The 71,779-nt window shown below is 40.0% G+C and overlaps 5 protein-coding genes and 1 long non-coding RNA gene across 12 annotated transcripts; 4 read left to right on the top strand and 2 right to left on the bottom strand.

Annotated features, from left to right (window-relative positions):
• The first annotated feature begins 8,844 nt into the window (after window positions 1-8,844).
• LOC128604651 (histone H2B-like) lies at window positions 8,845-10,045 on the top strand. Its single transcript, XM_053619777.1, has one exon. The coding sequence runs from the start codon at window positions 9,089-9,091 to the stop codon at window positions 9,461-9,463; it is 375 nt and encodes a 124-aa protein (XP_053475752.1). The 5' UTR covers window positions 8,845-9,088; the 3' UTR covers window positions 9,464-10,045.
• Window positions 10,046-11,808: 1,763 nt separating this feature from the next.
• On the top strand, window positions 11,809-12,277 carry LOC128604650 (histone H2A). Its single transcript, XM_053619776.1, has one exon. The coding sequence runs from the start codon at window positions 11,859-11,861 to the stop codon at window positions 12,243-12,245; it is 387 nt and encodes a 128-aa protein (XP_053475751.1). The 5' UTR covers window positions 11,809-11,858; the 3' UTR covers window positions 12,246-12,277.
• A 432-nt stretch (window positions 12,278-12,709) lies between these two features.
• LOC128604649 (histone H3) lies at window positions 12,710-13,330 on the top strand. Its single transcript, XM_053619775.1, has one exon. It carries the CDS (start codon window positions 12,903-12,905, stop codon window positions 13,311-13,313), a length of 411 nt encoding a protein of 136 aa, XP_053475750.1. The 5' UTR covers window positions 12,710-12,902; the 3' UTR covers window positions 13,314-13,330.
• A 19,844-nt stretch (window positions 13,331-33,174) lies between these two features.
• Window positions 33,175-37,933, top strand: LOC128604659 (uncharacterized). Its single transcript, XR_008385244.1, has 2 exons — window positions 33,175-33,575; window positions 36,444-37,933. It is a non-coding gene; the product is annotated as an uncharacterized LOC128604659 (long non-coding RNA).
• Window positions 37,934-41,664: 3,731 nt separating this feature from the next.
• On the bottom strand, window positions 41,665-53,178 carry LOC128604653 (delta(3,5)-Delta(2,4)-dienoyl-CoA isomerase, mitochondrial-like). 6 transcript variants are annotated; one of them, XR_008385236.1, is made up of 6 exons: window positions 53,019-53,098; window positions 47,952-48,014; window positions 46,120-46,339; window positions 44,736-45,040; window positions 43,708-43,854; window positions 41,665-43,584 (listed from the first exon to the last, which is right to left on the bottom strand). XR_008385236.1 is itself a non-coding variant. In XM_053619779.1 (4 exons), exons 1-4 carry the CDS (start codon window positions 48,023-48,025, stop codon window positions 43,741-43,743), a joined length of 282 nt encoding a protein of 93 aa, XP_053475754.1. In that variant the 5' UTR covers window positions 48,026-48,040; the 3' UTR covers window positions 41,904-43,740. The 6 variants fall into 6 exon arrangements, 1 of the variants encoding a protein (XP_053475754.1); XR_008385237.1 differs by lacking the exons at window positions 47,952-48,014; window positions 53,019-53,098 and adding an exon at window positions 53,149-53,178 and having other exon boundaries at window positions 41,666-43,584; XR_008385235.1 differs by lacking the exon at window positions 47,952-48,014 and having other exon boundaries at window positions 41,666-43,584; window positions 53,019-53,105.
• Window positions 53,179-53,474: 296 nt separating this feature from the next.
• On the bottom strand, window positions 53,475-64,548 carry LOC128604645 (NLR family CARD domain-containing protein 3-like). 2 transcript variants are annotated; one of them, XM_053619769.1, is made up of 9 exons: window positions 63,638-64,548; window positions 63,063-63,179; window positions 62,598-62,652; window positions 62,159-62,363; window positions 60,110-61,874; window positions 56,753-56,926; window positions 55,132-55,305; window positions 54,409-54,585; window positions 53,475-54,263 (listed from the first exon to the last, which is right to left on the bottom strand). In XM_053619769.1, exons 1-9 carry the CDS (start codon window positions 63,688-63,690, stop codon window positions 54,179-54,181), a joined length of 2,805 nt encoding a protein of 934 aa, XP_053475744.1. In that variant the 5' UTR covers window positions 63,691-64,548; the 3' UTR covers window positions 53,475-54,178. The 2 variants fall into 2 exon arrangements, with proteins under 2 accessions (XP_053475744.1, XP_053475745.1); XM_053619770.1 differs by lacking the exons at window positions 53,475-54,263; window positions 54,409-54,585; window positions 55,132-55,305; window positions 56,753-56,926 and adding an exon at window positions 59,333-59,975.
• Window positions 64,549-71,779: the final 7,231 nt, after the last annotated feature.

Here is a 71,779-nt window from a genome sequence, read left to right as displayed (position 1 = left end):
GAAGTACTTGTGTGGTAGAATGTGGGCTGCTTCAAAGTGAACACAGACATTGGTGCTGATCCGCTGAATGCTGGGCCTACTAATAAAGGCTTGTGCTGCTATGTGCGACCTGTAGTTGCAGTGGACGTAGGACTGTAGTATATACGGGCCTTGAGTCCAAGGACGTGCTCAAAAGGAACGTCTTGTGTTTGAAACAGTAATGTCAATGTTGTACAAACACAGACAGCTTTTTCTAACCTCCTTACGCTGATGAGTGTTTTGGCTGTATGCTTTACTATGTATATTTTACCCAAAGTTCCTGACTATTGTGTTGTACTACTACTACTACTACTACTACTACTGCTACTAATGGAACCAAAACATTAGTACCGATAATACTAATAATGTTTTGTATCTGTGTGTGTTTTTAGAGAGAGAGAGAGAATGGGGAAGAAGAAGACGTTAGCAGGTGAAAAGCAGTGCCTAGTGATTGTTTTCGAAAAAGAGAGCTATTGTGTGACTGTTGGTGTAAGGCCCGCCTCCTCGCCTGTTCTCAACTAGGTCCTGTCAAGTGTGGATAAATAGGTGGGCGCTTCGCGAGAACTTTCATTGAGTGGCTTGACTTCGAGAGCAGCATCATGTGTGGCAGAGGCAAGGGTGGAGTTTTTACTGAACATTCAAGTCCGAGCAGGAATAATTTCCGATGAACTTCTAAATCAAACAAAAGCAATTTCACTATTTAATAAAAGGAAAGAAGCCCAATATATCGAAGCCATTAAAACAGATAATGGGACTATAGCGAAAAATCCTAAAGATGTCAGAGATGCTGTTCGGATCCTTTGTTCAAACATGTATAACTCAATTGAAATAGATGCTAAACTTCTAAAAACCTTTTTGAATGTAAAAAATAGTGTTGACCCGCCTTCCAAGAGCTTAGGTGAGGAAATAAAAGAGGCTGAGGTTGTTGATGCCATTAAACAATTAAATTTAAAAAAGTCTCCAGGGAAAGATGGTCTCCCGTCTGATTTTTATCATGCATGCGCCATAGATTTGGCTAAATTATTAACGCAAGCCTTCAATGATGGGATCGCTAGAGGTTACATGCATGACTCGTTCTATGAAGGCGTTTTATCCTTGTTGTATAAAAAGGGTGAAATGTGTGATATCAACAACTGGAGACATCTCACCCTAATGAATGTCGATTATAAGATTTTTGCAAAGACCATTATGAACAGGATGAGTGACTATTTGGACGTAATAATAGCTAAACAACAAACATGTGCAATAAAGGGAAGATTTATGTGGGACAACTTGAACACATTAAGAGAACTAGTTTTTGATAAAAATGGTGACAGTTTTTACATTGTGGCTTTGGACCAAAGAAAAGCATTTGACTATATCTCAAGAGACTATTTGTGGGAGATTTTAAAACTGTATCAATTCCCTGAAAATTTCATAAACATGATTAAATGCCTTTATGTTAAATCGACAGTTGAAGTAAATGTTAACGGTTCTTTGACTGAACCATTTGAAGTTATGCGGGGTGTAAAGCAAGGGTGCCCTCTGAGTGCAGCCCTATATATTTTATCTATAAACCCACTTGTACAAAAAATCCAAGATGATCATAGACTTAAGGGTCTTCAAATAGGAAAGAACAGAGTCGTGATCTCTGCTTATGCTGATGACATAACTGTATTTGTGAAATCTAAACAAGAACTAGACATCATCTTTGAATATTTTAGCGAGTATGAGCAAGTCTCTGGAGCCTCCTTAAATAAAGCTAAAACGGAATGTGTCTGGATTGGAAATGAAAAAAACAAATTTCCCATAGATGTCCCAGAAGTTCAGCAATTAAAGGTTTTAGGTATATATATAGATAATAATGGCTGTGTCGACCATAACTGGTCAAAAAAAGAAGAAATAATACAAGATGAAATTGATAAATGGAAATCGTGTAATCTAAGTTATAAAACTAGAATAAATATTATTAAAACTTTTCTATTATCAAAAATACTGTTTTTATCATGCATCTTACCTCCGACAGAAGTTTGGATAAAAAGACTTCATAAAATATGCTGTAATTTCATATGGGATACGACTCGTGAGGTTACAAAACGTGAGCTCCTTTTTAAGAGAAGGGAACTGGGAGGCCTTGGGGCTGTCGATATATCCCTAAAAACTAAAATAGCAGTGTGCAAAATCATCGCGAGTGGTATTGCCAGGCAAACCGAATGGATAGGGAACATCTCTAACTGGAAATCTAAAAAAGGTCCATCAAGGAAAGGAATTCCGTATTATAAACTGATGTTTTCCGACTTCACTAACAAATTTAAAGATCTAAACATCGATTGGGTGAAAGACTCAAGCAAAGAAATATATCTTTTAATTGTTGATCGAGTTTATAGTAACCCTGTGGCTTTCAGAAATTTGGAGGAAGACCAAAACAAAGAATGTCTCCAAAATTTACAGAATAAAATCCTATCGGAACACCTGAGAGATACAACTTGGTTAGTCGCTGTAAGAAGGCTCCCAGTAAGAGCGGTTGTAAAATGGAGCTGTTTTGTAAAAACCAGTAAATGCCCGATGCCTAATTGTAATGAAGAGGAAACACTCGAACATTTCCTGTTAGAGTGTTATCGCTCTAAAGAAACATGGGCTAAATTAAAAATCATTGGTCTCAATATAGAAATAAATATGAACTCAATTTTCTATGGCATTTTTAAAGAAAATTGTAGCAAGACCAAGCATGACTTCATTTGGTTCATAATATGTTTGACTAAATCTAAACTCTGGAAAACAAGGTGTAGAATGACTATAAATCAAACGTTTATATCCAGTGATGTTGTATTCAAGGACATTCAAAAAGAGCTAAGAAGACTAAAAAGCAGCACATCTTGGTTTAAAGACTCTTCAGTGTGGGACAATATTTGCGTGTAATTGTACTTTGACTATGTAAGTTTGTTTTGTTTTTTGTTTTTTGTTTTTTCTCCCTTTCTTTCTGAATATGACTTGTGTAAGCTTGTGAATTTTGCATAATTTCAATAAAACTCATTAAAAAAAAAAAAAAAAAGCAAGGGTGGTAATTAATACTCTCTTTTTGCAAGTGGTACCCTCGTTAGTAATTTGAAACTAAAGACTTTAACGACAACAACATCAACAACAAAAACACCTTTAACGAGGTGATAATTATCGCCACCCGGGGTTCGGTATGTCACCCCGTGTGGCCTCCTCGCCGTCGGCGGGGAGGCACTGGGTCAGACTACGTTACAGTGGAGAAGGAGAAGCTCCAGACAGGTCTGAAGTCGGAGTAAACCTTTTAAGTAGTCAATGGATATCGACTACAGATGTATACTCTTTTATTGCAATGCCTAACAGAAAAGAGTATGAAATATGTTTTACCAAAGAACAGGCACTTCAAACATTTTCTCAAATTTTTAATAATAATACAGGAAGTGAATTCTGGAAAAACTGGGAGATGACTACATCAGCTCCCCAAGACATAAAGAGCATTGTAGTAAAGTTTTGGACTGGGAGAATCGCTGACTCGGATGTAGAACAATACCTCTTAAGGTTTGGTGAGATACTGAACCCTGTTGACAAGCCGCTGGACCAGTTCGGGATATGGTATGGAGTCAGGAGATATAAAATAAAACTTAAGAAAAACCCCGACGGAAGTATATTCCAGATACCAAATTCCATTTCCATGGGACCATACAATGGAACGATTACATATCCCGGCCAAACAAAACGATGTTTTATATGTAACGATTCCGACCATCAGGCAAAGGACTGTGAGAAAACAAAGTGCTGGAAATGCGGAAGCTTTGGCCACAAAGGAAAGAGTTGTAGAAATACACAAGTATGTAATTTATGTAATGAAACCGGGCATATATATTTTCAATGCCCAAATTCTTACAGCTATAAACTAAGAATGCCGAAAAATCAAAAAGACATTGACCAGAATGTAACACAAAGCGCACATAACACAGAAACCAAAACAAACGATAAAGCGGATAACAACTGGGAAGAAAATAAACTACACACAAGTGAGGATGACTCGACATCTGGGAGTGACTCAAGCAGCACCGATACCAGCGACAGCGAAGACGGCGAGGACTCTGAGAGCAGCGCCGAATCTCTGACCCCGGAAGGGAGACGGAAGACACCGGAAGTACCTGCTGGAAGCAGCGGAGCATCTCCGCCCAGTCTTTCGTCTGTGGAGAAACGGCAAGCATCGGAGTTTCCTGCGCTATCAGCTGTAGAAGTCGGCGAGACTCGGATCGGCTCAAACCCTGAAGGAGGTCTACAAGCCCCAGAGGAGCCTACGTGCTCAGAGGGAGAGACCGGAGCGACCCAGATCATTTCTACACCTGCAGGAAGTCTACAGGGCCGAGAGGAGTCATCGCATCCAGCTGGTGAAAGTGGAACAACCCAGACAATCGCCGACAACACAGGTGACACTGCGGACACTCCCACGCTGGCGAAAGGTAAAAACACTTTAGACTATCCATATAAACGCCAAAGGCGAAAGAGGAATTCTCCTGGAAATGTTGACAATGCAAAAAAGGTTAAGGAATGATGTATATTGCCTACTTTTCTTCCCTTTTTTTTTTTTTGACACAATGTCTTTGATTTTAACTTCAATTCCTATATTACTTAAAAAGAAATGTGATAGATGTCTGCAGGAATTGAGGTTAAATGATGTGGATAATGTTGAGAAAATGTGGACTAATGGACATACAATAATATCTATCGGAGAAGATCCTTATCTTAATTTTTATGGTTTTTTTCAAATTTAACTGTTGCCACATGTAATGTTAGAGGGATTCAGGCAAAAATTAATCAAGTGAAAAAGTTAAATATATTGAGTGGAGAACATGTTGATATTTTATGTATACAAGAGACCAGATTAAGCAGTTTTGCAGACGTACAGAACGCCCAAAGTTTATGGATCAAAGGTCCTTCAATCTTTTCAATAGGTGAAAGTAAAGCTGATGGTATTGCCACCTTATTTTATAACAATAAATTTAAAATAATTAAGAGCCGTGAAATAATTCCTGGTCGATTAATGTTTATAGATGTGTTTTATTGCACAAAAAAATTAGAGTAATAAATGTATACACAGCACAGGATACTGTTGGTAAAATCCGGCTTTTTAAAAAGCTTAAAATGCTCCTGTGTGTCGGTTTCTATACCATTGTATGCGGTGATTTTAATACAATCACAGATGATAATGATAAAATTTCTTCCAAAATATGTAAAATTAGGAGAGAAGGTGGTGTCCTTAAATCTATAATGAATGAACAGCATTTCACCGACATATTTAGGACATTATATCCAGAGAAAGTGGACTTCACAAGGTTTGATAAAACATGTAAAACTAGAATTGACAGGATATATATTAATAATAATTTTGAGGCAAAATTTTATACAACAAAACTCTTGGTTGAGTCGGACCACTTGACAGTTATATGTGGCATTAGATTTAAAAATGAAGAAAGAAGAAACTATTGGAAATTAAACACACAAATTTTGAAAAGTCCTTTATTGATTATACAATTAAAAGAAGAAATTAATAGGATTAAAACTTTAGATATCCTCACTACCAATTATTGTGATTTGTGGGAAGTTTTTAAGATCCAGATTAAAAAATTTCTTAAATACAAATGTCTATGTTTTAATAAAGAAAAAAATGAGAAGTACAATACAATTATGACACAATATATAAACCTAAAACTAAAAAATACAAGAGATGAAAGTGAGGAAAACAACTTGAATGTTCAGTAAAAACTCATTATTTAAAGTTTCTATCTCTTTTTTCAAATCCTTTAAGTCCGAGCAGGAATAATTTCCGATGAACTTCTAAATCAAACAAAAGCAATTTCACTATTTAATAAAAGGAAAGAAGCCCAATATATCGAAGCCATTAAAACAGATAATGGAACTATAGCGAAAAATCCTAAAGATGTCAGAGATGCTGTTCGGATCCTTTGTTCAAACATGTATAACTCAATTGAAATAGATGCTAAACTTCTAAAAACCTTTTTGAATGTAAAAAATAGTGTTGACCCGCCTTCCAAGAGCTTAGGTGAGGAAATAAAAGAGGCTGAGGTTGTTGATGCCATTAAACAATTAAATTTAAAAAAGTCTCCAGGGAAAGATGGTCTCCCGTCTGATTTTTATCATGCATGCGCCATAGATTTGGCTAAATTATTAACGCAAGCCTTCAATGATGGGATCGCTAGAGGTTACATGCATGACTCGTTCTATGAAGGTGTTTTATCCTTGTTGTATAAAAAGGGTGAAATGTGTGATATCAACAACTGGAGACATCTCACCCTAATGAATGTCGATTATAAGATTTTTGCAAAGACCATTATGAACAGGATGAGTGACTATTTGGACGTAATAATAGCTAAACAACAAACATGTGCAATAAAGGGAAGATTTATGTGGGACAACTTGAACACATTAAGAGAACTAGTTTTTGATAAAAAAATGGTGACAGTTTTTACATTGTGGCTTTGGACCAAAGAAAAGCATTTGATTATATCTCAAGAGACTATTTGTGGGAGATTTTAAAACTGTATCAATTCCCTGAAAATTTCATAAACATGATTAAATGCCTTTATGTTAAATCGACGGTTGAAGTAAATGTTAACGGTTCTTTGACTGAACCATTTGAAGTTATGCGGGGTGTAAAGCAAGGGTGCCCTCTGAGTGCAGCCTTATATATTTTATCTATAAACCCACTTGTACAAAAAATCCAAGATGATCATAGACTTAAGGGTCTTCAAATAGGAAAGAACAGAGTCGTGATCTCTGCTTATGCTGATGACATAACTGTATTTGTGAAATCTAAACAAGAACTAGACATCATCTTTGAATATTTTAGCGAGTATGAGCAAGTCTCTGGAGCCTCCCTAAATAAAGCTAAAACGGAATGTGTCTGGATTGGAAATGAAAAAAACAAATTTCCCATAGATGTCCTAGAAGTTCAGCAATTAAAGGTTTTAGGTATATATATAGATAATAATGGCTGTGTCGACCATAACTGGTCAAAAAAAGAAGAAATAATACAAGATGAAATTGATAAATGGAAATCATGTAATCTAAGTTATAAAACTAGAATAAATATTATAAAAACTTTTCTATTATCAAAAATACTGTTTTTATCATGCATCTTACCTCCGACAGAAGTTTGGATAAGAAGACTTCATAAAATATGCTGTAATTTCATATGGGATACGACTCGTGAGGTTACAAAACGTGAGCTCCTTTTTAAGAGAAGGGAACTGGGAGGCCTTGGGGCTGTCGATATATCCGTAAAAACTAAAATAGCAGTGTGCAAAATCATCGCGAGTGGTATTGCCAGGCAAACCGAATGGATAGGGGACATCTCCAACTGGAAATCTAAAAAAGGTCCATCGAGGAAAGGAATTCCGTATTATAAACTGATGTTTTCCGACTTCACTAACAAATTTAAAGATTTAAACATCGATTGGGTGGAAGACTCGAGCAAAGAAATATATCTTTTAATTGTTGATCGAGTTTATAGTAACCCTGTGGCTTTCAGAAATTTGGAGGAAGACCAAAACAAAGAATGTCTCCAAAATTTACAGAATAAAATCCTATCTGAGCACCTGAGAGATACAACTTGGTTAGTCGCTGTAAGAAGGCTCCCAGTAAGAGCGGTTGTGAAATGGAGCTGTTTTGTAAAAACTGGTAAATGCCCGATGCCTAACTGTAATGAAGAGGAAACACTCGAACATTTCCTGTTAGAGTGTTATCGCGCTAAAGAAACATGGGCTAAATTAAAAATCATTGGTCTCAATATAGAAATAAATATGAACTCAATTTTCTATGGCATTTTTAAAGAAAATTGTAGCAAGACCAAGCATGACTTCATTTGGTTCATAATATGTTTGACTAAATCTAAACTCTGGAAAACAAGGTCCAGAATGACTATAAATCAAACGTTTATATCCAGTGATGTTGTATTCAAGGACATTCAAAAAGAGCTAAGAAGACTAAAAAGCAGCACATCTTGGTTTAAAGACTCTTCAGTGTGGGACAATATTTGCGTGTAATTGTACTTTGACTATGTAAGTTTTTTTTTTTTTTCTCCCTTTCTTTCTGAATATGACTTGTGTAAGATTGTAAATTTTGCATAAATTCAATAAAACTCACTAAAAAAAAAAAAAAGTAAGGGTGGTAAAGGACTCGGCAAAGGAGGCGCTAAGCGTCACCGCAAAGTGCTTCGCGATAACATCCAGGGGATCACCAAGCCAGCTATTCGCCGTCTGGCTCGCCGTGGTGGTGTAAAGCGTATTTCTGGTCTGATTTATGAAGAGACTCGCGGCGTGCTGAAGGTGTTTCTGGAGAACGTGATCCGCGACGCCGTCACCTACACCGAGCATGCCAAGAGAAAGACTGTGACCGCCATGGATGTGGTGTACGCCCTGAAACGCCAGGGACGCACCCTGTACGGCTTCGGCGGTTGAACGTTCTAACACCGAACGACGCAAACACAACGGCTCTTTTAAGAGCCACCCACATGTCTAGAAAAAGAGCTGTTCCGTGTGGGAAAAAAGGCTTTTTCTTTCGTGAAGCATAAGGCATTAAACGTTGTACAGAAGTAGCGTAAGTGATAGATCTATTTGTATTTTTTGTAATAAACTACATATATGCACAGTATTCAATATTATAAACTGATTAAAACGATTTAAAAGATGATTTTAGTAGAAACTTACTTCTATATTTCTCTCTTTCTCATACACACGCATACATGCATATATAATATAAAACGATTTTTTCTCAGGCCAATTGTTTTTTCATAGTGCACGTTGTTCTGAAAGTACAAGGGCGGGAAGGGAAGCAAAGCGTAGCGGAGGAGGAGGAGGGAGGAGGAGGGACGAGGAGGGGGGAGGCATGGAGGGAGGGAGGAAGCAGAATGCAGTAGGAGGCGCCATGCAGGGGGAGGTATCGAATTTTGGCCAATCAAAAAAAGGTATCTTGTCTTGGCGTCATTAGCATGTGGGTCTGTAAATAGAGCGGGTGCGAGGCGGGCGCCAGTCATTTTCTGTTCGTTTACTCGAGAAGCAGCATCATGCCCGATCCAGCCAAGACCGCGCCCAAGAAGGGATCAAAGAAAGCCGTGACCAAGACGGCAGGTAAAGGAGGCAAGAAGCGCAGAAAATCCCGGAAGGAAAGCTACGCCATCTACGTGTACAAGGTCCTGAAGCAGGTGCACCCTGACACCGGAATCTCATCCAAGGCCATGGGCATCATGAACTCCTTCGTGAATGATATTTTTGAGCGCATCGCTGGTGAGTCTTCTCGTCTGGCTCACTACAACAAGCGCTCCACCATCACCTCCAGGGAGATCCAGACCGCCGTTCGCCTGTTGCTTCCCGGCGAGCTGGCCAAGCACGCCGTGTCCGAGGGTACAAAGGCCGTCACCAAGTACACCAGCTCCAAGTAAAGCGCGTTACCGCCGTCTTCATCAACCCAACGGCTCTTTTAAGAGCCACCCACTTTTCATACAAAGAGCAAGCTCCTCTTTTTCGCTTTTCCTCTCACGCTGTGTGTGTGTGTGTGTGTGTGTGTGAGACAGAGAGTGATCGAGGGGGACTTCTGAAGCGCTGCACTCCTGTGGATGTTCAGGCTTTGGGGTAATTATAGCAGTCTGCTAAATGCAGAGATGAGTATATTTAAACAGGGTTGTAGCACGGTTTCGGGGGTTGTATAATCTGAGCAATGCAAAATGGGGCTTTAGCAGCACAAAGTTATTCGTATTAAGATTGTAGCAAGAGGGAATAACAAAATGGTAGCACATAATCATTATTAATTAGAGGTGCCCAAACTTTTTCCTAGGAAGGGCCAAAAATCAAACTTGATTGAGGGCCGTGGGCCGAAAGTAAATGTTGGATTATACCAAACTGTATTATATTAAAATTAAAGTTGCCATTTATGATTTCATAATATTTACAAATAAATAGAAAACATTAGTCTGTATCTGCTTCACTAATGCAGTTTTATTTTCTGAGTTTTATAGTTCAATGAAACTTATAGTATAATGAAAACAGAAACAATCCCATTTATAATACATGTTCAATGCCTAATACAACTATTCAAGCTATAAGCAATACAGCCACATGCCTACAATATCAGTGACCTCTAATGAGACACATGAAGCTGGTCTTTATTTTTCAAAAATTTTTCCAAATTGGGATGCAGCTGACTTATTGTCAAAGTCAGGACATTATGTAGGTGAGAGTCAGTTTGCATCTCAGTTTACACTTGTTTAAGTTCATCAGACTGAAAGTCTGTTCACAGTGGTGGGTACTGCCAAACAGAGACAGCATCACTTGTGCCTGTTTGCACATCTTTGGGTACCTGTTTGCTGGGACACATTTGCCGAAGTCTTTCCAGGAAAAGGACCTGAACTTGTGTTTGAGTTCTGCATCAGGGTTTGGCTATCTCTGTTCTAACTGTTGTAGTAGCACGTAGTCATTCGAACTAATGTTCAAGAAGCACATAATCATTCTAAATACTGTCATTCGAACTAATGTGACATTAGCACAAAGTCATTCAAAGGAATGTTCTAGTAGCCCATAGACACTGAAAAGAATGTTCTAGCAGCATGGAATACAACACACACACACACACACACACAAGGCTATAGCGGAGCCTATAGTCACGCGCGCTGTGCTTTACACGGCCCCCAACGCGCTCTGCTTCAAATACTACACACACCCCTCGACAGCTCGACAGAACCCCAAAGACGTCAGGCTCGTTCACAAGGCTCCTCTTCAACTCGGCCCAGAACGCATACGACGGCCGTGCCTGCTTTTCGCCCGTTTTTACACACCACATCGCACCAAATGCGCAGCCCGCCGGCTTGAGCACAACGCGCGCCGCGCCTTTTCATGTGCGCTGCGCGAGACTGTTGCTCTCTAGCCGGCCAGGCCGGGCCACGGGAGAAACGAGAAAGCCCGTCCTCGCTCAGCGTGTGCTTCAACGTGTTGAATCTCGTCTTGCGAGTGGGATTTTCACTGAGAAATGCCATGAGAAAACACATCTGAGCGCGCGCCGCGTCCGTGCATTCATTCAGCGGCGCCCGAGTTGAGTCTACAACGCTCTCATATCGGTTTTTAAGACCAGCCCCCCGCCGCGGGACGAAAAAGCCGCGACCCCTAAAAAGGCAGCCAAGAGCCCCAAGAAAGCGAAAGCTGTCAAGCCCAAGACCACAAAGCCTAAAGCGGCAAAGGCGAAGAAGAAGGCAGCACCCAAAAAGAAGTAAAGACGTTTGTGTCTTTCATGCTTTTGTTCCTTAAACGGCTCTTTTAAGAGCCACCCATATTTTCCTTTAAAGAGCAACATTTTCAGTCAAGCTTTATGGAATCAAAGCAATACACGTTAGAAACATACAATAGTATGGATACACATATCTGCTACATATGTATACATAACCACACGCTGATGCTGATTTTAGTACAGTAGAATAGAATCCTGATCGTGATTCCTAAACGTCATTCCTGATCTCCAAAACGATCACAGAATATGTAGGGTAACATATTGATACATAATAAATCAATGTTAATGATAAGAATAAATAAATTCAGTATGTAGTTGTTACTTTGTGCTTTTGTATGAATATTCCCTTCTGTCTCTTTTCATTCGCGCGCTCTCTCTCTCTCACACTCACAAACAGGGGTGGGAGGGGTGACGCTGGAATTCGACGGCCTGTTTGTGATTGGCTAATGTGCCACTGCGTTCTTGGCGAATAAGAGAGTGGCCGTTTTGTCTATATCACGGAGAGCTCGGGGTGTAACGTTCATTTCGGAGTTGTTGTTAGAACAGATCTGAGCATCAAGATGAGTGGCAGAGGAAAAACCGGTGGAAAGGCTAGAGCTAAGGCCAAGACTCGTTCATCCAGGGCTGGACTTCAGTTCCCCGTGGGACGTGTGCACAGGCTTCTGCGTAAAGGCAACTATGCCGAGCGCGTCGGTGCCGGCGCTCCGGTCTACCTGGCCGCAGTGTTGGAGTATCTGACCGCTGAGATACTGGAGTTGGCCGGTAACGCCGCTCGTGACAATAAGAAGACCCGCATCATTCCCCGCCACTTGCAGCTCGCCGTGCGTAACGACGAGGAGCTGAACAAACTGCTCGGCGGAGTGACCATCGCTCAGGGTGGTGTGCTACCGAACATTCAGGCTGTGCTTCTGCCTAAAAAGACCGAGAAGGCCGTCAAGACCAAGTAAACTCGTCCACTGCTGCTCTGTCAGTACCCAAAGGCTCTTTTAAGAGCCACCATCTCTGCTTCAAAAGTGCAATTTTACACCCGTTTTTCTACTGAAAGTGTGCACTAGAAAGTCAGCACGTTTGAAATGAAAACACAAGCGTTATATTTTGCTAATAATTATGTGATTAACGTTAAGTAATAGTAATAATAATAATAAAAATAATAATAGTGGTAGTTAGCCTGTTGCTTAAACGAAATCTAAGGGGTGAAAGTGCACTTCTAAGACAGCATATTTATAAATAAAAAAGGACTTGATAATTTTCTAGTCATGATTTGATACCATATTTAAGTAATGACTATAAGAACAATAGCAGTTAGCGTGCTGGTTAAATGAAGTCTGAGGAGTGAAAATGGTTTGTGACGGCGTTGTGTGTTCCTAATGAACAAAGCATTTGTGTTAGAGAGAGCGCCAATAGAATAGAATTCTGGAGGGCGTCTTGTGTTTCGAACGGGGGCAGAGAAGACGGCCCAATAGTCAACAGGTGACGTAAAACGTTCTATCGAATAGCAGACGAGCGCGTTCGAGACGCCCAATCAGCGCAGGGCGGCGTTATGGCTTAAAAAGGCCGCGTTCGAGCGCGCCGTTTATAATCTTTGAAGTGCAGAGCTCGACGCTATGGCAAGAACCAAGCAGACCGCCCGTAAGTCCACCGGTGGCAAGGCGCCAAGGAAGCAGCTCGCCACTAAGGCTGCCCGCAAGAGCGCGCCGGCTACCGGCGGCGTGAAGAAGCCTCACCGTTACAGGCCTGGCACCGTGGCTCTGAGGGAGATCCGCCGTTATCAGAAGTCTACTGAGCTGCTCATCCGCAAGCTGCCCTTCCAGCGCCTGGTGAGAGAAATCGCTCAGGACTTCAAGACCGACTTGCGTTTCCAGAGCTCGGCCGTCATGGCCCTGCAGGAGGCGAGCGAGGCATATCTGGTCGGTCTGTTCGAGGACACCAACTTGTGCGCTATCCACGCCAAGAGAGTGACTATCATGCCCAAGGATATTCAGCTGGCCCGCCGTATTCGCGGAGAACGCGCTTAAACCACAACTCCGTCTAACACCCACAAAGGCTCTTTTAAGAGCCACTTCATCGTCTCAGAAAACAGCAAATTTTCTTTCTTGGGCAGTTTAAGTATTAGAACGTGGTACAGAGGGAGAAGGAACAATAATAATAATACTATCGACATTAGAAAAAGGTTGGTTATTTATTTTGCATTTTCATGATAAATATAGTCCTATGAGTATTACATAATGTTTGTTTTTATAGATGAGCCGTTAATTGTGGTTATGTCCGAACAATACAATGCACAGTAATGAACTGTGTCTGTAAAATAGCCCAAACCTACCTTCTGTTTCGGGCGGCGTTGTGCTGGATGGAGCTTGACTGCCCCCGTGTGTCCAAACTCGGGAACGGCAACTTTCTAGAAGCGGATTTCTGGGCAAGAGCTATTACATCATACATACATTTCATCCATCATCCCTTTTGTCCCGTCCATGATAATTGTTTTTGTAATTTAATAATTGTAGACATGACCTTATATTTGAAATCTTCTTCCCTATTTGTGGATATTCTCTCTCTCTCTCTCTCTCTCTCTATCTGTGTCTATATATATATATATGTGCACTGTATTAAATATTATTTAATGTGTTTGTTTAAAACGAGTTAGAAGACGGTTTTAGTAGAAACATACTTCTATATTTCTCTCTCTCTCATACACACACATTATATATATATATATATATATATATATATATATATATATATATATATATATATATATATATAGTATCTCACAAAAGTGAGTACACCCCTCGCATTTTTGGAAATATTTGATTATATCTTTTCATGTGACGACACTGAAGAAATGACACTTTGCTACAGTGTAAAGTAGTGAGTGTACAGCTTGTGAGCTCTTTGAATAACTGTTCTTTTATTACTGTGACACTGTCTAAATGTACATTTTGGACTCTCAAAAAGATGGCACCCATTCACGTGCATTCTACTGACTTACAGAACTCGAATTTCCTTTGAAAATTCTTTGTGTTCGGATGAAGAAAGAAAGTCACATAAGAACTTTCTTTTTTGGTTGAAATATTCCTTTGATGAAGTTGTCCTGTTGCAGTAATACATAAAGAATGATACGAACTGGCTTTATTTTGCACATATTGAATTAAGAAGGTTTGTTGTGTTTCCTAGTTATGATTATAGCACATTTTTCATCACAGTGTCTGAATGTGTCAAGGACCACACTTCAGGGATTTCGTCATATCACATCGTAATTGGTGTATTTTGTATTTTTAATCTAGTTTTTATCGTTGCTGGGTTTTTTTTTTCTAGTCATCCACCAGTATTGAAGGCCATCTCAGTGCCAGGGAGGGCCTCCAGCCGTCTCTACTGGCATTAGGAAGGATCAAGGGCAGGATTGACAAATTCTACGTGGTAGTGGATAAGCACCTCATCCCTTGCACAGGAACCAGCTCCTTGAGTGCTATAGATGAACTCTTCAAAGTCCACTATGTGTTCAACCTGTCATATGAGGAAGCCCTTGTCAACATCTTTACCTTCCTGCAGACTACGATCTACAACATTGATGTTGGTCTTACCAGTGAGTCTCCCAGAGTAAAGGAATTGCGTGCGAAGCTTTTGAACTAGGTTAAATGTTAGTGTATCTGTTGTCAAAGTCTGCATGCAAAGCCACGAGAGTCACGCACAGTTTCTATCCTTCGTTAAAGTTTAAGTTATTATGTGCGCAGCGTGGCTGTAGCCGACAGTATGTGACTTGGGTGAACTTGTAAAAGCCCGGAGTTTGAAGTTCTACATGCCTTTTGATCTACAGGCTCCAAATGGGTCAGATGAAGATATTCACTATGAGGTGAATATATTGCACCTCAATTCATGCTGGTTTGTTACATCTAAGATACTGTGTTGAAAATAAAAGTTCAACCTTATACAGCAACTGATGTGTTAGCTGTTCTTTTATTGACGAGTACACACATTTTAAAGGTCTGCATTTTTAGGCAGACAGGGTGTAGAGCACATTTAATTACACTAGTGTTGAAAATAACTCCATTAGGTTGAGCTATTGACACATTTACTGTAGATTCAACACTTTCTTAGTGTAAATGGAGCCTGTGAGGAGTAAAAAAACTACACCAATTGTGCTAACAGTGAACACTTACAGTGCTTGTTCAACACTATGAGACTGTAGGAAAAAAAAAACAATACTGAAAGTGTAAATTGAAGTCTATTTAGTGTGGACTTATATAAACTCTTGATAAGTGTTAATTTTAACACTGTGAGTGTAAAAATAACACTTTAAAATTTGCTGTGTACAATCAGAAATGATTGGGAAAAGGGTAAAGGTGGAGGGGTAGCAACTTTTGTAAGAAATGATGTGAGATATAATCTAATCAATGAAGGGAAAGAACACGAATCTGTGGTAGTCAAAATACGGACAGGAAAAGACAGTATAACGATATTCAACTTTTACAATCCCCGTAATAGACAGAGCACCGATACACCAAATGCAGTATGTGGGTTGACGTGAGGGAAATTAGTACGGTGTGGGGATTTTAACACACACACACACACAGCACAATACAGGGGAGTAAGAATACAGATATAAATGAATCAGTGATCGAGGAATTTATACACGATAAAAATTTGGTATGTGTTAATGACAGGAAGGACACATGGTATTGTAGTTCACATAATGCAGAAAGCGCTATCGATCTGACAATAACGTCAACTGAAATTGCAGGAATCAACACACGGGAGGGTTCAGACCATTAGACAGTAGGTAGCGAGAACGCCAAGGTGGAAGTTAGAGAAAGCCGACAAGCAGATGTTCCAAACGTAGAGCGAAATGAAACGTGTGGGATTAGCGAATAAGGATATAACAGATGTCGAAGAAACGAACGGAAAAGTGACCACGGCCATTATACGACCAGATGAAGAAACAATGCCAAAAAAGATAGGAAGTAAACGAAGAAAGAGCGTGCCACGGTGGGATGAGAGCTGTACTGTAGCAATTAAAAAGAGAAATAAAGCAGACTCGTCCTCTGAAGGTAAAAAGGTTTATTACAGAAAGATGGTTAATACAGGATAGAATAAAGCAGGACAGAATAATGAGAGTGCTCTGAAGCTTGTACTAAACCACTACTATATATATGAAACGCAGAGCATGACATCATTCTGTGTACCGATAAGAAGCAGTTTGAGGCAGTTCAAACAGGCTTTGTTTCAGGATCTTAGAAGATGTTTAGACGAGCCTAGAACAGAAGAACATGTTTGTGTCTCTGTAAGCAGAAACATTCTGTACTGATCTCAGTGACATCACATGGCCTTCTGAGTCATTATCCTCACATGAGAATGAAACAGAACAAGAACAAAACTATTTCAAAGCAGAAATGAATAATTTCCCTCACATTCCCCCTTTTATCATTATAAAATATGTTAACTAAAATTAACAGAGAAATTACAATGCTGTAAATACATCAGAACTTCAGAATCCTTTCACGGTTCAACTGAATTCATCATGAAACAGACATAATGAAGGCGCTAAGGCTGTTTTTGCTGATATAAAGTATCCTGTCGTCAAGCAAGCTCATTTCAGGGTGAAATGAGAATCATCCTGGTCAAAGGAAAATTTACAATAGGTGTGAAGTGGAGGTCAATGGGTCGTCATAGTTAGTGTCACTGGCAGAATCTGATTCCCAGTCAGGTTTAAGACACAAGTCAGGTTGGTCATCATAGGGATCGTAATCAGTCTTTGTCAACATCAGTGTTTGGTCATTAGTAGGGATGCACCGAAATGAAAATTCTTGGCCAAAGCCAAAACCGAATATGATGAAAAACTTGGCCGAAGGCCAAACCGAACACGTTTTTTCCATTTATTTTGCAATTTTTTTCACCATTGCATAAATTAAATAGTCAAAATGTGCTTTTTACTATTTTGTCTTGCTTTTCAAAGAAAAAAAATCAATTACAAGAACTACAATTTCAAAATATTTATTTAACACTGAACATTTTTTTCATTCCAGCAGGCACAGGCTACCAACAAGGCACAATATAACTTTAAATAAATAAATGAGTAAAATAAAAATAGCCTATGTTAGTCCTATAACTGACTGCTGAAAGAATGGAACACTCTGTAGCCTACAACAAAAAAGTTCTATTCGGATCTCTAGGGTTGATGATATTGGGGATATATACCGCTCGCGTCCCTGTACACCTCGCCGAGTATTACAGTAGATATAGGATAGTTGGATATGTTGTTAATGTTATGTTCCTTGATAGATTTAGTTAGTTTAAACTATAAATTAGTTCATTTAGTCCCCGCTGGTTTTTCCACTCCCAGTCCATAGTACTAGTTCATGTTTCTTGTTGTGACCCTGTTTTCTGTGACCGTGACTTTGATTCCCTTTGCCTGTCTTGACTACGTTTTTTGGAATACGATTTGGATTTGTCTGCCTGCCCTTAAATAAATACGTCTTTACCTGCTTCCGTACTCTACTCTCTTCTGTCTCGCGACGTGACAGAATACTATGGAAAAGAAACAAAAAAGTAAACATCCGAAGAGCACGTAGTTCGTGCATGTACGCGCCCCCTTATCGAGGTCGTGACATTCGCGCGTCTCACTCTGGTTGCTAGGCTATTTGGTCGCGTCATCAAACATGTCATTATTTGGTCAAATTTATTCGGTATTTTCACTTATTTGGCCGAACACCAAAAATGTTTTTTTTTTTTGCTATTTTCGGCCGAATGATTTCGGTTGTCAAACATTCGGTGCATCCCTAGTCATTAGTGATTTCAACGAGCGTGAGAGACTGCTCCGAATGAGAGAAACAATACAAAGCAAAATGAGAAAGACGAGATGAATCATTGCACCTATTGATAGTACTCGGGGGATGGGCTCATGGATATTAACTGTCTGTCTGAGTTCAGCCAATCAAACCCCGTCTCACTAGAATGTGGAGGGTTGCATATCACAGACCGCATGTGTTCAATGATAGAATAATCATTATGTGTCTGCGTGACAAGGGGACGTGTGACGTTGTGTGGGTAGCACTGTTGGTAATGATTCTTCTGACGAAAGGCGATACAGAACGGTTTACAGAGGCGGCCAATATCCTGGCATACGGGCTTTTAACTACTAATTGTCGTCCAATCTGCGGCAATAGTCTACTAGAGAACTTCATGGGCTCATGTGGGATCTAAAAAAAATCACGTCGCCTTAGGCACTTAGTCCCGTCACCACGATCAGCTAAATACCAAATTTGGGTGAAAGTGTGTGCGTCATGCACTCTTTCTGCTGCAACGATGTGATTGGCGTAATTGATCATTAGGTCTTCCACACAATAATCTTTCCAGCTTAAGGGTCTACCACCGGACCCGCAGTGTTGTTGGGAACGGTCCCAGTGATGAGTTTATTTCTATGACAGGACTTACTAACAGATAAACATTGGCCCCCAGAGCAAGGTCATCTTTGTATGGCTAGTATCTGAATTGTATAAACATATAAAGTAGGGCTGCAACTAACGATTATTTTTCATAATCGTTTAGTTGGCCGATTATTTTTTCGGATTAATCGGATGCGGAGCCAAACTTTCAGTACCCCTTTTGTAGTTAATTTAAAATAATATCCACAAATTGAGTGTTACAAATATAAACTTCAGACTAAAACTAAACTGTTAGTCCAATTATATAAGACTGAAAAGAATTTCATTATAAATATGTATTATAAATAAAACATACATAATATAAACTACAATAAATAAATAAATAAAATATATAATAAATTTAAATATTTAATAAAATAAATAACATATATAATATAAACTAAAGTAAATAAATAATTATATATATATATATATATATATATATATATATATATATATATATATATATATATATATATATATATAAATAATTACACATACATACATTTAAAAATTTTATAAAATAAATAAAACATAATAAACAAATAATTTAAGTATTTATGATTTATTTTTTATGGATGCACAAAAAGCACTGAATTAAACCACAGTCCTAAATGAATAATAAAAACTCACTTTCACTGCACCTTGTGGTTTCTGTTCCTCGGTGTCTTTAGACTTTATTTTACTTGTGTTTACTTTTATTCATAATGTTTTAATTAAACATTACAGATCTTACTGTATGGAGCAACGCGGCCTCGTTACTAAGACGTCACTTCCATTATAATAAATGACAGAAGTTACACTGTAAGCGCGCTGATACAACATATAATGACAATAAACTTAATTTAAACTAAACCTTTTAAGCAGCTCGCACCAGTTTCCCCTGCCCCTTACACACAGTGGAGTATTCTGGATATAAACATAAGTTTGTGCTCGTGCAGCACTGTTTGATCTCCGCGGTGTTTAATATAAAATGCCCCCCTGCCTTAGAGGACTTTCTTCCTCAGTCTCGTGACGATTTCGGCTCTGTCTGATGGAGACTGAGGTCATGTTGGGAATAAAAGGTAACGTTGATAAACAGTAAGCTGAAGAAAGTCAGTGTCGGTGACTCTGGGTATTAGGCTAAAGCTAGCGGCGTCGCATTATGTCCGTATGACATCATGCGCCGTCGACTAAGAAGCGGCTTATACTTTCCGGTTAGTAAAAACCGCTAGTGTTCCATTTGAGATGATATTACCTTTCTAAAATCCACACACTAGAACAGGGGTGCACACACTTTTTCAGCAGGCGAGCTACTTATCTAATGACTAAGTCAATTTGATCTACTTACTATAAAAATGCAAGACATATATTTATTTATAAATACATTGACAATTCTTTATGTGTACAATGTATGCTGGTGTACCTTGAATAACTGCATGAACCCATATTGCACAATACATCTGTGTACATTTTTGTCATTAGCCTACCTTACTCTGATGACTTGCACTGAATGGAATCAGTCAGGGATGCATGGTCCAGACAGTAGTTGCTGATAGCCAGCCTCAAGCAAACTTCCAAATGATCATCAGTCATGGTGGAACGGTATTCGGACTTAATGATCTTCACGTGTGAAAACGCTGACTCACATAAATAAGTGGAGCCGAATAATGCAGTCAAGGAGGTGGCACATTTCTTCATGTTGGGGTACTTTTCCTCTGTGAGTAAGTTCCAGAACTGTCCATGAGCTCTGGACTTCAGCTCAATGTCGGCTTGTGGTGTCAAAATCTCATCCTCCACTCCAGAAGAGTTCAGGTGAAACACTGTTGCAATTTTTGATGCAAGTGAAACAACTTCAGCATCTTCCCGAAATGGATCGCACATGAATGTAGCGATTGGCTCGATTAAAGCAAAGTCTTGAAAGCGTTTGTGAAACTCTGACAGACAAATGTCAATCTGCTCTATGTAGCGTGCACTGTCAAGCTGCACACATGACTTCCCTTGCGTCTCCAGCTCTGACACGAGGTTCTGGAAGTTGGCCAAATTATGGCCCTGCAGCTTTGAGGAGAGATGTTGCATTTTTCGTTTGAATGCATTAATTGAGCTGATCATATTGATCACGGTATTTTCTTTTCCTTGCAGCTCTAGATTAAGGTCATTCAACATGTTGGTCAGATCGGTTAAAAATGCCAAATCTAGCAGCCACTGATCGTCATTTAGTTGGTTGTACTCTGCATGTTAGCTACACGGAAAAACTCCTTTATCTCCGGACAGAGCTCTCGAAATCGTTGCAGGAATTTACCTCGACTAAGCCACCTCACGTCAGTGTGTAATAACAAGTCAGAGTGGTCGCAGTCAGCCTTCTCCAGATGTTTGCGGAATAGCCGTCTTTGAAGAGATCGGCCATGACTTCACTGCGCCGCGTAATTGTGGTTCTTGATAGCTGGAGAGCTTTGATCGAAAACAGTATTTCTGATTTGTTTTTAAAGTCTCGGAACAGCGAGTCAGCTGCTCCAACAAACGCCTCTTTCACCATCTCTCCATCTCGGAAGGACTTCTTGTTCTTAACGATGAGGTGACTCACCCGGGATGACGCTTCGGTGGCTGCCTTCGCTTTTGTAGTTAGCTGTGAGAAAAATGACTGCTGTCCGGACCACTGGGATTTTAGTTCTTTCACCTTTCTCCTTCTCAGCTCGCTTTTTGGAGGAGAGTCGGTATGGTAGTTTTTATGAAGGGTCCGAAAATGGCGCTCCACATTCCCTTTCTTAGGTATAGCGATGGTAGACTGGCAGATGAGGCAAACGCACTTCCAAAATGACATAGTGAAAAAAAGGCCTCCTCCCACTCCATATGGAAATGGTAAGTTTTAGGCTTCTTACTTGGTTCAGCTTCTTTACTCATTTTTAAACCCTTACTCAAGTTCAAAAGAAATAAATTGGAGGCTAACTGGGCAACTCGCAAGCTTGCTAGAGTTTTGCAGCACTTAGCGCCGTTGTATGTGCATGTGCGGCGATGACTGGCTGCCCTGTATGTCAATCAAGTGACACATTTTATAGCGAGGACGGATGATGGGCTGACGTCTATTTTTTTTAACGTCATGCGATCTACCCACACTACCTTTGTGATCGACCGGTAGATCGCGATCGACGTATTGTGCACCCCTGCTATAGAACATAGTTCGATTAACAGCACACGTCATTACATTCCCCGCGCCACGCCGTCCGACGTCCCTCCAGAATTTCACGTATCGACATACAGTTCGTCTTCATTATGGTACTGTATACAGTTTTGGGTGTTTTTATTTAAAATTTTTCGAACGCTTCAAAAATTTTTTTTGATTGCACGGTGGCTTAGTGGTTAGCACGTTCACCTCACACCTCCAGGGTCAGGGGTATGATTCCCACCGTGGCCCTGTGTGTGTGTTCTCCCCGTGCTGTGGGGGTTTCCTCCGGGTACTCCGGTTTCCTCCCCCAGTCCAAAGACATGCATGGTAGGCTGATTGCGTGTCTAAAGCATCCGTAGTGTATGAATGAGTGTGTGAGTGTGTGTGTGATTGTGCCCTGCGATGGACTGGCACCCTGTCCAGGGTGTACCCCGCCTTGTGCCCGATGCTCCCTGGGATAGGCTCCAGGTTCCCCGTGACCCTGAAGAGGATAAGCAGTATAGAAGATGGATGGATGGACGAACGCTTCAAGGTTAATTATTTGTCATGCTATACGTTCAAATAGACGATGTACTGAGTGATTACGATTACAATAATTTATGGCTGCAACAACTAATCGATAATAATTATGAAAATCGTCGGCAATGAATGCCATTATCGATTAGTTGGTCTGCTGACGTCACGGGTGGCGTTTACGTATGACGTCGCTTTCATGAAAACACAGGTGCAAAAGAGATAACCCGGCGGTAAAAAAAAGTGTGTCCCCCAAGTCATCTAAGGCATGGGAGCATTTTACATTAAATGCAGCAAAGAAGATGGTAACGTGCATGTTCTTCAAAGTGGAGTTTGTGTGACACGGGAGTACCACAGTGATGCACGAGCACATGAAACGAAAACACGTTGGTGTCACGGACGAAGGTGGAACATCAGCACGGTAAGCAAAAACCTGAGTATATCCACGTTATATGAAGATGTGAAATGGTATAGTCTAGTTGAATTCCATGCTACTGTGTAAAAAGCTTTGTTTACTAACTTCGGGACAGTCACACTAGATGTATTTTGTCTCGAGCATCAGGTTGTGCAGCATATTGATGGATTAAAATCGCGCTACCACAGAAACAGGTTAAATTAAACACGGTGTGAACAAAGTCAAGCAGTAAATCTAAAGGCAGGTGATAACAGCAGCAGTAAAAGATTTTTTAGTCACTGTAGTGGTTTTCATCGAATGCTTATGCGTTAGTGTATAATTGTTCCTGTCCTTTTAAACAAGCCTGTTAGCTTGCTGCGTTTCTCTGTGTGTCTGCTACAGTTAACTTTGATCTGTGTTTCAAATGCCGTCTACTGCGGCTCTACTATGTTATATACATTAACAGAATGAATTATATATTTGAGATATTTTTGGTTTATATTGTCACATCTGAAGTACAGCATGTCTGTGTAAAAGAAATTTAACAAAAATTGTATTAATTATATATTATTTAGATTTCTTATATTAATCATGGTTGTCATCAGCAATTATCATTATAAACAATGAAAATATTAATTTACATATAAATTGCTTATTGCATACTCAATTACTGTTTTTTTAATTTAATTATTTCAGAAAGAAACAGCTCTCCATGAGTGAATTTGTTCGGAGGAGAAATCCCCCATGCACTAAAACTAAATTTTTACCTTTGTTTTTGATTATTTATATTTTGGGTATTATTTAAAGTTTTGCTGCTTAAAACTGGACAAACTGTAGACAAATGACCAATGTTTGAAAGGTTTAAATGTAAAAATTAAAGATTATGTGCGTGGACTTTTAAAAAAAATGCAAAAGGCACATACAGTTTTACTAATATAATCTTTAATTTTTACATTTAAACCTTTCAAACATTGGTCACTTGTCTACAGTTTGTCCACGCACAAATACCCTGAGGGTATTGGGGGTTTATTTTATTATAATAAACAAAATCTAATTGAAAAAAAAGTTTAGTTTTTTAAAAAAAAATCAGATTAATCAGAAAAAAATAATCATCCGATTAATCAATTAATCAATCAAATAATACATCATACTTTTTATGAGCCTATGAATATAAACCTGCAATTCCCTTCAAGTCATCATTACTGTATGAGTTGATCTTATAGAAAATTAAAGCGAACCCATCATGGCTTTGAAACGTGCCTAATTTTGTTTTAAAGCTCTCGTACAATAGATTTATATGCATCCAAGGTAAAAAAAAAACAACAACAAAAAACTAGGGTTAGGGTTTAATGTGCTCATAATTTAAATTGCAACATTACCTTTTTTCCACCCAGTGTCAAAAACGACTCGTTAAATGATCCATTCTAAAAGATTCACTCTAAACTCTTCCTTTCAGAGAGTGTCAGAGGAGTTTCAGAGACTGGTCAGGTATCCCAGTCTGTTGTGATTGGTCTACCGCTGTCAGCGTGTCGAAAAGGAAACGCCCACTACCATAACGAGTTTCAGCTCAGTCTGTTCCCGAGCAGCCGATGAAGACCAGATCCAGGGATTTTTATTACAAACCTACGTAGGCTAGTACAGGAAGTAAGTCTGGAATTACTAACGACTCGTTTCAGCTCTTGAGAATCGGTTCCTTCTTTTGTGGGTTAATAACTCCAAGACTTATAAAAAGGTACATCTTACATACTGTACAAACCATATATTCAGCAGAACCTTTTTGTTTCAAAGTAACTGACAAGTGATGAACATTTAGCACATAGCTGGAGGGATATTAGTGATTATGGATCTTCGGGAAACAAACAGGATTTGAACTCGCAGCCGTTCAGGCCACATGCTTGGTCAAACTGCAGATTTGCAGTGTCAGTGTTGTGAAGACTATTGTTACTTGTTACTGGTACTCAGCTGTTGTCAGAAACACTAGACCGGCTCATGCTGGAGTCAAAATTGAAAGAGTAAAGGCTCACAGGGACAAAACCGTTTAACGTCCTTTTAACTGCATGGATATTTAATCTACAAGTTACCAGGCAACTTGACAACATTCTGCAAGGCAACCCAGTTTGAGGAAGGGCATTACTGTTTGCTCAAACCTTTTGTAGCGTTGAACTACATCATAATGACTAAACTGTAAGGAGAAGTGCAGAGAAGCAGAGCTCTAGCACATTTAATTGATGTCACGTCATGCAGAGCTGATGGAACAGTAACTTTGACATTTGAATGTTTCCCGCTCATGTTCACAAAGCTCCAGCCCAGGATCTATGGTTGCCCATAGAGTGTCTCTAAAATGATTGACAGGAGGCACATCCAAACACAAACAAGCTTTCCAGACCAGAAGTCCGTTTTTTTAAACAGGTTTTCTAAGTGACTTGATGCACTTTTGCTAAGGCCACAACTTAATCCATTATTTTTATCATGTTTTACATATCTCCCAGGTTTTTTGTACAGGTGAAAAATAAATAAATAAATAAAACTATTGTACCTTTAAAGGAAGATGAAAAATGCACTCATTTTTTTACTTTACAGTCCCCACAAAACAACTTTGAGAGCTGTGATTTGATTCTGTATGACGACGTATTTCTTTTTGAAACAGGAAATAAGAGTGGTGGCATGTTGAAGTGTTACACAACAGCTAACAGTGTTTGGGATACACCCAGCTCTGAAGAACATTGATGCTAATGAGCTGCTACTGTTGAGCAAGACCCGCCTCAAGACCCACACATTCCTACACATTCTAGAGAGCATTTAATTGGACGAACACAAGTCTAGTGCATGTTGAAGCATTAAAATTGTATCATTTTTCCCCAGAAGTGATTTTTTAAATTATTTTTTTAAACTATGGTATTGGAGGCCATAACAGATACAAAAACATCTCGAACCACCAGTTTTGATTTCAGGAGCAGCAATTTAAAGACTTTACCAGAACAATCCAGAAAATATATTAAAGATAAAAATATAAAGATTTGATAGCCAAAATCAAAAAAGAATACAAACAAGTATAAAATTAAATTCATTTGACCTGAAATGTGAACAGAACTTCCATCCAAGCCCTAAAACTAGATAAAGAGAACCCAATTAAACAAATGCATTATAGTTTTCACATTTATTCACTGAGCACAATTACCCAACATTAAACACCTTTGCTGAAAAAAGTATGTAAACTTTTGATTTCAGTAACCGGTGTGAGACCTTCGAGCAGCAATAACTTGAAGCAAACATTTCCGATGACTCAATCAATCCTGCACAATGGGTTTGAGGAATTTTGGCTCACTCCTCCTGTTTCAACTCAGTGATGCTGGCAGGCTTCTTTGCATGAACTGCTCTTTTTAGGTCCTTCCACAACATTTCTATTGGGTTAAGGTCTGACTTGGCCATTCCAAAATGTTCAATTTCTTCTGCTTTAACCATTTCTCTGTAGACGTACTTGTGTGCTTAAGGTCGTTGTCTCTGCTGCAAGGCCCACTTACAGTTAAGCTTGAGTTCACAGACAGATACCCTGACATTCTCCTGGTACAATCTAGGATTCATAGGTCCATCAATAATGGCAAGCTGGTTCGGACCCAAAGCAGCCCCAAACCATAATGCTGCCACCCCCATGCTTCGCGGTTGGGATGAAGTTCTTATGTTGGGATGCTATTTTCAGTTTGCATCAAACAATGATTTTCAATTAAAGCAAGAAGTTCTATTCTGGACTCATCTGTCCACAGAGCATTCTTCCAATAGGCTCCTGGCATATCCACATGGATTTGAGCAAACTTCAGACAGGCAGCAGTGTTCTTTTATGGAAAGTAGTGGCCTGTAGGTTCTCAGATGTTACCCTGGGGTTCTTTATGACTTATGACTTTATGACTTACTGTGATATTATTCACCACACCCTTGGAGTGATCTTTTTTGCTGGACGCCCACTCCTTGGGAGAGTAACAGTGGTGCTGAATTTCCTCCATCTGTATGTCATTTACCTCACAGTGGATTGGTGGAAGCCAAACTCTTTAGAAGTGGCTCTGTAATCCTTTCCAAGCCGGTGAGCATTGACAACTCTCTTTTTCTGAGGTCCTCAGGAATGTCCTTTGATCGAGGCAGGGCACACTTCCATAAACCTGTGTGGTGAAGACCAGAGTTTGATGGTGAAGACCCAAGTTAATGTTCTTGAAACATGGGCGGGCTTAATTGCCATTCCCTTGATTGAAACACCTGACTTCAATCAGCCCAATTTAAATGAACTCGTACTCCTAGACTTCACATACCTTTTCCTACAAAGATATTTAACGCTGGATCATTTTTGCTTAATAAATAACTGTAAAAACTACTGGGTTTTTTTGCATCTGCTGTTAACCGGGTTCTCTTTTACCTAGTTTAAGGACTTAGATGAAGATCTGATCAGGTTTCAGGTCAAATGTATGGAGAAATACAGAAAACTGTAAACGTTAAATTTTCTAGCTGCACAGTAGCTGTAGATCAAATGAGTCATATTTGCTTGCAGTATAAGTAGGTTGATTATTTGCTTGCAGTCGCTCATGTTTTTGTGGTAGGAAATCGTGTTATTGACACGGAGCTGTCGATGCATGTATGTTTAGACCAGGCATGGGCAAACTACGGCCTGATGGCCATATACGGCCCGTTGGGCTTTTTAATCCGGCTTTAATCGGAACTTGTCCAAATGATATTATTAAACCTCAGTGTGGTGTATTACTCTCTACTTCACTTTTTCGCTTTGCCCTTTGAGCCCTTCTGTAAAAATGAGTGGACCAAAGAAAAGAAAAGTGGACAGTGAGTGCCGAGTGTTTAATAAGGAGTGGACAACAAGATATTTTTTCACTGAAGTCCGATCAACGGTTGTATGCCTGATATGCCAAGAAACTGTTGCGGTTTTCAAAGAATACAACATCAGCCGTCACTTTGCCACGAAGCATGCCAACTACGCTAGCAAGCAGTCAACGCAAGAACGGGCGGCTACGGCTCAGAGGTTGACGGCTAATTTACAGACTCAGCAAAAAAATTTTCACAGACAAACTGCGATTCAAGAGTCAAGTACCAAGGCAAGTGTTTTGCTGGCATTCAAATTAGCAAAGGCTAGCAAGCCTTTCTCCGAAGGCGAGTTTTTGAAAGAATGCATGGTAGAGACAGCAGTTCTCCTGTGTCCGGAGAGCAAAGGCAATTTTGAAAAAATCAGTTCATCACACAGGACTGTGACTCGCCGTGTGGAACTAATTGACGAAGATATCGCCAGCGAATTAAACAAAAAGGCGGATTCCTTTAAGTTATATTCACTAACACTGGATGAAAGTAACGACATAAAAGACACTGCTCAGCTCCTAATTTTATCCGAGGGATTAACGACAGTTTTGAGATAACGGAGGAGTTTTTGACCATGGAGTCCCTGAAAGGAAAAACGCGGGGAGAGGACTTGTATAACCAGGTGTCTGCTGTCCTCGAGAGAATGAAGATAGCTTGGCGTAAACTTGCCAATGTCACCACGGATGGATCGCCAAATTTAACTGGAAAAAACATTGGGCTGTTGAAAAGAATCCAGGACAAAGTGAAGGAGGAAAACCCTGAGCAGGATGCTATTTTCCTTCACTGCATCATTCATCAGGAATCTCTGTGTAAGTCTATATTGCAGCTTAATCATGTTGTGAATCCAGTCGTAAAACTTGTTAACTTTATACGAGCAAGGGGACTTCAGCATCGTCAGTTTCTTACGTTCCTGGAGGAAACTGATGCGGATCACCAGGACTCCTCTACCACTCTCGGGTCTGCTGGTTAAGTTTGGGCAAAGTGTTTCAACGAGTGTGGTAGCTCAAAGAGGAAATTATCGCATTTTTGAAGTTAATGGGGAAATCCAACGAATTTCCTGAGCTAAGCGACAACAACTGGCTTTGTGACTTTGCGTTTGCTGTGGACATATTTTCACACATGAACGAGCTGAACGTCAAGCTACAGGGGAAAGATCAGTTTATGCACGACATGTACACAAATGTTAGAGCCTTCAAATCCAAGCTGACTTTATTCTCCAGTCAAATTTCAAACAAATCTCTCTCTCATTTCCCCACACTAGCCATGCAGAAAGAGGCGTCCCGAAACGTGAAGAAATACAGATCACTGGGCGACCTGCACAGAGAATTCTGCCGTCGGTTCAGCTGGTGTCCTGTCCCCTGTCACAAGACCCTGAAACAGCACCACAGGAGCTGCAATTGGAACTGATCGATCTTCAGTCTGACTCCGTCTTAAAGAAGTTCAACTCTCTTAAACTGAATGACTTTTATGCTTCACTTAATGAAGAGACATTTCCAAACCTCCGGAGGACGGCACAGAAGATGCTGACATGGTTTGGCTTGACCTACGTATGTGAGCAGACATTCAGCGTCATGAACATCAACAAAGCCCCTCACAGATCCAAGTTAACCGACCAACACCTCGCATCTATCCTGAGAATTGCCACAACAAAACTAACTCCAGAGTTTGATGCACTGGCAAAAAAGGGAGATCAACAACACTGTTCCCACTGAAACTGGACGCGAGTTTCCCTACTGTGTTATCAAATTAATGCATTTGGAAAACAATTGGTACAACGAGCCTTGCATATTCGTGCTTTGCTACCTGTTAAAGGCCAAATCCTTTCATGTAATGGCTTTTACATGTCATTTATATTAGTTCACACAAACACTCCATCCGTCTGTTCCTGTCCCGGCCCCTCTGTCAAATTTGAGAACCCATTGTGGCCTGCGAGTGTCGTGAATAAAATCAACCTTTTAGCCTAGGTCAAAAACTTCAGAGACAGAGAGTTTAGTAGATGTCAAAAAGTGAATAAACTTTATTGAACATCAATAAAGTGTGAATAATATATAATAATAATAATAATAATAATAATAATGATAATAATAATAATAATAATAATAATAATAAAGTCTGTAGTGTCCGAATTATGCATACACAAACATGTCTTTATATACCTATCTCCACAGCATAGTCTCTGTAGGTGGGGTTTTGCTTTTCCTCGTTGAAAATAGACCAATCTTCTTTTGCCACAATTAAATATTCATGTCTATGCGTTATCTTAAATTTGTGGAACATGCGCAGTTAGTTGTTTTTCTTGAAAAGGTTTCATGAGGACAAGGTTTCTTTTTACAAAAAAGGTTTCACACAGGCTTGTGTGTCTTGACCTTGACTCCCTTCTTAGGCCTCAATGAGCATCTGTCTGTCTCTATCGGTTGTCCCCGCTGATCTCTACCTCCTTTCCCGAAGCCCTCTCCTAACTCCCTAATTTGTATCTGCCTCAAAGTTATTTACTCACGCATGCGAATATCTACTGCCAATTTTTATTGCTGTGGAGACAGGAGCCAGCTAATACAGAAGAACAATTGTTGTACACTGAAACACAGAGTTCATTCAACTCAAATCCACTCAGAATATAACCTGATCAAACATTGTTCTATGGATTTAGATTATGCTTCTAACTGTTGATTATACATATAGATTATGTTTTTTAACCAATATTGATTATACGATAACGCGCAAGTAATAATTCTAAATGTTGGTTACATATTGAATTCACTTCATTAACATATCCAAATGTCAGTTACACATATTGTTTGCCCTTCATAGATATTTTCCATATATTCTCCCCCTCTGGGGCTTACTAAGCCCCATCTAGCTAGAGAGAGTAATCTCACAACCCAGTCCCTTCATTTACACTAACTAGTGATCAATGTATGACCACGTCAGCCTTCTACCAATGACCAAATCCTGAAACCACTCTCTCTGGAGACCAGAAACAAACATCTCCTCTCCCATTGGCTAGAAAGGAGTAAAAGATTCTGTCTCTTTCCCTACCCACAAAAATCAAGACATAGTTTGTAAGCGTGAGCATGCGTTTGGTTCAGCACTTGCCTGTGGTTGTCATCGTGATGTAGAGTACACAGTTGATTAAGCACATATAGCTGATACAAGTATAGACTAATAAACATGAATACAAAACAATTTTATCAGTTTGATTAATCATGACAGTGATCACCCTGTCTCTTAATCACACTTGATTATATTGTAATAGAAAATGTAAAAATGAAAAAATAGAAAAATGGAAAAAGCAAAAAATAAAAACTCCATCACATCCTTTCTCAGAGGATGTGTTAACAATGTTTGTCTTCGACCCAGATACTTTGCATATCGCGGGGGCCACCCTTGAGGAGAGGTCAAGCTAGTACTTACACCCATGGCATGGCTCATCAAGCTGCTTCTTCGTCCTCACTTGAGGAACTGGAATCTGTTCCCTCCTGTTGCAGCTGATCAGAGTTCCAATCTGGCTCACTGATTGTCTCATTCAGTTTTAGTTCAGTACTGTTTTGGAGACTAGTCAAGGGCTGAAAAGTCAATTATGGAAAAGTTGTCCTGTAAGGAACGTCTGCTTGGGCCTCTTTCTCCTTCAGCAGGTGTATCAGGCTCGTCAGAACCGCTCTCAGCAGCAGGAGCCCTTCTTTCCTCCTGCTCTGTTGGTACGACCCCGACCCCTGACAGACCTTCTTCTTTGCCATCGCCTGAGACTGCCATTCTCCCTTATCTTCATTTAGACCCTCTCTCATGTCTTGTCTTGTTCTTTCTTCTGCAATGTCAACCACTGGATCGTCCCCTTCGATCAGCTGATCCTCCTTTCTCCTAGGTCTTAATCTAGGTGCTCACTTTGTATGGCCCTTCCCTTCTGGGCTGGAACACCCCTAGGTACACCTGTTCTCCAGGAGTCACAGGACAAGGAACTTCTGTCTCCTCTCTCAGTCCCCAGCTCTGGTCCTGTGAATAGATAGCTTCATACATAGCAGTTAGTTATCGCATATATGCTCTTAGTTCCATCTGTAATTACTTCAGCGGCAGTTCTTCATAAGGACCTCTCAGGTATGACACAGACATGGGTCGGCCCGTAGGCATTTCATGCGGTGTTAGATGCATATTTCTGTTAGTCTGCATGCGATAGGTCATTAGTGCAGGAGGTAGAGCATCTACCGAAATGAGTTTAGTGTTAGCACAAATTGCGTTAAGCTTAGCCTTAAAAGTACCACTTACCTTTTCCACTATTCCCTGTGACTGAGGGTGATAAACACATCAAAATTTTAATTTAATCACAGTTACTGTAACACTGTTTTTTAAACGAACGCTGAGCCATTGTCAGAGCTAATCTGAGATGGTATGCCGTCTCTAGGAATTACCTCTCTGGTTAAAAATCGAATCACTGTTCCAGCAGTTTAGTCTGCTGATGGCATTGCCTCCCTCCATCTGCTAAACCTGTCTATCACCAAGTGCTTAAACGGCCCTTCTGGCATTGATATGAGCCCTATCGATACTGATTTTCCCTTTCTGACATTGTTTTGAGCATAAATTTTACACTCAGATTATTATTCACCATTGCCTGTAAGTTTAAAAAAATAATAATAATTATCCATAATTGCCTGTAAGTCCAGAGACCAGTCCTCTTGCTGTTTTATCTTTTCCCATAACTTCCCCCTCGCGCACTGGTTAAAACCATGTGCATCTGAAATTCATACAGTGAGAAGTACAGTAGGTACAATCAGAATTCGATTAAACTATTTGCTCGGTATGTTAAAGTGGCGTTCCAGCACTTTTACTAAAACCTCACTGCATTCAAACAGCTCCAAACAGATGACGCAATCCATGGGCATAATCAGAGTCAGTATATATATTAGCAATTCTACCTGTAACCAGTTCGCACTCTGTAGTGATAGCTTTTAATTCGGCCAATTGGGCAGAGCAGGGTGCTCACAAAATCTTCCAGATGGAACGTCTAAAAAGTTCAAACTTTGGCTCGAGGAAATATGAATTTCAGCTAGGCAATCGTGAGTGTTCTCAGTGACTGGCTCCACAGAATTAATTAGGCAATACAACACTACAGTTGGTGTATTAGACACACTGATAGGTTTAATATTAAAATTTTGGGTGACACATAGAATAACTTCATATCCTGTTCTTTGATGAGCTGTCGTGTTGCATGTGGATCTAATTCAAAATAGAAGTGACCTGGTGTGATGAGTGTAAGATCAATGTGTGAGAGCAATTTTCCCAGTGATCTGCACTAAGAGAGCAGCTCAAGCCATGGCACGCAAACGTGCTGGCAATCCTTGTGACACCAAATCCAATGTTTTCGATAAATAAACTAAAGACCTGCGAGCACCCCATACTCCTGAGCCGGGACCCCCGCAGCGACGCCCCCTCTCTCAGATGGTTAATACAGGATAGAATAAAGCAGGATAGAATAATGAGAGCGCTCTGAAGTCCTTGTACTAAACCACTACTATATATATATATATATATATATATATATATATATATATATATATATATATATGAAACTCAGAGCATGACATCATTCTGTGTACCGATAAGAAGCAGTTTGAGGCAGTTCAAACAGGCTTTGTTTTAGGATCTTAGATGATGTTTAGGCGAACATTGAACAGAAGAACATGTTTGTGTCTCTGTAAGCAGACAAACATTCTGATCTCAGTGACATCACATGGCCTTCTGAGTCGTTATCCTCACATGAGAATGAAACAGAACAAGAACAAAACTATTTCAAAGTAAAAATGAATAATTTCCCTCACAGTGTAATGAACAGAATCTGCTGTTTGTTAATAACTGGAATCTGTTCTGGGAGCGTCCTAGGTTGTTTCATCCTGATGGCCTGCACCCCAGCAGCCTCGGAGCGGAACTGCTGTCTGACAACATCTCCAAGACGCTACACACCAAGTGACTGTCTACCGTAAGCACATCTTCTACAATAACAACGTTCATCATAAGCAATGTTCAATTAATAGTCCAACACCTGTAGTACATTCTATAGAGACTGTGTCTGTTCCCCGAGCTATACAAATACATGGACAATTTCAGAATGTTTGTTTTAGTAACCTAATTAACCTAAAATTAGATCATACTGAATGCACATCCAGCACCTTTAATCTGAAGCTAGGACTATTAAACATTAGATCTCTTGCGTCTAAGGCTCTTATTGTTAACGACATCATTACTGATCAGGAATGTAATTTAATGTGTTTAACGGAAACTTGGATTAAACCAAACGAGTACATAGCATTAAATGAAGCCAGTCCTCCTGGATACAGTTATGTACATCAGCCTCGTTCAACTGGTAGAGGGGGAGGTGTTGGTCTCATCCATAGTCAAAATCTAGGAGTCACACAAAAACCTAGTCATAAATTTAATTCTTTTGAAATTCTTTATACCAGTATAACTTATGTAGCCACAAAAAATAAGTAAATTCCTCTAATTATTATTTACAGACCCCCAGGGCCATATACTGAATTTCTTAGTGAATTTGCAAACTTTATCTCAAACCTGGTTGTGTCTGTAGATAAAGCATTAATCGTCTGTGATTTTAATATTCATTTTGATAACCTGGAAGACCCTCTGAGAACAGCGGTTGTGTCCATCTTAGATTCAGTAGAGGTCAATCAGAACGTAATCGGGCCTACTCATAATGGTGGTCACACTCTTGACCTCATACGTACGGATTAAATATAGAAAATATTGTAACACTTCCACAGTCTGAAGTTGTCTCAGACCATTATCTCGTGCATAATACGTATGGATCATATTTCCACCTCGCCACCACATAAAATGTACTTTCACACCAGCTACTGCACCGAGCTTCATCAATAACCTCGTACAGACATCAGTTAGATTTGGATCACCGTCTGATCCGACAGAACTCGATCAGGCGACCGAATCAACGCTCCGCTACACGCTAGATCAGAGGTGCCCAAACTAGGGCCTGCGGGCCAAACTTGGCCCCTCACAGGAAAAAGTTTGGGCACCTCTGCGCTAGATTACAAAATGTTGTTGGCATTAAGGGAATGGTCCTCTCCTGGCTTAGGTCTTATCAGACCGATCGTTATCAGTGTTGGATAAGATTTTTGATAGAAATAAAACACAAGGGCAATAAAATATGGAGAATGAGAATTTATTGAGAATAAGGGAAAGAGCAGAGTCACACTCTCTTCCTTATAGACAATGTCTCTTAAAAGTTAACTACAGCAAGGCGTAGGGCCTGACCAAAAAGAGGAAGTGCAACACACAGCACACACACCCAAGAGCATGAACTCACTCACACACACACCCAGAGTAATCAGAATAACAACGTAATGGCTAATGATTATTTTACTAAATCATACAGTACATATGCTAATAACAATGCAGAAAAAGCACACAGGTGATAAATGTCCTCACTCAAATACATTTATAATCTGAGTAATAACCCCGAAGTATAAAGAACTGCAATGGGTATTAACTGCATTACCTTGAACAAACATCTTAAAATACCACACAATTCTTAGTATAATGTGTTGCAAATAGAGCTGCAACAACTAATCCATAATAGTTGATAATAATCGATAATGAAAATCGTTGACTGAGCAACCCTCCTCCCGGAACGGTCATCGACGCCGAAGTCACGTGACCCGAGTGGTGTGTTCAGGCATAGTTCATCGTTCTTTCTCTCTGTCTCTGGCGGTCTTTCTGATCGCAGCTTCAGGTTGCGTTCGGTGTGTTTTCAACGCTGACGGCTTGATTTGTCAGGTACGACTTCATCGTGAGTCACAAAGTGCGCTTCAGCAGCGTGGCCCCCACTCACTACACACACACACACACACACACACACACACACACACACACACCTGTGTTCATACAAGCCCGCTTTCTACACAACCCCGGATCATGCTGATTGATGATGTAAGGATTGAGGATGTGGTCATTTTCTTTAATCGCACGTCTATCATTAGAGAATCCGCATCGTGTGATCAAAAACGGAGAACGCGTGTTAATTTGTTCATTAAAACCAGTACCATTATTGGTTCTTAATGGTATCCACTAGACATAACATGCCACCAAAGCAACAAATTACCAGTACACCTACAGGGACATTACAGATTCTATGAGGGTTTCTGTTGTGATTGATTTTTGATTTGTTTTTTTCAGCAGGGAAATTCCTATTTCCATTTTGGGAATAAATCAGAACAAAGTGTAACCAAATAATGAGCTAATATAAATTATTTATATGTAATTTGCATTCAGTCTCTTGATCTGGCAACAATGAGAAGCTGTGTTTTTCTTTGTTTATTTTACTTTAAAAAAAAAAAAAAACTGTATAATATCTGGAGGAAAATATTACAAAATAGTTTTATTCGATTTAAATGTATTAATTATTGACATCATTGCCTACTGGATTTCCTTTTTTATTTTAGTATTAAATATATAAATATTTTAATAATAAATCATAGCAAACTGACTAAATAAATAATGAACTAATTAATGCACAGAAAAAAAAAACATTTCAAATTGCACTTGATTGTTCAATCTGGCAACAATGAGAAGCTTTTATTTATATTTACATAAACTTCTGGGGGAAATACTAGAAAATAAATGTATTAGATTTAAATTGGTTAATTATTAATTGCATTGTGGATTCGTTTTTTTGCGCCTTTAACCAACAGTTAAATAATTTAATAATAATAAAAGTGCAACAGATCTGAAATGAATGTAAAATATTATTTATTTGTTTACTTGTTTGTTTAAACGAAAACAACTAACGACAGTTCCCCTCCCTCCTCACCATAAGTCAATGGTGCAACAAGGTATCTGGACTAGATGACCTATCTGGCCTTTGATTAGGCCTACTGCATCTTCTGATGGAGATGTAAAACGAAGTGCGTGAGTTTAAAAGACCCGTGTATTCCTGTAGTTGTTGGAAGCTCAGCGGGCGAGACGTGCGGCTCTGATCGCTCGGATCAATAGTCTAAGGCTGGAAGTTCAGTGCATAGGGTAAGTCAACACCTGTTTATCAGTGTTTATTTACAGTCACAGTGTTTAACTCACGCTTCACGTGCAGAAAAAGAAGGACAGGGTGAAGGAAATGCGCCATACCGTGACGTAGGGCACGGCCAACAGGCTGCAGCTCCAGACCCGGCGGTAAGGATGCACAATTCAGCTAATTAAAACTTGTCTTTTTTTTTTAAAACTACGTTCAACCACTCTGCTAACGATTAATCAGTGACTCGATCACTTGAGTTTTATTTTACTGTGTTTATATTGTTTGGGGAGAGTGTGTGTTCTGTCCATGGATAACGGTTTAGATGTACAACGAAGTGCGTGAGTTTAAAAGACCTGTGTTCCTGTAGGTGTTGAGAGCTCAGTGGAGGATACGTTTGGCTCGGATCAGGAGGATCCTTAGGCTCTTGCCGGAGTTTCTGCGCATGTGGTAAGTGTAGGAGTCAGCACCTGTTTCAGTGTTTTACAGTCACAGCGTTTAACCTCACGGTTCCTACCTCGCCAGGCAGATCATGTCTGAGGTCAAGGCACTCATCACTCAGATCACAGATGTGTTAAAGTAACATCTGAACTTATTCACTCTTATTCTCTGTCTCTCTCTCGCTATACATTCATTATGAACCGGTTTCACTGACTGCGTTTAACGTGCAGACTGGCTGTGTCCTTGCAGCGTGTGATTTCTATTTCGTCTGTGTGTTTTCTTAAGGAGGTGGAAGATTGAGGAGACGATATTTTTTTTCTTTTTTTTTTTGTTAAATAAAAGGTTTCTTTAAACAACCAACACCTGCCTGACTGTACGAGTTATTTACACGAACCAGCCGCAGGAAGGTCTTGCTATTAGGGATGTGAAAGTGATAATATCTTTTTGTACAGAGCATAATAGAACTGAGGCATCAGGAATCCCAAATATAGTAATGAATGGGCAAGGTTTTAAATCTACTCTGAGAATAGTGGACATGACAGTAAAGAAACCAGTCCAAAAACCATGGAGATCAGGGCAAAAGAAAAACATATGGCCAAGATGACAGGGAGAGCCATGGCATTTATCACACTTGTCCTCTACTTCTGGATATATTACAGAAAGTCTCGACTTGGACAAATGGATTCTGTGTAAAACTTTGAACTGGATGAGTCCAAGACGAGCACAGGAAGTGGTAGACTGTATCCTACCTATAGCACGTTCCCAACACTCCTCACTTATCTGTACTCCTAACTCCATTTCCCACGCATTCTTAATTTTGGTACCCGCCTCACTACCTAACACCAGAATAAAATCATAAATCCTAGAAATCATTCCTCTCTGATGTGGATTGAACCCACTCAACCCTGTCAAATGCTTTTTCAGCATCTAAAGAAATCACAATCTCAGCCGAATGCTTTGAATAATTTAAAGAGCGTACGGGTATTGAAAAACAACTGATGTCCCTTTATAAAACCGGTTTGCTCTTCAGATATAAGGGATAACGTTCTCTAAACGAGATGCCGTTACTTTTACCAACACCTTTACATCTGCATTAAGCAGAGACAGCGGTCTATAAGAACCACAGGAGGTTGGATCCTTACCCTCCTTAAGAAGGAGAGCTATAGTGGCTTGTGTCAGAGTTGGAGGCAAAGACCCACATTCCAAGGATTCGTTGAACACAGATAAAAGCAATGGAGCTAATTTTCCAATAGATGCTTTAAACAATTCAATTGGAACCCGTCCGGGCCAGGAGCTTTGTTACACTGCGTAGTTTTAACTGAATTTCAGATTTCTTCAAGAGACAGTGGGGAGTCCAGTTGCATGGCAGTATTTTAATCAATAACAGGGTTACAAAGGTCTTGAAGAAATGCATTCACTTTAGTATCGTCTGCAGGAAATTCAGATTTATAAGGTGAAGAGTAAAACCATTTAAAAGTAGCATTAATTTCCATGGGATCTGTAGTGACAATATTATAAGTGTGCGCGTGCTAATCTTAAACAAACCTGTGCGCGTGCTGCGATGGGAAATACCGGTTTAAAGCGTGTTCGCGTTGAAGTCTTGCTGAAGGTGTTAAATATGTCACACAGCCACACTCACGAGCGTCATAAACCGGTTTAAAAAAGTAATAATAATAATTAATTATTAATTACACGGGAATCGAGCCCGACCCTGGCGGTGTGAGGCGAACGTGCTAACCACTAAGCCACCATGCGCCCCTATATATATAATGATTTATTTATAACTAAGCACATTTTCTGTCTTTACATTTTAGTAGTTTTATTTTTGTTTATCAGTTTTAGATCGGTTCCCCAGTACAGTGTCCATGTCTGCTGATAATGTTTTGGGGGGATTAAATCAAAACATGGAAACTGGAGTTGACTTTTCTAGTGATATCTGGCAACCATGAGTTTAAATGAAGTGAATTAGAGTTAGTGAAGGAGAGCGGCAGTGTACTGTATGTTTACAGACGGAACAGTTCTACTCTTGATTATGATTGGTGAGGAATTTTTTAATAAAGAAGTTTGAATTAAACCCACCTTATAGCGTGTTAATGTCATGATTTCTCCTCACGCAAAGCGCTGGAGCTCGAAGCGAACCTGGCAGCTCGAGGGCTAAAATGCTAACCCCGTTTCCGGGTTTTGGCACTACAAAATGACGTCATCTCTGCGCTGCCCTATGGTGATTGGCTATAAGTGTAGGAAGCGCTTGATTTGATCTGCAGCTGAGTTTTCTATTAGCGGAGGACGAACTTTAAACGTTAATATCGCAGTCGATCATGTTCATTTAATCGTGGGCCGTCAAAATCGTAATCGTGATCGATATTCGATTAATCGTGCAGCACTAGTGCCATCTATATTATTTACCCATAGTAATGTGGGTTTTTTCTTCTACCCCCCCCCCCTTTATTTTATTTATTTTTAAATCAAAGTCCTTTCAATCATATATTTCATATCACATTCAAGCAGTTATCTAATCAGCCAATCATGTGCCAACAGCACATTGCATAAAATCATGCAGGTACAGGTCAAGAGCTTCAGTTAATATGTACATCAGACAACCGTGGCATGGTTACTGGTACCAAATGGGCTGGTTTGAGTATTTCAGGAATAAGGCGTTTCCATCCACACACAACTGTTACTCTCTCAATGTTTTTTGCACCATTCTTAGTAAACTCTACAGACTGTTCTGCGTGAAAAGTCCAGGACGTCTGCGGTATGGCGCGTATGGGACAGCAGCCAGATCTCCAGAGGCATGCTGGTCATCAGAGGAAGACCTCGCATCTCTTTAGACCAATCCGCGTCACATGGGTAGTACTCGTACTGCACACACGCACACACACACACACACACACACACACAAACAAACTCTACTCAGCAAGAGTGCGACACATGTCGTGTACAGTTCTGTGTTCTGTGGTCCCCCTTACTGCTCTCGCTCCCTGTAGGATCCTCTCAGCAGGAAGAACTCTTCCAGTCAGATTCAGTAGCTCGTTGAAATGTTTGACGGTAATGTATGTTTCCAATGCAAGTGCAATAGTATAGGTGTGCTGGGTTATATCTTATATAGGTCTATTAGGTTATACACGTGTCTATATGCAGTGGTTGTAAGTAAATATACAAGAACTTTGGCTGAATATCTAGTATATAGTTATTTATCTCTTTATTTTCCTTTATTTACGTAGTATTGTTTTGGTATTATTATTATTTTTTTCCATTTTATTTGATTTTTCCTGCCAATCGACTGCCCACACTCCAGTCCAGTAGGTGGCGGTAATGCACCTTTAGCATTAAAACAAAAAAGAAGAGAACTATAGCGCCTTAACCCACACTGCACATGCGCGAAGCCGGATGACTCAGCCATTAAACTAGTAAAAGAGCTCTAATTAGCCAGTGAAGCTAAATGTCGTTCTGCCACGTCCACTTATAAAAGTAAATCATGCAATATTCTCAGACTGGGCAGTTATTGACAGAGTGAATTCATCGTTTTAAATAGAATCAAAAATAACATCGACCTATTTGTTAATCTCATTTCGATTAGCTTGCTCATTAATGACACTGCGCATGCGTGGACTGGACTGCCTCCTCAAAAGCTAGCACCGCTAGTATATTTGTATAATATTAACATTAATATTGAACCAGAGGAGTGAATAAAAAAAGTTATAAAATGTTATTTCTCACTTCTCCTCCTCTTGTTTTTCTTCTCCGTGCGGGTGTGAGTTATCTTTGGTCGGTTCCTCAGTGATTCGGTCATTAGTGAACCGAGCTCCGAGAGTGAACCACTGCGCCGTCACCGCCTGCTTCATACCGATACACCTGAAACACAGGTGTTAACACCGTTAACTACACACATACACACAATACAGCACAGAACAGAACGGGTTCGGTTACACAGAACCGAATAAACTCACTTTAGTTTGGGTCCAAACGGGCCAGAACTAACACTAACAACGCTTTCTGCTCCTCACTTCGACTTCTCGCGCTCGCGGTGACGTCACCAACGTAACGGACTTTGACGTAAATTTGAATCTGTGAGGAGAAAATAAAAGAAAATAAAATAAACCCAAATATTATTTCATAAAAAGCTTCTTTATTCTCTTCTTCTTAAACACGATAGAGGATAATATATACAAATACATAAAAAAAACAGCTTTATCATTATTTTAAATCAAATCCACTTTAAAAGTGCTCCTTTCTAATTAAATTTTAATTAAAAATATACTTCATCTTACTCGTTCATTTAATTTTTTTTAATTAATATTTAATTCATCGATGATTGTAGTCGTGTTGAGGTTTCACATTCTTTGTGCTTTATTATCATAAATATACACTTTGTTTAAACTTTTGAGTTTGGACACAAAATGTAAACATTCCTCATGAATCCAGAACATTCATTTGTTTATATTTAGAAAGTAATAATTAAACAGCTGAATAAAATGATCAGATTAATCACTTGCAACATTTAGGATATGAATTTCTTGTATTAAGTGAGGTTTTTAATTATACACAGATATAAATAGATTTTATTTATTTGTAGTTTTCATATTTGACTCAGTACATTACACTGCATTTATTTAAACAACTATTTATCAAGTTTTTTTCAATATTTAACTGAATGATTGTCCAAGATCAATAAAAATCTTCAAATAATCTATCAACACCATCAATACATCTAATCAGTAAATAAAAATCTACATTTATTCAGCTGATCTATTGACTGGTTTATTGAAAGTTTTACAGCTTTGGCAGGTAAAGAAGCTGTGGCTTTAATCTGATCTTCTGATTTCTAATGATAATTAAATGACAAAATACAGAATTAAAGAATATCTTTATTTAAATTCAAAATCATGAATAAAATCATTTAAAAATATGGACTACAAGTCATTTCTACAAGTGTTCATACAGACAGAAAGACCAGAGATGAAACGGATTTAACAGATACAGGACAATTAGGACAAGGAAAGTGAGAAAGAATAGAATGATCATTTATTTATTTAAAAAAAATAAAATAAAATTACAACCATGTTCAAGATCACAGCAAAAAGACAGTAGAGGAAACAAAGGAAAAAAATATTTCACATTTCCTGTTTAAATTCAACAGTAAAATCACATGAACTGAAGACATCGTGACTTTTTGAAACCGGTCGTTACATTTTTGAGTCAAACGGAGCAGGTAGTGATGAAGAAGCTGCCTCAAAAGATCATTTCTGTTCCTCGAAGAGTAAAAAAAAAAAACAACATTAAATCCTAAATGTATGAAAAATAAACATTATGTACTTTTATGTCTAATTACAGTGAACCTGACGGAGAGTGAAGCTCACAGAGGCGAAGTGTTCACGCTACAGCAAATTTCACCGGTTGACGCTAAACTCGCTCACTTAGGAGGTGCGTTTCTCTGTCCCGGGATATTCCTAGCACTGTGTGTGAAAGCTCCTGAGATGTCCAGCATGGAGACGTGCGTGTATGTTGATGTGTACACAGTACCAATGGTCAGGATGTACTGTTGTGTCAGAGTTTCTCTGACAACATTGGAATATATATCTTAATCACATCTCATAGTCCTTTTATAGAGTCTGAATCAGTTTGACTGATTCATTTCGAGTTGATTCAGAGTCAAATCACTTTCTAGTGAGAATCAAATACTCATCTCAGTCTAGTTCGTTTGGAAGTGTGCGACTCTCACTAGAAAATGATTTGACTCCGAATCGTCTCGAAACGAATCAAACAATCAAACCGATTCAGACTGGACAAATGGACTAATAGAAGAGAAAGAGCAACAGGAAAGAGGACAGCCTTCCTGCTGAAAGCAAACCGGATCAGAACCTTACATTAGATTGTTTTCTATATTTTTATTTTAAATCAGTTGTGTTGTTTTTCTTCTTTCTGCACTCGATTGAGGAAACACAGCAATGATAAATAAATAAATAAATGTATCTGTCCAGCTTCCTCCTCTTCGTCCCCCAGAATGACGTGTGGGTGACGGATTGACGGATTTAAAAAAAGATGTCTGGGCAAACTGTGACCTCCTCGAGTTAAAAGTGAGCATCCAAGGAAATTTAATGTGTCAACTGCACTACATTCTGCAGTCACACAGCACCAGAAAAAATATGTACATCTACTGTACATGTTAACACACAAAACAAGCTTTTGAGTATTAGTTACCCTGTCTTACTGTACAAGGCACCTGCAAATAATAAAGCAAGTAATTAAAAGTTCATCTATCATTTCACTTCCACTAATCGGTCTTTTGACCAGTCTAAAAATAAAAAGACTAAAAAGAAACTGAGACTTAGCAAGAAGAACTAAAGATCTGTGGATGATGAAGTCTCAGTTCCACCACAGCTTCAACAGCCCTGGATCTTCTCCTTTAAAGCTTGGAGAAGGGCACGTCTTTCGGACTCTTCTTTTCCAGGGCTGTCTGCGCTGACTTCATAAGATCCTGTGTCTGCAACATGTTCATGTTCCAAGTAGCCTGGAGACGCAGAGGAGAAATCTCAGATTTCGACCGCTCTACTTTGTGTTTGCGGCCATACTGTGTGCGCATGGGTCTACCTTGAGGCTAAAAAAGCTATTCATGTCTTAAGCAGATTCTTACCATGTAGTCTAGGCTCTCAGTTACACTGTGGTCTCAGGAGTAGAGGAGGTTGATTTTGGTTCCCTGGACAGCGACGGGACTCCGGCCTGCAATCTCACCTGCTATTTCCAGAGCTCCAGCAATCATTGACTATCAGGGAACACACGACTGCAGAGATGAAGAACAGAACACACACTTGCCTTCATTTATACTAAATAATTAAGCTACATAAAAAAAAAAATACACGGTACAACCCAAAGTCACATTCTTCTGTTATCGTTCCATATCTTCCATGTGTCAGTCCAGAATTTCACCTTTTTGTGATCACAGAAATTAACGCAAAATCAAGAAACTCCACAATATTCAGAGGAGCTTCCACTTTTTCAAAGTTACTGCAGATTTGGGCCAAAACGTGTCATGACACGTCATCACCACAACAGGCCTTCAGCACAGGTTACTCTACTCCTGAACAAGTGAGGACCCGGATACAAGTTGCATTCACATTCATGGGACAATTCACATTCACAGTTCCAGTGTAACCGAACTCGGACCACCTTCTACAGGTAGTCTCGGGTTCGGTACCGCAGTGCACTTCCCAGTCCACATTACGACGGTCACATTACCAACTTTTCATGCAAACTGCTCTGTTTTGGACTAAACTTCCAGTGTGAAAGCTCACTAGAAGAGCTACACTGCAGAATTTTTCTGTCTAAAAATGAACAAATTTCAGGTTTTGCAGCTCTTCTTTGATAAATGACAAGATTGTCATATCATAAAATAGTCCACTTTGTATTAAAACCAGACATCTGATGCTCACTGTGGTTTATTTAATCTTCAACAAACTGCAAATGTAAGTAAATGCTCGGAGTGTGCCCCCTTGTGGTCAACTCTTTCATAGGGGCTTGTACAAGTCAGAACAATCAGCCCATTCTTATCTTCTCATCACTTACTATCTCTATATATGATCATATGGACAAAAATAACTTGTTTACAGATCTTGGTGTAAACATGTAAGCAAGCAATGTATGGCAAGTTAATGTTCCTCATACCTTCACCTGAAACCAGGCATCCTGTGTGCACAGACGAATATCACAGACTGTGATTAGATCCACTCCTGCGAAAGAAGAAATCAGATCCACAAAAAAAAAACTGTTAGTAATTCAGTCTCCTGCAGCTAAAAGCCCCAGTAAAAGATAACTCTCTGATGGTTAAAGCTTTGCAGGAAAGTGACACCACAACTCTGGAAAGTTCCATCCATATTGTTTGCTGAGTGTATGAGATGATGGTACTTAACACTCCCAACAGACCTGCTCCCACACACGCCATGCACTGCCACCACCACGGGCTTTGGACACTACAGACACATCAAACACAAAGTTCAGTTTATATACCACAATGTATTACTCTAATAGGTTATTGATTGTGCAAATACTACATGCATGTAGAACCCCTACATGCTTTGTGTTTAATTTATGTAAGGAATAAACATGCGGTTATAGGAAAGTAGTCAACGATCCAATGAAGTGGAGTGACCGTTACCACCCTAAGGTAGAACTGCACATTCTGAAGTGTTTTATTCCCCTTATACCACAGCAAGTTGTCAACAAGTGCATTTCTTTATTAATTAAAGAAGATCATGTCATACACATTAATCTATTTTAAAGGCTGACCGATAGTGGATCTTACAGACGCTGATAACCAAGTCGGGTAGCACCTACTAATAACCGATTACTACTGAATGAAAATATAACACTTAGTGGAAAAATTAAGTTCACTTTATTACAAAAATAAACAGTACTGACCGTACCATGAAAATGTACTGCACTTTTTCTAATGAAATAAACATTATATTATATAATACATTATATAATATATACTAATTTTATATATATATATATATATATATATATATATATATATATATATATATAAAACACACACACACTATGAATAAATATTAAAGTAAATAAAAAGATGTACAGTATTTCAGACACCCCTCACATTTTTGTAAATATTTGATGATATCTTTTCCATGTGACAACACTGAAGAAATGACACTTTCCTACAATGTAAAGTAGTGAGTGTACAGCTTGTGTAACAGTGTAAATTTGCTGTCCCCTCAAAATAACTCAACACACAGCCATTAATGTCTAAACCGCTGGCAACAAAAGTGAGTACACCCCTAAGTGAAAATGTCCAAATTGGGCCCAATTAGCCATTTTCCCTCCCTGGTGTCATGTGACTTGTTAGTGTTACAAGGTCTCAGGTGTGAATGGGGAGCAGGTGTGTTAAATTTGCTGTCATCACTCTCACACTCCCTCATACTGGTCAATGGAAGTTCAACATGGCACCTCATGGCAAAGAACTCTCTGAGGATCTGAAAAAAAGAATTGTTGCTCTACATAAAGATGGCCTAGGCTTTAAGAAGATTACCAAGACCCTGACAACGAGCTGCAGCACGGTGGCCAAGACCATACAGTGGTTTAACAGGACAGGTTCCACTCAGAACAGGCCTCGCCATGGTCGACCAAAGAAGTTGAGTGCACGTGCTCAGCATCATATCCAGAGGTTGTCTTTGGGAAATAGATGTATGAGTGCTGCCAGCATTGCTGCAAAGGTTGAAGGGGTGGAGGGTCAGCCTGGGCTTTGGACACTGCAGACACATCAAACACAAAATTCAGTTTATATACCACAATGTATTACTCTAATAGGTTATTGATTGTGCAAATACTATATGCATGTAGAACCCCTACATGCTTTGCGTTTAATTTATGTAAGGAATAAACATGCGCTTAAACGAGCTTCATTTTGGTAAAATGTTAATATGATGATGTGTTTGACCTTATATACAGCCACAATACCAACTGTAACAGTGCTGACAGGTTTTTATATCCTGAAAAGTAACAGTGTGTCATATGAGGTTTCCACTTGAGAGTGACATGTACAGTGTCCTCCACTAATATTGGCACCCTTGGTAAATATGAGCAAAGAAGAAAACCTTTTGTTCAAAAAAAATTCACAAAAATACTCTGCTCTCATGGATAAACAATTGCAAACACCACAAGTTTATAAAAAATATTTGTTAAATGGGTGTACAACAATTATTGGCACCCCTATGAATCCATGAGAAATGTATTTGAAGTATATTCCCCTTGATATTTTACTTTTTTGTACACTTGGGAAACTAGGAACAGGACATTGTTCAACCATGACTTCCTGTTTCACAGGGATAGGTAACGCATAAGCCAAATTCTCTTACTCATTCAGAACAATAAGTGAGGCCAAGATATATTCAGTGGTGCTTGAAGGTTTATGAACCCTTCAGAATATATATATATATATATATATATATATATATATATATATTCTCTCTCTCTCTCTCTCTCTCTCTCTATATATATATATATATATATATATATATATGAATGAAGATGACCCAAAACATCAGATTTTTACACAAGTCCTAAAAGTAGACCAAGAGATTCCAGTTAAACAAACGAGACAAAATGATAATATTTGATCACAGACAGATTGTGCACAAATGGAGGAAATTCAAGACCATCATTACCCTCCCCAGAACATATCAACCAACAAAGATCACTCCAAGAGCAAGACAAGTAGTAGTCTGTAAGGTCATAAAGGAGCCAGGGTAACATCTATGCAACTAAAGGCCTCTCTCTCATTGTAGTGAAGGTAAGGGTTCTGTTTAGTTTGACTTACCTAGGGCTGCTCCTATCACACAAACCATTGAAGTGAATAGCATGGAGGTGGTATTTGAAGTTAACGCAGGCTGTGGAGTGATCATCAGTAAAGATCAACATTCAAAGATGGGGGGGGGGGGGGTCATTTGTTGCCTCAGCTGGTAAATACAGTAGCAAATGTACCAGGACATAAATTGCCTAACGTATTGGAGAGACAATCCGAGGTGTTCAAAGAAGAGTTGGGTCCACTGCTGGAGAGAGAACTCCAGAGGCTGGTGGAAGACAAGATCATTGAACCAATGCAGTTTGCAGAGTGGGCAGCTCCCATTGTTCCAGTCAGGAAACTGATGGTTCTATCCCAATTTGTAGGATTATAAATTCGCAGTAAATCCAGCTCTAGTGTGGAACAGTATCCAATTCCCAAGGTAGAAGATTTATTTGCTCAGTCGGCAGGAGGAAAAATTCTCCAAACTGGACATGACCCATGCGCATCAGAAGATAATGCTGCACAAAAATTCCAATAAGTATGTTACAATCAACATGCACAAGGGATTACGTACTTACAACAGGCCACCATTTGGAGTTGCTTCAAGTCCAGCGATCTTCCAGCACACAATAGAAGGGATTCTGCAAGACATCGCACGCGTCACAGTTTATCTGGATGGCATTTTAGTCTCAGGGGCTAATGAACATCTGCAGAACTTGGATGAGGTACTGAGTAGGATAGAAAAGAGTGGACTGAGACAAAAAAGGAGCAAGTGCGAGTTCATGGGAGAAGTAGAGGTATTTTTAGGTCACAAAATTAATGCCATAGGATTACAGTCGAAAGACAGGTCCTATATTATGTTTGAGGAAGCTGGTATTGTAGCTGTGAAATCAGCTAACATTATGCTCCATGTAATGTTTGCGATATCCAGTTATTTGTTAAACGCTAACGCATTGCAATGTTATAAACTACCTCCTAATGGACCACCATGCATCTCCATTCAGCCCGTGTCCTGTCAGCTAAATGTAGCCTCATGTCACTAATAATTATTCACATGTTCATGCTTTTAATAAATCTTTTTATCCTGCCACCATATCAGTGAATTTAAACTAATGCTTGCATTCAGAGTATAAGGGGTGTGTGTACGTTTAGGAGTGCACCTTAACACTTATTAGTCATGGTCAGAGTGTTTGAAGTAAAATATCCCTCTCTCTCTCTCTGCCAGTATCAGCCAGAGGAGGATGTCCTCCAGGAGTTTTTAATTTTATAATTTTTTTAAATTCTCTCTCTTTTTTTTTTTTTTAAATAAAAACCACACCGTGGTATTGAGCATCGTGTACTTTTGGTGGTATCGGTACCGACGACTAGATTTTTGGTATCGTGACATCCCTAATATGTAAGGAAATGATGAACTCTGCATACAGGGAGGCTTTGTGTTATGGGGGACTCGCGTAGTGATTCCACATCCGCGGCGTGCGGCTCTTCTAAGACATCTACACGAAACCCATCCGGGAATTACCAGGATGAAAGGCCTGGTGCGTAGCTATATGTGGTTGCCACACTTGGATGCAGAGGTGGAAGCATTGGTCAAATCGTGTGCAGTCTGTCAGGAAAACAGAAACGCTCCGGCAAACGCGCCACTGCACGCGTGAGAGTTGCCAGAGCAACCGTGGAGAAGGATTCACATTGATTACGGTGCACCGTGGATGGGTAGAATGTTCTTGATCATGGTAGAGGCATTCTCAAAATGGATAGAGGCTTATCTGTTAAACAAGTCTACATCCACATTTACCATTCAGTGCTTAAGACAAACCTTTAGCCAACACAGGATACCAGAAGTAGTGATGTCAGACTATAGCAGTTTCTTTGTTTTTTACCAGTGCTGAATTCCAAGAGTTTATGGAAAGAAACGGCATCAAACACAAGCACAGCACCCTACCATGCATCTTCCAGTGGTCTGGCTGAAAGGGCCATTCAACACTCAAAACCCTGATGAAAGAGAGTGCCGAGAGTCCATTGAAAAAGCTAGCCAGAGTGCTGTTCAGTTACCGAACGACGCCACAGTCGACCACTGGCAAATCAGCCGCTAAACTGCTGTGTGGAAGGAAACTGGTCTACACAGGGTCTCATTGAGACAAACAATTGAGACAAAAATGGTACCATGACCAACATGCAAAGGAAAGATATCTCGTGGTGGGTGACCCAGTGTATACTAGGAACTTCAGCTCTGGACCTACTTTTATTCCAGGAACAGTTCAGAAAAAGACTGGTCCTGTATGGTGCACAGTAGCATTGGGAAGTGGGCAAGTAGTGCACTGACATATTGATCAGGTGAGAGACAGGCACAATGCAACATCCGTAGCACCAGCACCAGAGTTGTTAGACACTTCACGGCCAGATGTTGACATTCCAGTGCCTTCTACAAAAGACTCAGGTTCCTCATTCTCTGAGGAAAGTCACAAACAAAAACTGTGAGGAACTTCTGAAGTGGCTGTGTCAGAAACTTTCCTTGGGATGGAAAACCCTGTGTTAAGAAGGTCTACACGTACTAAATCTCCAAGCTATCTGAAAGATTATAATTAGTGTAGTGGTGAGTTCCGCAACCGCAGGACAAGAATGAACCCAGGAACTGAACTGAATCTCAAGAGAAAGTGGGGCATGCAATAAGACAGTGGCCCAAAACAAAGAATGGTTAAAGAACAATAAAGTTATTGGTTTGGAATGGCCAAAACTGATGTCCAAGCCCATGTGCAGGACTAATCAACAGTTACTGGAAATGATTAGTTGCAGTTATTGCTGCACAAGGGGGTCAGACCAGATACTGAAGGCAAAAGGTTCACATACTTTTGCCACTCCCAGATTGGAATATTGGATTATTTTCTGCAATAAATAAATGACCAAGTATAATATGTGTCACATTTGTTTAAATGGGTTCTCTTTGTGTAGTTTTAGGACTTGTCTGAAAATCTTGTGTCTATTTTTGTAGAAATATAGAAAACTCTAAAGGGTTCACAAACTTTCAAGCACCACTGTAGCTGTGATGTGCAGTAAAAGGTTGTTGAGCTTCACAAAATGGGAAGTGTCTATAAGAAAATAGCACAAGCATTGAAAATGCTCATTTCCACCATCAGGGCAATAATTAAGAAGTTCCAGTCAACTGGAAATGTTATGAATCAACCTGGAATTGGACGTGTGTCTATATCGTCTCAACACACTGAAGAGGACGGTTCGAGTGGATAAAACATCTCCAAGGATCACAGCTGGAGAACTGCAGAAGTTAGTTGTGTCTTGGGGTCAGAAAGTCTCCAAAACTACAATCTGAAGTCACCTACATCACCACAAGTTTTTGGAAGGGTTTCAAGAAAAAAGCCTCTACTCTCATCCAAAAACACACTCAGTACTGGAACTTCAAATGGGATCGGGTTCTATGGTCAGATGAAACCAAAATAGAGCTTTTTGGTAATAAACACCAGAGGTGGTTTTGAAGCACACAGAGAGGTAGCCATATGGAAAAGTTCCTCATGCCCACGGTTAAATATGGTGGAGGATCTTTAATGTTTTGGGAATGTTTTTCTGCCAGAGGACCTGGACATATTGTTAGGATACATGGCATCATGGACTCTACCAAATATCAACAGATATTAAATAAAAACCTGACTGCCTCTGCCAGAAAGATTCAAATGGGCCGTGGTTGGATCTTCCAGCAGGACAGTGATCCAAAACATACATCAAAATCAACACAAAAACGGTTTACTGACCACAAAACCATCAAGTCATTTAACACTAATGAGCAGTATTAAAAATATTAACATGGATATCTGAGTCTGATAATAAAATTAACTTCTACTTACAGTCAAATTTTGTAGTGTTTAGGACATTTAACACCCTTCCATCCAAAAGAAACCAAAAGGAGGTACAAACTTTTACACTCCACTGTATTTGGTTGAAATTGCACTTATAGAACAACTGAACAGCAACGTTTCCATACAGGTTTTAGTGAAATGTTTAACAATAGCAACTTGACTTGAAATGGATGATGTTTCATTAGCGTGGCCTGTGCCCAAAGTGTTAGTAACGAGGCCGCGTTGCTGGTCACGCGCGGTGTAGACGCGCTGATACAGAGTGTAGCGCGAGTAAGATCTGTAATGTCTAATTCAAACATTATGATCAAAAGTAAAATAATGTCTAAAGACACCGAGGAACAGAAACCACAAGGTGCAGTGAAAGTGAGTTTTTATTATTCATTCAGGACTGGAGTTTAATTCTGTGCTTTTTGTGCATCCATAAAAAAAATAATACTATCTATCTAACTCTATTTATAAATGTTTATATATTTATCTTATATAGTTAGTTTACATTTATATTATATAAGTACTTATGCATTATTTTTTTGTGGATTCACAAAAAGCACCAAATTAAACTACAGTCCTAAATTATATATATATATATATATATATATATATATATATATATATATATATGTGTGTGTGTGTGTGTGTGTGTGTGTGTGTGTGTATATGTATGTATTGGGTTCTTTTCTGTTTTGGACAAACATCTGTGTAAAGTTTTAGTCTGAATTTATATTTGTAACACTCAGTTTGTGGATTTTATTTTAAATAAACAAAAAAAGGCACTGAAAGTTTGCCCTGCCCCCATCAGATTAATCGAAAAAAATAATCGACCAATTAATCGATTGTGAAAATAATCGTTAGTTGCAGCTCTAATAATAAGCTGCATCATGAAATTGATTTTTTTAACAAAAAAAAATCATCTTGAATATTTTCAAAATAGAGTTGTGTTTGAGAAGAAGAATGGAGTGTAATATAGTGTGAATCATAAAAATTCTATTTCATTTCTATTTGTTTACAGAAAGACTTCAGCAATAAAAGCAGCATTTTGCTGTAGTTGTTAAGGGGCCGTTTACACCACAACGTTTTCAAATAAAAACCGAAAACTTTTGACGCGGTTTGGCTGTTCGTTTCCATGACGACGGCGTTTCGGGGCCTGAAAACTTTGGAAAACGGGTTTCAAAGGACAAGTTTTTGAAAACGATGCCGTTATCATCTCCGGTAAATCATGCAAATTATTATCCAGAAAAACCACAGCTCCTCCGTTTACTTGTATTTGTTTACAGCGCGGTCTTTCCCTCATCAATATGGCGGACATGTTGACGTGAATGCTTACGTGCGCATGCGCGTAGTATTTCTTTACAAAGTCACCTCGCCAGCTACACACACACACACATTTTGTCCTTTTTGTGTTTATTTCTTGAGAAATAGAAGAGAGAAGCTCGAATGTGCAGTGAATGTCCAATATAAACCCAATTTCACCTCAGGTTAGCAGTTTATACATTAAAAACATTACAGAAATATAAAGTTATTTTAGCTGCTAAATGACTTAGCCACTTTTACACGCACTGTTGTTTATTTTAGTTGCTATAAGCAGGGAGCAAACAATGGATTTTAGGATAAAGTAAGGTTATACTTAGATAGTGCCACTAAAACAGAATAACAAATCTCTCCTCATGAGTTAAATAGTGCACTACATAGGGTGTAGACCGTCATTATTTCATCCCTAATGTAGTGCACTTAAACCGGAAATGACATCAATTTGGGATTCGGCCACACAGCTTCCGTTTAACTTACCTCGGATTTAAAAACAGAACGGAGTTTTAATTCCTCAAACACAGACAAAATAACCAGCTTTTATGTTTAAACTGGATCAAATCTAGCTGTAAAACTGTCAGAGATGATTAGTTCGGTGTAATAACTCAACTGCTCAGGAGATACCCGCTGCAGCTTTTTCTTCTTCTGTGATTTCTACTGGTCGGAGACGCAGCTGTTAGGCGCGTTACCGCCACCGCGTGGACTGGAGGATATAGTTCCAGGTTGGAGGAAGTCTATCCTAACAAACTTACACCAGTAATTTCCACTCATGGTTTTATTAGATCCTATTTATTATTCCAGTGGAATTTATGACTTCTTCATGAATGCCAGCAGTGAGTCGTTCGCTGTGTCTTACCCAGATATACTGAGTGAACTACTGAGTCACCACAACCTCAATCTCTAAATGTTTAACAGCACCAAAGTATTCAATTCTGGTGACTTTGGGAGTATTTATTTATTTATATGATCATATAATGTAACAAACATTAACATAAGCATGTGCTGCACAACATTTCATTAGTTTAATTTTACATTTTAATTTACTGTAAAGCGCTTTGCTAAATTTTGCTACGTAAACTTTTATAGGTATTAAAACTGGTTACTGTTTGGTTGATGACAAACTCCATATTTTTATACCTTGGAGCTCTGTGTTACCATGGTAATTTATAAACAATTACTAACAACAATGTTAACAATGTTACCTTCATCAATGCAAGTTTACATTTTATTTGATAGTTGGCCATTGTTACGTCCTCAGTTGTATTTCTGTTTGTACTATGTTCCATTCGTGTGTCTATGTCGGGGGAGGGATGGGTGTCTTGTCTCCTCCTCTTTTAAGCCCAGTCCACTGCAATGCGTCATGTTCCGGCTTGCCATTGGATGATCACATCTCATACACGCCTGCTCCCGCATTTGGGATGAGTTGGCTGTACATTTCCGGACGTGTACTTAAGCCTCGTCAGTCTCCATCCCCGGGGCAGACCGGTGCCGTTGCTTTGTACAGCAGATATTTGGTTACGTGTGTTGATTTCTCCTGTGTACGACCTTCTGCCTGTTCTTGACTTTGTTTCTGCTCTGCCCCTTTAAGTTTAATGATTCAGCTCCCAAACTGCTGGAAATGTGGGACGGGTTCTAACTCTTCACCAAAACTGCTTTATCCTGGAGAAGAGGTTTGAGGTGAGACTCCTGTCATACGCCGTCCTGATGAGTTTATTATACTTAATGCTGTAAGACAGAGAAGAACATCAGTGTAAACACACAACATCAGCATAAACACACACACACACACACACACACACACACACACACACACACACACATTATTCAGTATGATACAGTGGAGTAAAGAGACAGTAAGTCAGTAACTCACTGTAGTGTCTCCAGGTTACAGTGTGGATCCTTCAGTAGATCAGAGAGCAGCTTCACTCCTGATTCTCCTGGATTATTACCGAACAGATCCAGTTCTCTCAGGTGTGATGAGGAGTTTGACCTCAGAGCAGAAGCCAGAGCAGCACAGCCTTCATCTGTAATACTGCAGTAACACATCCTGCAAGAAAGAAAACCTTCTCACACTTAACACACTCAGTTTTAGCTCTGAAAACATCAACTACACAAAATCTTTATATACACAACATTTACTCTCATCTCACACACACAACAATGACAATATCACATCACTACAATTACAATCACCACAGAGGGAAACTGTGTGTGTGTGTGAGTGTACCTCAGTATCTCCAGTGTACAGTGTGTGTATGTGTGTGTGTGTACCTCAGTATCAAGTGTACAATGTGTGTGTGTGTGTGTGTGTGTGTGTGTACCTCAGTATCTCCAGTGTACAGTGTGTGTGTGTGTGTGTGTGTGTGTGTGTGTGTGTGTGTGTGTGTGTACCTCAGTATCTCCAGTGTACAGTGTGTGTGTGTGTGTGTGTGTGTGTGTACCTCAGTATCTCCAGTGTACAGTGTGTGTGTGTGTGTGTGTGTGTGTACCTCAGTATCTCCAGTGTACAGTGTGTGTGTGTGTGTGTGTGTGTGTGTGTACCTCAGTATCTCCAGTGTACAGTGTGTGTGTGTGTGTGTGTGTGTGTGTGTACCTCAGCATCTCCAGTGTACAGTGTGGATTCTCCAGTCCAGCAGAGAGCAGCTTCACTCCTGAATCCTGCAGGTTATTGTGATTCAGGTCCAGTTCTCTCAGTCTGGAGGAGTTTGATCTGAGAACTGAGGACAGAACTCTACAGCTTTCCTCTGTCAGTTTACACCCACGCAGCCTGGAAGAGAAATGATGAAATATCAGAACACTGATCTCAAACACACACACAGCCATAATACACTTACTCTTTACCATGTAACAGAAATGTGAGTGTGTTTCTCTCACACACACAAATCAGAGGACAGGACACCACATCAGCATTATTATTATTATTATTATTATTATTATTATTATTATTATTATTGAAATGAAAACAAAAGGGTTTTTGTTGGAATAAATGCTTTATTATAATTGAAACCATTTTTAAGTAAAGGAAAGTACAGGAAAGTAAAGGAAGTACATGTAAAAAAAAAAAAAAAGTCTCTCTGTGTGTGAGAAAGAGAGAGTGTGTGAGTGACTGTGTGTGTGAGAGAGTATGTGTGTGTGTATATATGTGTGTGTGTTTGTGAATACCTCAGTATCTCCAGTGTACAGTGTGTGTGTGTGTGTGTGTGAGTGTGTGTGTGTGTGTGTGTGTGTACCTCAGTATCTCCAGTGTACAGTGTGTGTGTGTGTGTGTGTGTGTGTGTGTGTGTGTGTGTGTACCTCAGTGTCTCCAGTGTACAGTGTGTGTGAGTGTGTGTGTGTGTGTGAGTGTGTGTGTGTGTGTGAGAGAGTGTGTGTGTGTGTGTGTGTGTGTGTACCTCAGTATCTCCAGTGTAGTGTGTGTGTGTGTGTGTGTGTGTGTGTGTGTGTGTGTGTGTACCTCAGTATCTCCAGTGTACAGTGTGTGTGTGTGTGTGTGTGTGTGTGTGTGTGTGTGTGTACCTCAGTGTCTCCAGTGTACAGTGTGTGTGAGTGTGTGTGTGTGTGAGTGTGTGTGTACCCCAGTGTCTCTAGTGTACAGTGTGTGTGTGTGTGTGTGTGTGTGTGTGTACCTCAGTGTCTCCAGTGTACAGTGTGTGTGAGGGTGTGTGTGTGTGTGAGTGTGTGTGTACCTCAGTATCTCCAGTGTACAGTGTGTGTGTGTGTGTGTGTGTGTGTGTGTGTGTGTGTACCTCAGTATCTCCAGTGTACAGTGTGTGTGAGTGTGTGAGTGTGTGTGTACCTCAGTGTCTCCAGTGTACAGTGTGTGTGTGTGTGTGTGTGTGTGTGTGTGTGTGTACCTCAGTATCTCCAGTGTACAGTGTGTGTGAGTGTGTGTGTGTGTGTGTGTGTGTACCTCAGTATCTCCAGTGTACAGTGTGTGTGAGTGTGTGTGTGTGTGTGTGTGTGTACCTCAGTATCTCCAGTGTACAGTGTGTGTGAGGGTGTGTGTGTGTGTGAGTGTGTGTGTACCTCAGTATCTCCAGTGTACAGTGTGTGTGTGTGTGTGTGTGTGTGTGTGTGTGTACCTCAGTATCTCCAGTGTACAGTGTGTGTGTGTGTGTGAGTGTGTGTGTGTGTGTGTGTACCTCAGTATCTCCAGTGTACAGTGTGTGTGTGTGTGTGTGTGTGTGTGTGTGTGTGTGTGTGTGTGTGTGTACCTCAGTGTCTCCAGTGTACAGTGTGGATTCTCCAGTCCAGCAGAGAGCAGCTTCACTCCTGAATCCTGCAGGTTATTGCGACTCAGGTCCAGTTCTCTCAGTCTGGAGGAGTTTGATCTGAGAACTGAGGACAGAACTCTACAGCTTTCCTCTGTCAGATCACACCGACACAGCCTGGAAGAGAAATGATGAAATATCAGAACACTGATCTCAAACACACACACAGCCATAATACACTTACTCTTTACCATGTGACAGAAATGTGAGTGTGTTTCTCTCACACACACAAATCAGAGGACAGGACACCACATCAGCATTATTATTATTATTACTATTATTATTATTATTATTATTATTATTATTATTGAAATGAAAACAGAAGGGTTTTTGTTTGAATAATGGAAACCATTTTTAAGGGAAGTACATGTAAAAAAGTCTGTGTGTGTGTGAGTGAGAGAGTGTGTTAGTGTTTGAGAGTGTGTGTGTGTGAGAGGGTGAGTGTGTGTGAGTGTGTATGTGTGAGTGAGTGTGTGTGTGAGAGTGTGTGTGTGTGTGTGAGTGAGAGAGTGTGTGTGAGTGTGTGTGTGTGAGAGAGAGAGTGTGTGTGAGTGTGTGTGTGTGTGTGTGAGAGAGAGAGTGTGTGTGAGTGTGTGTGAGTGTGTGTGTGTGTGTGAGTGAGAGAGTGTGTGTGAGTGTGTGTGTGTGTGTGTGAGAGAGAGAGTGTGTGTGAGTGTGTGTGAGTGTGTGTGTGTGTGTGGAGTAAGTTAACGAGTTAGTTTGCTAACTGGAAATCCGTCTCACACAGTGCATGCATTATTTGTTTGTTTGTTTGTTTGTTTGTTTATGGTAAATATTCACACATTTTTTGTTAGGGATTAAAGTTATAAACAGGACGTATCCCTTGATCTGCACAGAGCGATTATTATGACGTTTTTGCTAACTGGAAATCCGTCCTCGAGGACAATCCTCTTTCATCCTGTAAACTAATCCCACACCAGATCCAATCTAAAGAGAAAGTCTGATCGGTCCAAACCAAACAAGGCCGGTGTGAAAGTGAAAAAGCACAGAAGAGTTTTAATCAAGTTCTATTGTAAGTGTGTAGTGAGCTAGAAGACGTCTATGTGTTACTGAACATCAGGTGTTTTTCTGCATCTCTGTATGTCCTGTGTAAACGGAGTTAGAAGAACCGTGTGTTTTGTCTAAAGCAGCTTTACTCTGGCAATAAATGAGCAATTAGACATTCACCAGAACTGTGTTTCCAATCAAAGCCCTTTAAGCTTCAATACCAGTGTCACAATAACAGATCAGACTTCCAGGATGAAGTGTACCAGGCTGGGACTAAAGCCAGAAGGTCATTAAGGTATAAGGGGGAAATCTGGGACAGGGTAAAAATTATGGAAGTATAATAGTGCCAAATGTCCTGGCATGTTGAATTACATAACCTGAATAAAAACTTATCGCAATAACAATACTTGAATTTTTCTGCCCAGCAATTTGACACAAATCGGATAAAAAACACTGAAATATCAGTGCTTGAATTAGTTTCCTCTGCAATTCATCCTCACAAATTCAGGCTGCAAAAACCCGGGTCTTCAAATTCGGGTCTTCACATCTGGGTCTCACAGGAAGAGCAGAGATACCGATAATGAAACAGAAGATGAAGATATTACACTATCAGCCTTCCATAAGATATTACACTATCAGCATTCCATAAGATATTACACTATCGGCAATTCCATAAGATATTACACTATCCGCAATTCCATAAGATATTACACTATCGGCATTCCATAAGATATTACACTATCGGCATTCCATAAGATATTACACTATCCGCAATTCCATAAGATATTACACTATCGGCATTCCATAAGATATTACACTATCGGCATTCCATAAGATATTACACTATCGGCATTCCATAAGATATTACACTATCGGCAATTCCATAAGATATTACACTATCGGCATTCCATAAGATATTACACTATCCGCAATTCCATAAGATATTACACTATCGGCATTCCATAAGATATTACACTATCGGCAATCCATAAGATATTACACTATCCGCAATTCCATAAGATATTACACTATCCGCAATTCCATAAGATATTACACTATCGGCATTCCATAAGATATTACACTATCGGCAATCCATAAGATATTACACTATCGGCAATCCACTGCTCTTCCTGTGAGACCCAGATGTGAAGACCTGAATTTGAAGGCCTGAATTTTTGCAGCCTGGATTTGTGAGGATGAATTGCAGAGGAAAATAATTCAAGATATTGCAGTTTTTTCCGATTTGTGTCAAATTTCTGGGCAGAAAAATTCAAGTATTGTTATTGCGATAAGTTTTTATTCAGGTTATGTAATTCAACATGCCAGGACATTTGGCACTATTATACTTCCATAAAAAATCCTTCCCGATGAAACCTTTCAGAAAATTCAACGCAAGGCGCATACGCTGCAAAAAATGACCTCGTCCCAATAAAACCTTTAAGAAAATCCAACTCACAACGCATGCACCACAAATGTAATGTATCATATAGATATGAATAATTCATGAGGGCGATGGAGATTGGTTTGTTTTTAGAAAGAAGAGGTTAATGCCCCGCCTAGGGATAATTTTACTGCTTCAGAAAAGTATATAAAGACATGTGTGTGTGTATAATTCAGACTTTCTGCAGACTGTCTCACTTTGTTGTTTCAATAAAGTTTGATGACCTTTGGCATCTACAAACCCTCTGTCTCTGAAGTCTTTAACTTAGGTTGGAAAGATTGTTTTCCACGACACTCTCACGTGTGTCCCTCAGTGCAGATTGGGCGGTGTGATATGCTGATACACATCATAGGACCAGAAAATAGAATAATCAGTCATGTCTATTGATAGATATTTTCCTATATCCTCTATATCACCAATGTCACATGCTGTATTCATATTGTTCCCATGGTGACAGTGTTCTGTTTTTCTTCTTCTCGTTTGTGAAGTTCTGTTCAATGTCACTTTCAAATAAAAGGAGAAAAGAAAAAGTGCCTTTCACTGGTGTTTAGATCACAAAATGATCAGAAAGCAGTGATGAATACATGCAGTTATTCTGTAGAGATCATTTCTTCATCAGTTTTAGAGAAAAGGTAATAAATGGTGGTAGAAGGTTTTGTCCACATGGCCCCGCCCTCAGTGCAGACGTAACGTGTTGGTGTAAAAAGTGAAACTCTTCTGTAACAGTACCAGAGGTTTGTTTAAAGATGATTAGAGTAATTATTAACCAGCATTAATCCAAACAGTGCAGTTCAGTGTTACATTAAAATAATAAACCATGCAGTAATACATTTATAAATAAAAATACTCACTCAGCTCTTCTGGAGGCTTTGACCACTGGCAGCAGCTTCAGAAGACATTCCTCTGATGGGTCATATTTACTCAAATTAAACACATCCAGCTCCTGATCTGAGTTCAGTAACACAAACACCAGAGCTGACCACTGAGCAGGAGAGAGTCTGGTTCCACTGAGACGACTGAGACCTCCTCTGTTCAGGTAAGTCTGTACTTCCTGCACTAGAGAATGATCATTCAGTTCATTCAGACAGTGGAACAGATTGATGGATTTCTCTGGAGATGGGTTCTCCCTGATCTTCTCCTTGATGTACTCGACTGTTTCCTGTTTGCTGTGAGAGCTGCTTCCTGTCTGTGGCATTAAGCCTCGTAAGAGAGTCTGATTGGACTCCAGTGAGAGACCCAGAAGGAAGCGGAGGAACAGGTCCAGGTGTCCGTTCTCACTCTGTAAGGCCTTGTTCACTGCACTCCTGAGGAGATCAGACATGTCTGACTTGTTGAGAAGATCAGACAGATCAGTGGTTGGTTGTTCTGTTACATTTCTGCTGATGAAGGAGAGAAATGTGTATAAAGCAGCCAGAAACTCCTGAACACTCAGATGTACAAAGCTGAACACCTTCCCCAGGTGAAGCCCAAACTCCTCTCTGAAGATTTGGGTACACACTCCTGAGTACACTGACACTTCTCTCACATCAATGCCACACTCTCTCAGGTCTTCCTCATAGAAGATCAGGTTTCCTTTCTCCAGCTGTTGGAAAGCCAGTTTTCCCAGTGCCAGGATACTCTCTCTAGTCTGCTGAGGATCAGGGTCACATTTCTGATGGTACTTTTGGTCCTTGTGTTTGATCTGAAAGATCAGGAAGTGTGTGAACATTTGAGTCAGAGTCTTGGGGATCTCTCCACTCTCTGCTTCACCCAACATTCTCTCTAGAACAGTGGCTGAGATCCAGCAGAAGACTGGGATGTGGCACATGATGTAGAGGCTTCTTGAAGACTTCATGTGTGAGATGATTTTATCGGCCAGGCTCTGATCACTGATCCTCTTCCTGAAGTACTCCTCTTTCTGAGGATCACTGAACCCTCGTACCTCTGTTACCTGGTCTACACACTCAGGAGGGATCTGATTGGCTGCTCCTGGTCGAGAGGTTATCCAGAGGAGAGCAGAGGGAAGCAGATTCCCCTTGATGAGGTTCGTCAGCAGCACATCCACTGAGGCTGACTCTGTCACATCACACAAATTCTCATTCTTCTGGAAATTTAGAGGAAGTCGACACTCATCCAGACCATCAAAGATCAACACCACTTTGTAGGAGTCTATTAATTGTAGTTTTCTCATCTCAGGGAAAAAGTGATGAAGAAGATCCATCAGACTGAGATGTTCCTGCTTCATCAGATTCAGCTCTCTAAAGGGAAGTGGAAACATGAAGGTGACGTCCTGATTTGCGTTTCCTTCAGCCCAGTCCAGAATGAACTTCTGCACAGAGACTGTTTTTCCAATTCCAGCAACTCCTTTAGTCAGCACTCTTCTGATGGACTTGTCTTTAAAGACATCATTACATTTGATGGGTGTCTCCTGTGTTGCTGGTCTCCTGGACGCTGTCTCAATCTGTCTCACCTCATGTTCATTATTGACGTTTCCACTCCAACCCTCTGTGATGTAGAGCTCTGTGTAGATCTCATTCAGAAGTGCTGAGCTTCCATGCTGTGAGATTCCTTCATTAATTCTTTTAAACTTCTCTCTCAGGCTGGATTTCAGCTCTGTCTGATACACAGAGGCGAGTTCTAATAAACAAAGTAATAAGATGTTTTAATGTAAAATCTCTGAACACAGGATTAAATGTCAAATTCAAATGCTGCTGTTCATTCCTGATTCATGTAGTAAATATTCCTGAAGGAACAGGACCGTTGTACAGAGTCACCACAAGCTGGACCACGAACAGAACAGAAAAACAGCAGATGTACATGATACTAAACTCAAACTTCAAACTGAAAGTGTTCCTATCTAAAACTATTTCCTCTCTCTAAAGTGAACCTGATGGAATAAAGCCATGACTCAGAGCTCTTACTGTTGTGCAGTGTGTTAGCGAGATCTGTGTGGTTCATGTTCTTCAGGACGTGCAGTGTGATCTTCAGCGCTCCCTCTCTGACACTGTGCAGATCCTCCTCATCCTGCACCTCCCTCTCAGTGCATGCTGGGTAACCTGGACTCAGGAGCTTCCTAAACCTCTTCAGCTCATTCTTTATCAGAGTGATGACTTTGTGTTCCAGCTCCTGGTTAGAAACACACAGGAACACATCTAAATATTATAATGTTACACACTGAGAGATGCTTTTATTTTATAAAAAGAAGAAAAGTCTCTTTCTATTACCACAGTTACAGCTGAAATTCTGCCTGATTACCCATAATGCTGCTGCACATCAATAAACCTGTAAATTGTCATGATCTTAAATAAAAAACCTGCAACATACTCACACACAAGTTACACACATTAAAAAGACACACACCTGGAATATGGAGTCCAACTGATTTCTGCTGAGGTTTGATTTCTTCTGTTGTGGTCTGTGAAGAAATAAAACACATGATGTGATATAGACTATATGTATTCATAGCTGCACAACACACACTAATACATACAGAGACAGATATTTAACACTATCCTCTTAACACAATACACCGATTTCAGGATTTCTCACTGACACTAACATGTTTATGAATAAAATAGTGATCTAGTCATTAATGTCCCAGGTGTAAATGTTGTTGTGTAGCACTACAGACCCTCCAGCTCAGGGACTGCAGACTGAACTGAACTCTTAAAGCAGTTTTCCTCACTGCCAGTCCGAGAGCTGCAGCACTGCACACTTTAGTGTTTTACTGCTTCAACACCTGATAAAGATCATGAAGGGCTTCAGAATGAGACCAGTGAGTTTGATCAGGTGGAACACTGCTGTAAAACACCTCACTGTACTGACCTCACATCAGGAGAACTGGCTCCGTCTCTGAAGTGAATTGGATGATGCATTGACGTGTCACTCTTCATGGACACACAGCTGGGTTCTGGTGAGTCTGATCTCTTTCCCTCCATCATTCTAGAATTAAACAGAAATATCAGCAATAATTAATACTCTGCTGTCTCAGCACTGTTACACAATGTGTTCATCATTAAACACCAATAATTCCATCTTTTTAATTCAGCTCCAGTCTGCACACTTATTCAAACAGGAGACACGCCCCATACCTCAGGAATTACACTGATGTCAGGAGTCCCAATCACAGATAACTGACTCAGCTGGGTCTTAAAGCCTGTAGAGTTCACTGACTCAAAGCTACACTGCTCTTATCCTTCACATTACACGGTCCTTTTTACTCTTCTCTCAGTGAATGATTTCTCTAAACTGTTCTTAGATCAGATCAGTGATATATTCACTGCTATTAAACACCTTAAACCAAAGTTTAGTTCCTCTGTTAACTAGTGAGTGTTTAGAGATACAGATCAGTTCCATGAGACGGTGTGTATTTATTGCTGGTGAATGGAAAAGTAACTCACCTCTCGTCTCTCTTTAAGTCCTGTTTTCCAGACACACTCATGTTGGAGGTCATGTCTCCATCTCCAGATTACAGCAGGACACACGTTTACTTCACTCCAACATCGGTGTGTTAAATCAAACCCTGTATCAGCACAGAGTTCACTTACAGGAAATAGTCTCTGTATCAAGTCATAAAACAACCTGTGTACATTCAAACTTCAGTACAAACCCACAAAACTCTTCTGCATCTAGTGTACATTCAGTGTGTTTATATATTATAGCTTTAGATGTAGATACTCACTGTGTTTTTACTCCTGAAATGGTGTATTTTCCCCTCCACACAAAATGGAGACTGACTTTCACTTTCACTTCCGAACCGTTTATTCTGCAGAGGGGGAGGGGCAGTGAGGTAGGGTAATAAACACACACACACACAGAGATATGGTTTGTTATCAGACAGCTTTCTGATCCATCGAGCAAAGGCCTGTAAATACTGAAAGTATAAGCCTGAAAACGCTGCAAATACAGAGAACAGAATTAACAGTCTGGTAAAATCTACATCACACACATTATCATTTCATTACCTTCATTTATTATCTCGTGACTTCATTCAGCTGTGCACGAACAACTGTCAGAGCTCTATACAAATATATAAACTAAAATAAAATAACAGGAGCTAGAAACACTCAGCAGATCATTAGATAAAGAAGCAGAACTCATACACTGAGTAAGTTTACTTAAATATCTGCAGAAATGTATTTTTTCTGGTTTTCCCTTAATGAGAGCGAGTATCCTGATATTAGTGAGGATTGGTGTGTAAGTAGTTTTTGTGTGAATAATGAATGTTACTCAGAATAAAAGTGATGATGGAGAGTAAGTTAAACACATTGGTCAGACGAGTAACTAACCCAGTGTTTCCCAATCGAGGTTCTGTCTGATGAGAGCAGGGGTGCGTGTAAAATCCTTTAAAATTTTCTAAAATGATCAAATGTGTAGAAAACATTTAATATAGATGAGAAATATCCGATGTCTGAAATAATAAGACAGACACACACACACAACAATAATAATAATAAACTAGACCAGTACATTTCCTGAAGAAAATGTGTGCTGCTTGCCATGGCAAAATTCGGATCAGGCGCCAATACTTTCGATAGCCAGAAGCGTAGAGTGCCAATACTTTTGACAGCCAGAAGAGTGGGGTGCCAATACTTTTGACAGCTGACGGCGTAGGGTGCCAATACTTTTGAGAGCTGGACGCGATGGGCGCCAATTCTTTTGAGAGCTGGAGGCACAGGGCGCCAATACTTCTGAGAGCCGGCCGTGTAGTGCAGCTATACTTTTTAGAGCTGGCCGTGTAGGGCGGAAATACTTTGGAGAGCCAGCCATGCAGGGTGCCAATACTTTTGAGAACATTCCAGATAGGGCGCTAATACTTCTGAGAGCCGGACAGATTGGTTGCCAATACTTTTTAGAGCCGGGCGTGTATGGAGACAATTTTTTAAGAGCTGGCGGTGTAGAGCGCCAATTCTTTCGCAACTCAATGCAAGTCTATGGGAAATTTTCCGAATTTGAGCTTCCGTACCAGGAATGCCGACATTCCGATCACTTCCGTAATACATAGCACACCTCTCCTCAATAAGCCGATCGATTTGACACCTCAACCGTTGATCTCCGACAAACGGTGCAGGACTAGTTTCGCACCGAAAAAAAAAGTGGAAGAAGAAGAATAATAATTATAATTGTAATAAGTTTGCAGAATATCAATAATAGTGCTTTTCAAGCACCATTAATTATAATAATAATAATAATAATAATAATAATAATACTAAGTAGGCCGAAGAACAATAGTAGTGCTTTTCAAGCACCATTAATTATAATAATAATAATAATAATAATAATAATAATAATAATAATAATACTAAGTTGGCCGAAGAACAATAGTAGTGCTTTTCAAGCACCATTAATTATAATAATAACTAGACCGGTACATTTCCTGAAGAAAATGTGGATGGTGCTTGCCATGGCAAAACAGGAATGGGGCGCCAATACTTTCAAGAGCCGATGGCGAAGGGCACCAATACTTTTGAGAGCCGGACAGATAGGGCGCAAGCACTGTTGGAGCTGGCCGTGTAGTGCGCCAATACCTTTTAGAGCTGACCATCAAGGGTGCCAGTACTTTTGAGAGTAGACCGTGCGGGGTGCCAATACTTTTGAGAGGCGGCCAGATAGGGTGCCAATACTTCTGAGAGCTGAACAGATCGTGTGCCAATACATTTTAGAGCCAAATGTGTACGGAGGCAATTCTTTTAGAGCTTTCTTTTTAGAGGGTCAATACTTTCACAACTCAATGTAATCTATGGGAAATTTTCTGACTTTGAGCTTCCGTAGCGGGAATTCCGGCATTCCAATCGCTTATAAAAGTCATAGCACACATCTGCTCAATAAGCCGATCAATTTGACACCTCACCCTTCGATCTCCAACAAACGCGAGAGAAGTTACGTGCCAAAAAAAGTGGAAGAAGAAGAATAATTATTATAATAACTAGACCGGTACATTTCCTGAAGAAAACGTGAGTGGTGCTTGCACTGGCAAAATTTGGATCGGGCGCCAATACTTTCGAGAGCCGGATGGATAGGTTGCTAGAGGGTTTTAGCATGATGCTAGCATGTTTTAGCACATGTTAGCATGATGCTAGCATGTGTTAGCATAATGCTAACATGTTTTAGCATGTTTTAGCATCTAGTTAGCATGTTTTAGCACCCTGCTAGCATGTTTTAGCATCATGCTAACATGTTTTAGCATCATGCTTGCACGTTTTAGCATCATGCTAGCATGTTTTAGCACGTTTTAGCATCATGCTAGCACGTTTTAGCATCATGCTGGCATGTTGCTAGCATGTGTTAGCACTATACTGGTCGTTTAGGGTGCTAATAATTTTAAAGCTGGACAAATAGGGCGCCAATATTTTCGAGAGCCGACAGCGTAGGGCGCCAATACTTTCGAGAGCCGGACAGATAGGGCGCCAGCATTGTTAGAGCCGGCCGTGTAGTGCGCCAATACTTTTTAGAGCCGACCATCAAGGGCGCCAGTACTTTTGAGAGCTGGCCGTGCGGGGTCCCAATACTTTTGAGCGCCGACCAGATAGGGTGCCAATACTTTTGAGAGCCGAACAGATCGTGTGCCAATACATTTTAGAGCCGAACGTGTACGGAGGCAAAACTTTTAGAGCTTTCTCCTTAGAGGGCCAATACTTTCGAAACTCAATGCAAGTCTATGGGAAATTTTCTGATTTTGAGCTTCCGTAGCGGGAATTCCGGCATTCCGATCGCTTATAAAAGTCATAGCACACCTCTCCTCAATAAGCCGATCGATTCGACACCTCACCCGTCGATCTCCGACAAACGGTGCGGGACTAGTTACGCGCCGAAAAAAAGTGGAATAATAATAATAATAATAATAATAATAATAAGTATGCAAGAGAACAATAGTAGTGCTTTTCAAGCACCACTAATAAAACACTTACTGTTACAATAGACAGCCACCTCCTCTTTGAAGAATTCCTCAAAATAAAAATAAAACTTTAGCGGTGCTAAAATGAGAAGCCGCAGGTTCGTTTAAATCACACAGCGCAAACACTGGTACACAGCCGAGATCTTAGAAACTTCTGTGTAACTGACTCCACTTTTAAACATAGAGTCTACCTATTGCTGGGGGTATCGTAAAGCCATTAACACCCCCAGACACCAACTCATTATCATAAACATACTGATAGGATTATACCACGACCCCCGGTCATAAAATAAGTGTCTCCACACAAAGCTCTTGCTCAGGAAAACACAAAGATCATAAATTAGACTACCTACAAACTGTTGGTCAGGAAAACACAAAGATCATAAATTAGACTACCTACAAACTGTTGGTCAGGAAAACACAAAGATCATAAATTAGACTACCTACAAACTGTTGGTCAGGAAAACACAAACATCATAAATTAGACTACCTACAAACTGTTGGTCAGGAAAACACAAAGATCATAAATTAGACTACCTACAAACTGTTGGTCAGGAAAACACAAACATCATAAATTAGACTACCTACAAACTGTTGGTCAGGAAAACACAAAGATCATAAATTAGCACACTACTTCAATTGACAGTTTGACAGAAAGTACTGTCTACTGGTGAAACACGTGTATGGACGGGAGTTTAGAGAGCGGGAGAGAGAGAGAGAGAGAGAGAGGTGTGTCTGAAACATGTATGTATGTATGGGCGGGGTTTAGAGAGAGAGAGAGGTGTGTCTGAAACATGTATGTATGTATGGGCGGGGTTTAGAGAGAGAGAGAGGTGTGTCTGAAACATGTATGTATGGGCGGGGTTTAGAGAGAGAGAGAGAGAGAAAGAGAGAGAGAGGTGTGTCTGAAACATGTATGTATGGGCGGGGTTTAGAGAGAGAGAGAGAGAGAGAGAGAGAGAGGTGTCTGAAACATGTATGTATGGGCGTGGTTTAGAGAGAGAGAGAGAGAGAGAGAGAGGTGTGTCTGAAACATGTATGTATGGGTGGGGTTTAGAGAGAGAGAGAGGTGTCTGAAACATGTATGTATGGGCGGGGTTTAGAGAGAGAGAGAGAGAGAGAGAGAGAGAGAGAAAGAGAGAGAGAGAGAGAGGTGTGTCTGAAACATGTATGTATGGGCGGGGTTTAGAGAGAGAGAGAGGTGTCTGAAACATGTATGTATGGGCGGGGTTTAGAGAGAGAGAGAGAGAGAGAGAGAGAGAGAGAAAGAGAGAGAGAGAGGTGTCTGAAACATGTATGTATGGGCGGGGTTTAGAGAGAGAGAGAGGGAGAGGTGTCTGAAACATGTATGTATGGGCGGGGTTTAGAGAGAGAGAGAGGGAGAGGTGTCTGAAACATGTATGTATGGGCGGGGTTTAGAGAGAGAAAGAGAGAGAGAGAGGTGTCTGAAACATGTATGTATGGGCGGGGTTTAGAGAGAGAGAGAGAGGTGTGTCTGAAACATGTATGTATGGGCGGGGTTTAGAGAGAGAGAGAGAGAGGGAGAGGTGTGTCTGAAACATGTATGTATGGGCGGGGTTTAGAGAGAGAGAGAGAGAGAGAGAGAGGGAGAGGTGTGTCTGAAACATGTATGTATGGGCGGGGTTTAGAGAGAGGGAGAGGTGTGTCTGAAACATGTATGTATGTATGGGCGGGGTTTAGAGAGAGAGAGAGAGGTGTGTCTGAAACATGTATGTATGGGCGGGGTTTAGAGAGAGAGAGAGGTGATTCGGTTTTTTGTCTTCTAGTTTAAACATTCTTTTTAAAGATTCTTTCAGCCAGCACTTTAACATTTTTACCTCGTAAGGATCTTTGTTTAGAAGTCATGTAATATGTGCGATTCTTTTTAAACAGCTCTTTTAACCATTTTTACCTCCTAAAGCTTTATGTTTAGAATGTATGTAATACACACAATTCTTTTAAACAGATTCTTTATAAAAAAAAATAAATAAAAAAAAGACGCTTTACCTCCTACACTTTTTATTCAAAGGTAAACTGGGCTCCTAAAAACATAATCAACATTTGTTTTCATTTATTTCACAAACAAATATTCTACTCATATCTGTACACATTCAAACATCATGCTTTTCTAACAGTGTGTTTACACAAATGAAATAACGCCACACAGTAACACAAACACATGCCCAATATTAACCATTGATACTCTTTTCAGACGTATTTCACCCCCCCCCCCCCCCAAAAAAAAACAGACTCATTAACATAAACACCTTTGTTGGGGGGCTACTCCCCCACACACCCCTCTCCACCACTGCCCAGACACACAGGAGCTAGATTGACCCACTGATACAATCGATAGGGTTACCCCCACCCCCCCCCCCCCCACCCCTGGTCATAAATTAGGCCACTTACAGAAATGTCGGCCTGAGAAGCACAAAGGGCTATAAATCAGCACACACTACTTTGATTGACAGTTTGACAGAAAGTGTATGTTACTCTTGTTGGAACAAAGTTACTGGTGTGACTCTAATTCTCTTTATTTTTAAGGTCTAGTAAAAGGGCAGTCTGTGCACCGGCTCCCTATAGTGGCCTGTGTGAATCACTGCCTCTTGTCAAATTTTTATAAAATATTATCTATTAATTTATTAATATCTGTGTGTGTGTGTGTGTCTGTGTGTGTGTGTGTGTGTGTGTGTGTGTGCGTGTAGGACTACAGAGTGTCTTTGTGTGTTAACAGGAGCTCAGATATTCTCTCTGAATAAAGAGGAACTTCACGCTGTCATTCCTGAAGAAGGAGCGAGGGTGTACAGCCAAGTTGCCGTACAGAAGGCACTGCTGGAGCTAAACACACACATACGCACCCACACATACACACACACACACACACGCTAATGATGTGTATAAATGATGAGTGTTTTTTTCTCAGGATGTCAGAAAGGCAACAGAGCTGGAGGCAGTGATGGAGAAACAGAAGATGAAGGTGGATTTCACAGAGGAGAGTGGAACTCATACACCTCGTACTCTAGCATACTACACCCCCCCCACCCCCCACCTACACCCCATACTACACCCCCCCCCCCAACACACATGTAGTTTATATATACACATTGATGTACATGGTATGGTGTAATAAAAAAAAAACATAACATTTATTTAATGCCTTTATACATACACACACACACACACACACACGTCTGTCTGATATATTACAGACTATTCCTCACACACTTACACAAATCAACTGCCATTTTATGGTAAAGCTGTCTAAATGTAAATGTTCAATCTTTGACTGTACATTCATAAATTATAATAACTTGTGTGGCATTCTCTGTTATTTTAAATATCTGTGTGTGTGTGTGTGTGTGAGTGTGTGTGTGTTTCAACATCATCTTACAAAAACACTATTCAACGTTTCATCAGAGAGTCTGCATCTTTTGACCAAAGTTGCATGGCGCGAGACCATTCAGTGCTTTATAGGTTAATAATAGTATTTTATAATCAATGTGAGATTTCACTGGGAGCCAATGCAGTGTGGATAAGATCGGGGTGATGTGGTCGTATCTTCTGGTTCTAGTTAGGACTCTAGCAGCTGCATTCTGGACTAACTGGAGTTTGTTTATGCTCCTACTGGAACATCCAGACAGTAAGGCATTACAGTAATCTAGTCTAGAGGTGACGAAAGCATGAACTAGTATTTCTGCATCATGTAGTGACATTAGACAATCCCAATACCGAAAAAGTTGGGACAGTATGGAAAATGCTAATAAAACAATGAGGAGTCATTTGTAAATGTACATTGACTTGTATTTAAACAAAAAACATAAAGACGAGGTTTTTGATGTTTTACCTAATCAACTGCAAAGTTTCTGGAAGATGAACATTCATTTTGAAATTGTTGCTGCAACACGTTCCAAAAAAGTTGGGACAGGGGTCATTTAGGATTAATACGATGTGACGAGTTGAAAGAAGGCGGCGATGTGAAACAGGTGAGGTCTAATTATTGTCTAATCATATATATAAGGAGCCTTCAAAAAAAGCTGAGTCCTTCAAGAGTAAGGACGGGTCGAGGCTCGCCAATCTGCCAACAGACATGTCAGCAAATAATCCAACACTTTGAGAAGAACATTCCCCAAAGACAAATCGGTAGGATTTTGGTCATTTCACCTTCTACAGTGCACAATATAATTAAAAGATTCAAGGAATCCGGTCAAATCTCGGTGCGTAAAGGGCGAGGCATAAAACCACTTCTGAATGCGCGTGATCTCCGCTCCCTCAGACGTCACTGTCTTAAAAACCGTCATGAGTCTGTAATGAAGATCCTGACATGGGCTCGGGAATACTTTGGTAAGCCTTAGTCGGTCGACAGCATTCGCCGCTGCATCCACAGATGCAAGTTAAGGCTTTACTATGTAAAGCAGAGGCCATACATTGTCCCGAAGCTCCGACCACTTCTCTGGGCTCGGTCTTATCTAAGATGGACAGTAGCACATTGGAATCTTGTTTTGTGGTCCGATGAGTCGACATTTTAAATAGTTTCTGGAAAAACAACCGTCGTGTTCTCCGAGCCAAAGAGGAAAAGGACCATCCAAGCTGTGATCAGAGTCAGGTCCAAAAGCCAGCGTCTGTCATGGGATGGGGGCATGTCAGTGTC

This window comes from Ictalurus furcatus, unplaced genomic scaffold, assembly GCF_023375685.1.
Source record: "Ictalurus furcatus strain D&B unplaced genomic scaffold, Billie_1.0 scf1, whole genome shotgun sequence".
NCBI classification, from domain to species: Eukaryota; Metazoa; Chordata; class Actinopteri; order Siluriformes; family Ictaluridae; genus Ictalurus; species Ictalurus furcatus.
This window is presented reverse-complemented; position numbering and strand designations above follow the sequence as displayed.

Coding starts and splice junctions, on each gene's coding strand:
- LOC128604651 (XM_053619777.1), top strand. CDS start 9,089: ATGCCCGATCCAGCCAAGACCGCGCCCAAGAAGGGATCAAAGAAAGCC.
- LOC128604650 (XM_053619776.1), top strand. CDS start 11,859: ATGAGTGGCAGAGGAAAAACCGGTGGAAAGGCTAGAGCTAAGGCCAAG.
- LOC128604649 (XM_053619775.1), top strand. CDS start 12,903: ATGGCAAGAACCAAGCAGACCGCCCGTAAGTCCACCGGTGGCAAGGCG.
- LOC128604653 (XM_053619779.1), bottom strand. CDS start 48,025: ATGTCTTGCAGAATCCCTTCTATTGTGTGCTGGAAGATCGCTGGACTT. Junction 45,041..47,951: donor ACTCCAAATGGTGGCCTGTT/GTAAGTACGTAA, acceptor ATGTGTCTGTAG/TGTCCAAAGCCCGTGGTGGT. Junction 44,801..44,993: donor CATGGCGTGTGTGGGAGCAG/GTCTGTTGGGAG, acceptor CTTCTTTCGCAG/GAGTGGATCTAATCACAGTC.
- LOC128604645 (XM_053619769.1), bottom strand. CDS start 63,690: ATGACCTCCAACATGAGTGTGTCTGGAAAACAGGACTTAAAGAGAGAC. Junction 55,306..56,752: donor TGTACACTGGAGACACTGAG/GTACACACACAC, acceptor TTTCTCTTCCAG/GCTGCGTGGGTGTAAACTGA. Junction 54,264..54,408: donor TGTAACCTGGAGACACTACA/GTGAGTTACTGA, acceptor TCTGTCTTACAG/CATTAAGTATAATAAACTCA.